Source organism: Nuphar pumila, chromosome 17 (genome assembly GCF_984573655.1).
Source record: "Nuphar pumila chromosome 17, dmNupPumi1.hap1.1, whole genome shotgun sequence".
NCBI classification, from domain to species: domain Eukaryota; kingdom Viridiplantae; phylum Streptophyta; class Magnoliopsida; order Nymphaeales; family Nymphaeaceae; genus Nuphar; species Nuphar pumila.
The window spans coordinates 50,775,475-50,836,422 of record NC_143265.1 but is presented as its reverse complement, the minus strand read 5'-3'; the positions used below and the strand labels follow the sequence as shown (position 1 = coordinate 50,836,422).

The 60,948-nt window shown below is 36.4% G+C and overlaps 1 protein-coding gene across 2 annotated transcripts; it reads right to left on the bottom strand.

The window, feature by feature from the left end:
* Nucleotides 1-11,058: 11,058 nt before the first annotated feature.
* LOC149811946 (large ribosomal subunit protein eL34) lies at nucleotides 11,059-20,989 on the bottom strand. Of its 2 annotated transcripts, XR_016428460.1 has the most exons (5): nucleotides 20,863-20,989; nucleotides 19,374-19,453; nucleotides 11,514-11,623; nucleotides 11,258-11,421; nucleotides 11,059-11,155 (listed from the first exon to the last, which is right to left on the bottom strand). XR_016428460.1 is itself a non-coding variant. In XM_089992583.1 (4 exons), the coding sequence occupies exons 1-4, from the start codon at nucleotides 20,939-20,941 to the stop codon at nucleotides 11,328-11,330; spliced, it is 363 nt and encodes a 120-aa protein (XP_089848709.1). In that variant the 5' UTR covers nucleotides 20,942-20,989; the 3' UTR covers nucleotides 11,059-11,327. The 2 variants fall into 2 exon arrangements, 1 of the variants encoding a protein (XP_089848709.1); XM_089992583.1 differs by having other exon boundaries at nucleotides 11,059-11,421.
* Nucleotides 20,990-60,948: the final 39,959 nt, after the last annotated feature.

Sequence of the window (60,948 nt, the reverse complement as noted above, 5' to 3'; positions counted from 1 at the left end):
GTCTTGTGATGCAGGAGGCGGAAGTGTATGTGTTGGGCATGAATTACTCCCTAAGGGGACAGATCAACTGCTGATCATCGGCCATGGCAGTGGATCGATGGGCTCTCCTAATGAGAGACTCGGGGTCAAGTGAGTGTCGCCCTTACATGCACTAAGAGGTAGACCGATGCAGCAACCATCCTAGACTTTAGTTTTCTACCTACCTAACGCACTAAGCGGCCAAACCATAAAGCGAGTAAACAAAATCAATACTAAAAAGCGAGAAATAAACAAGCACCACACGCTTGCACTCAACAGGGATTTTGCGAAAAGCAAACTATGAGCATGGTACCAATCATGCGCAATCACCTCTAAGGGTATCCTAATAGGTGGGCTATGCAGGAAAAGTAAACTGGTTTCTATGGTGTGCAAACACGTGGTTCTAAACCTAATTACAGAAATCAACTAAGCAGTCCTAGATATGAACAGAAAAAGTAAACTAAACAATCTTAATTAATCAATAGAAGTAAACTAGCAACCTAATTAAACGTGAACAAACAAAGGCAATAAAGTGAATACTTGTATCTCGTCGTTCCCCGGCAATGGCGCCAAAATTTGATGTTGATTTTGTGAAACGAGTTTAGAAATGATATTTTTATGTAAAAACAACGTGAAAGCCAGACACCAAAAATAAAAATCTGCTTGCACGAGTGGTGGAGTCTGGGTCGATCTCAGAGAACGAGGATATTTTGTATTCAAACACACAAACTAATATATGCTTTATTGCCAAAAAGTACAAAAAAGTAGTTATCTAATCAATTAACTAAAGTAGTATGGCCCTACGCAGAGGACTTAAACAATTATTAAAATGGTTTTATTATAAACCCCAAATTTAAATGAAATTAAAAACTTCCTATTCTAAAAGAAAAGAACACATCTTCAGCGCTTGTGTCTTCTTGTTCTGTCATGAAGGCATGCTTGAAAGTATCGCTTGCTCATCTCCACGCTTCCCTGCAAAACACGAAACAACACACAGCAGCAGCGATGAATAGCACTACACTATAGAAACGAAAATGCGAAAATGAAATAAGTGCGTAAATGACAAAACAAAATGCGAAATGTGAATATAAAATGCAGGAAGTAGGAAAGCTAATGGAAAATAAAACGCAACAGAAAAGATACAAGAAAAAAATGAAAAATGCAATGCAAGAGATAAAAATGCAAGAACTAATGAAATGCTGAAATGAAAATATGTTGAAGTGAAAAACACACTGGATTGGCAAACTAAATGCTGAAAATGAACACACGCAAATGCAGAAAATATAAAAATGCAGGAAATAAAAATGGTAAATGTCGAAGGAAATAGAACACGCAGAAGATAAAGCGCAGATGCTTATGAATGCAAAATGATACGCTGAGCAAAGGATGCAAATGCAGATGAAACAAAGATTGAAGAATACGATGAAACCAAATACAAATGGAACAGGAATGAAACAACACACAGATGAAGTGAAAATGAGAAAATGCAATGAAACTAAAATCTAAAACGCAAGAGCACGCAGATATGAAATGTGATACGATGAAATTCACAGATGGAATTCACATATGCAACAGAGGAAATGCATTGCAATGAAATTCATATTTGCAGCAGAAATGAAATGTGATATGTTGTAGAAGTGTGTGACAGAGAGGCGATGCAGATGCTGAATCCTAAAATGTAAAGATGCAGATGATTGCGATGAACAGGATAACAAGAAGAAATGCATTTTAGATGCAGCAGTAGTGAAATGCGATGCAAAAATGCAAATGCAAATGCAAATTATTGCAAAAAGAAACACATGAATTGAAATGAAGAAATGAAATGAAATTTAAATAAAAGAATTGCAAAAAGAAATTGAAAAGAAACAAACGAAATGAAATGAAGAAATAAACGAATTGCATAATTAAGACATTGCGAATGCACAGATGAAATGTAAACGCAGATGAAACACACAACATAATTTTTTTTCATTTTCTATGATCTACTCGCTAACCTAAATCGTAAAACAAAAGAGAAGGAGAGGGACTTACTGGACTCTGGAAGGATTAAAAGAATAATGATCTCTCCCCGGAATTGACATCGCCCTGTTGTAGAAGAGGGGATAGAGGGCCACCGGCATGAAGGAGGGATTGAGAAGAGAAGAGAAAGGAAAAAAGGGAAGAAGAGAGGAACCAGTGAGAGAGAGAGAAGAGAAGGGTTGCGAAAAGAGAGGGAGGCATCTCTTTCATGGGAGGACCCCCTTTCTTCTCAATACGGGAATTTAAAAGAGGGCTTTAGGGTTTTTTTTTTCAAACACATCACTAGTTCTTAGAAATTCCAAAAGAGGGTTTTGCTAAAACATGTTTTCACTAAAGTGCAATTCCTACAATGTTTTATTCTAAACTACTTAGACTTTTAAAAGAAACATGAGTGCGATTTATCGAAACTACTAAAAACCCTAAAGCACAAGATATGACTTAGAATTCATGATTTTTTTATATTTTCCTTTTCGCACGATTTCTCGAAACTAACGATAAAATTGGGGATTCAATGTGATTTTCTACTGGATCATGCATAAATTAATGTGAATTAAATGTGAAATGTATGCATGATCAGCTCCAAAACACACCATATTAGGAAATGTTCCCAACAAAAGTTCTTTGTAAAGCAATCATTCAAAAATTTATAAAAACTTACTTCTAACTGAAAATACATGTGTATTTTCAAGATACAACCATATTTATACAATAAAGAATACGGAAAACTAAAAGCATACATAAATATGCAAGTTTCCTAGGTTCAAAAAAATCATTATAAGCAGTTAAGCTTGACAAATATTTCAAAAATCTAGAGGTTGTCTCAAAGAGAATACAAATTTTTAAGTAAAATAGATTTCATAAAATATTTCCAAAATATAAGTGGATCTCAAACCTTCAATAGCATAGAAAAGCATTTCCAAAGTATTCAGAAAACCTAGCTTCCAAGAATACCAAAATCATTTCTAACAACATGAGTTTTGGGAGTTTCTAAAATCATGTGTTCATAGATTCACAATTAAAAACCCAAGATTTATTTCATTAAAACTCTATCAAAACATGGGATAAATACAATGTAAAATACTAGAAATCCATTTACACAATGCAAGGGTCGATTCTTTTTCAACAAGGATCGATCCAGACACTTTAGGCACAACCCAAGACTCAGCAAGAGTTTACTCCTGAAACCAAGGATCGACCTTCTTTGGTCTGGGATCAACACAAAACCTAGCAACAGTCGACCCTTGAAACCCAGGGATCAACCCTCTCAGGTTTGCCTAATAAACACACTCGCAGAACAGCAAGGGTAAGAGTCGACTCTTAGGCCACAGCAACATAAACAGAACAACAAGAGTTGACTTTTTAAAAGCAAGAGCTGACTGTCAGGCCATAGAAAAATAAACATAACAGCAAGGGTCGACTCTTCAAAAGCAACAATCGACTCTTGCTGACTAAGAAACATAAACAGAACAAGAAGGGTTGGCTCTTCAAAAGCAAGAGTCGACTCTTGCTGACCCAGGGTCATTCAACACAACTTGAGATTCAAATCTCCAAAACCAAGGATCGACCCTCAGGTTGCTTTTAACCTCTTGAACATACATGGGTCGACTCCTATGTTCACCTGAGCTTCTAACAAAATGTTGCTCCTGCTTGGGCCAACTTTTGCAGAGTAGGGATCATCTCCTGTGTTCAAAAAAACCCTCAACAACACACAAAAAATCGAGTTTTGGCAAACTTTTCGCACAAAAATCTTTCATAACTTGCTTACAAAATATTCTTGTTGTCATCCAACATGCATAGCTTATAAAAATAACATTTTCTAGCATGCCTATTCATATGAAATGAATCGTTTCAGCATATAAATGAACACATCAGAATTCATATTTTTCTAAAACATTTCCATATACAAATTTCAAAAAAACAAAGGCTCAATCATGAGCTTCCTTACAGATTTTTTGCAAGTACACAATAGAAATACAACATGATATGCATTTCACGATTTCACATTAAATACACACATCAAAAACTTAGTTTGTGCATATGCATGGCACTATCGCAGAGAGGGGATCAAGCTCCTACCTTGGAATGCAATCTAACAAAAAAAACCAATGCAAAGGACTACACACTCTCGTCCCTTCAACACTCTTGCTACAACTCGTCCTCCTCCTTGAGGATACCCCAAAATAGGAAACCCAAAAGGGTAAGAATGAAAAAAAAATGAATTAGGTGAATAAGGGGAAGGAGGATGGCCTACTTTGGATCATTCCTTCATTGTTAATCCTCCTTGCAAAAATGATATCCTTCACAACTCCAGCACTACAACGTCCTTCGTAGCTCCACCACTCAGCTCCATGAAGAAGAAGATGGGTGGAATGAGAGATGCTCTCCAACAATAGAGGTCAACAATGGAGGTCAGCAATGCAGGAAGAGGGAGATAGAGAGTGGGAAGGGAGAGAGATGAGAGACCAGTTCAAGAAATGGGGTTGAAAGAGACGTTGGGTCTCTTTTAAAAGGAAGGGTTTGGTTGGGTCAGATTCCAGATTGGTTCTAAACTGACCCAAACTAAAGTCCAACTAGAAAAGGCTCTTTGGGCCCTAGTTAGCTTTCTATTAAGCTAACTAGGTCCAAAGCCTAGTTACCCTAACTAAGACTAAAAGAGCTCAGCCATGTGGCCAAGTCCTGCTAACCCTGGCAGGTATAACATGTTGGGGTTGGCAGGGTTGGGCGGCTACTCAATCCCCAAAAGGATGAAAATCCCCCCAAAAGGCAATCATTGCTAAAAAACCCAAAACTAGCCCTCACCAATGATGTTGTCGGTCAATCAGATCATGGTTAATTATGAACCTCATGCAATTGATTGGTATAATCAACTCAAAAATGGATGATAATGTCCATCGAGTCTAAATTGCCCTTGAAACTCTCTCAAAATGGCTAAAATACCCTTAGGACATGTCACGCTCACTCTGAATGCAAATTAACTCTATTTTCGATGAAAAGAATATTGTTCTCTTCAAAATTTTGATATGAACGCAACTATAAACTCAAAATTCATGAATAATGCTTCAAAATTTTCATTATCCTAAAATTACAAAATTTGAGAAAAACCCTAAAAAAATATTGGATATTACAATAAACCTCCCACATTCTATAGTACTAATGCGTGATCTGCAATGCAGCAACACCGGCTAGGTTACTAAGAAATTCAAAACCACATGGTCTGGGGTTTCAAAAGAACTTAGGGTCTTCGAGAAGGGGTAACCGACCATCCTGAGGGTTTGGTCCTCATGTGAACTAGAGAGAAGAGGGAGATGAGAGAGACGTTTAGGAGGAGAGGGGCGAGTAGAGAGAAAAAGAACACTACATTGCAAATTGCATAACTTTAAAAAGGAGACCCCAAGATTCTATTTATAGTGTTTGGCCTAAATCTGGGTCCAGCTCCAATCCAAAAATAAAAACTAACTCATTTTAACTCATACACCCTCTAACTGCCAAAATAAAGTCATAACTGACAGTTAGAAGTATACTAAAAAAGGGGTCAGTTGGACTGACTGGAGTCTCTCCCTAACCAAATCCTAACTAGACCTTATTACCAAAAACAATAATTATAAAAAAAAACATGCTTTGGCTGGACCATTCACATGGTTTAGGAATGTAGGAAAGAGGGGGAAGACACCCCCAACATTTTTTGGAAAGTAGGGGTAGGCTTCCTCTTTTTTTTTCTTGCTTCCAAGTTGGTACCCCCTATGGGCCTCATTTACCTTTTTCTCCTTCATTCTGGTCTAGACATGTTTTCATTAACTTTTTTTACTTAGGAAAGAGCATATCAGTAGCCAAATCACCTCCTAGGGCCCCACTTTGACTTGGAAAGAAACCTTGATTGGATGAGATGGCATCTAGATTATAGAGCGTCGAATTTGATGTCAACTATGGATTTATGACCGTAGCAGCTCTACCACGTTATGGTTCACCTTGCCCTCAAGGTCCAAAGTTTGAGAACCTCCTTTTCAAGTCAAATTTTCATTCTCACATTGTTGAACCTTTGTTGTCGTGATATCACTCAACTAGATACTTCTACATCATTTGATTGTATTTTTGCACTCTCTTGGTCTTCAGTATGGCAGTATGGGTTATTCTATACAAGAGAACATGCTAACCTTGAGGGGTATAACGATGCAAATTAAAATTTAGATAAAGATGATTTATTATTCATAAGCAGATGGGTCGTTACACCTGGATCTGAGCAAATATCTTGCACCTCCAATAAGTAAACCACCATAACCCAATCTACTATAGAGGTTGAGCTTATAACACTAGCATCGGCTAGTATAAAAGCCAAATGGCTAAGGAATTTCTCGATTGAAATTTTATTAAGTAGCAAACATTGCACCCTATAGTGATTCACTATAATAGCCAAGTTGCTATATATAAAGCATAGAGCAATATCTACAATAAAAAATCTAAACATATTAGTCGAAAGCATAATATTGTGAATAATTTACTCAAGCAATAAGTCATTTCGGTATTTTGTGAAAACTTGTCAAAATTTGGCAAATCCACTCTATCACAAAAAATTATTAAAAATATATTTCACGAAATGAAATTAAAACCTACTAAACAAATTACTCATGATGAAAACCCAACCAAGTGACTCGGGTTGATTGAATTCTTATTTCAATGGGAAGAACAAATCATTGGAGTAATTGGGTGAGCACTAAAGTATATATGAAAAAAAAAAATATCTTCATGTCTCATTCTGATATAAGTGCACAAAAACCTATGATATGAGTATGAGTCTCATGACTCTTAATGAGATTTATAGGCCAAATTGGCTAAAGTGGTTAAAACATATTTCTATTTTTGACACTCACCTATATGAGTGTGAATGGGTGAGACATCTACAATGACATTCAGGTTGTATCTAATGCACTCATAAAATAGGATATTGTATAGGATCCTAAATATATGCAGCCTTTATATATTGATGACACATATGGTTACCTAAAAGGAATATGTGTGTGAATGTGCCTAAGCAGTTCACAATATGGACTAAGTTTAAAGCTTGGCTACTTAGTTTATGAGACTATTTGAATCTTGTTCACAATAAGTGAAGGTTCAAACCCAAAAGGTGCATTCATTTATACATATGATTTTCACAAACACTTTCATGTTTTTCTTGTTATAATTTTGACCCATGTAGAGGATTGTTATTGTTTGGCTCAAAATCTATAACCTTTTGAACCAAATTCTTTGGCCAAATAACCTTCTTTTTTCTAGCTTTTTGGAAAATAGATTTTGGAGGGTAAGCCTACTTTATGAAATATGTTTAGTCTTATTATATTGAACATATTTTAGAAACACATTGTGTTTAAAATGTGTAGAATTGACTTAGAGGGTAAGGCTCTCAAGGGGCTTTGGACTTGAATTTAGATTTGGCTTTGGCTTTGGATTCAGATTTGGTTCGGACCGGCTCAATTTGGTTCAGTTCGGTCTGGTCTTAATCTTGGTCTTAGTTTGACTTTGACAAATCTTTTTATCACTTATTTTGAATAATTTTGCACCTCATAAAACTTCTTAAATAGCTTTTATTTTCTAAAAACGGTTTGGTGATTGACCAAGGTAATTAATGAAACTTTTTTACCTAATTGGGGAGCCACACCTAGCCTTAATGGCTAGCCTCAACATGTTTGGACACATTGGGATGTTAGTGGGTTTAGGTGGCCTTTTGAGGCCTTAAATGGGTGTATGCTAACCATGTAAGCATTAACAAGTGCATGCTACCCATTTGGCCTATGCAAACGGTACTTCGGACCATTCTGCTATAGCTTATATATACCTCAGGTCATGGCAAGAACAAGCAAGCTTATGCTTTCCTCTTGTTCTTTACACTATCTCTCTTCTCACTCTCTTCATTTCTCAGTTTTCTCTTCAAAGTTGTTCAAGGTAGCTATATTGTGGCTGGCCAGTCTACTCATTGTTATAAGTGGCTGGTATTGCACGGGAGGTGCAGGCCTTGTATCCTAGAAATGAGGTGTTCAACTCTACTGCACTCAGGTTCAACCTCAGTGGGACAACTATTGCATTTAAGAAAGCGTCATTGTTGCGTGCCTTTAAATTTCAGAGGTACCTGTTACAAAGAGATTTCTAACATATATATCAATTTCAAAGAGAAAATAAACTTTTAACTAAATTTTTTTATTTTTTTTAAGGGGAAAAGAAACATTCCGTTCAGCATCAGTCGTAATCCATTATACAAAGCTATTTATCGTAGAGAATTCTACCAGCAAACCATCCAAAAAGAGACAGATTGTACCGAACAATAGGTTTCGGCCATCCAAGATTTTGGAAGTCCCAGCGTTTACCAGCCATGGCAAAGATATCAAAAAGAATATACCTATGAATGACAGTCCTGCGTTAAGCTGAAGGCCCATTATCTGCAGGCACAAGGGGGCTGTTGTTGATTTACCACTGTTGGGGCAAGTAAGGCAGGGTGGTCGTGTCCTCGACCCGAAGTTTTAACTTGGAGAGAGGCGGGCCCATTGAGTGACCCAGTTAACTGGTGATGTTCCTTTGTCATTCCAATATATATATATATATATATATATATATATATATATATATATATATATATATATATATATATATATAGTTTAACAGGTCTTCTCCTTCCTAGACAAGCAAGCATTTGGCTCTTTCCATACAGCCCACCACACCGATATTATCAAACACCGCCACACAGAACATCACCGACTACAATTGGAGATCGTACCCACGAAGCCTCCCGAACCACTGAAGAGAGATTTGACCACGCATCTGAAAATATTTTCTTAAAAAACTGAGAGGGTGCTTTTTTGAGTCCGATTTTAGATGAAATTACAACGGAACAATGGGGTCAAATATGGAAAAGGCCTGGATATGATCGGGTACAACTATCACGTTTTTTCATACCCAAGAATTAGTCCCTTCCCTAAACAGCAAAGCGCCCATAAGTTTTATTCAAACCGGCTCAGTCCAGTTTTGTTTGGGTTTACCCGACCCAGTTCCACCCTCATTTTCTGGTTTTTTTTCTCATATAATTCCAACTCCAATCTGCACCAGAGAAATTCAAACCGAAAATAAAATAAAATACGAAACAAATTAAACCACTTTTGGAGAAGTGGGTAAGAGTGATTATTGACACCAACGGGGCTCCGTTTGTCTGGCAGGAGCAGTTAGTGCACGTCACCTTGTGTTGGGACGTTGCAAGTTCGAATCCCAATGGCACAGTTGTATAACTGGTAGGGGACAGACTAGCCCCAGCTTTCTCTGTAAAAAAAAAAAAGAATGATTATTGACCCTCAATAACTCGTTTTCAAACATTTTTTAAGAATAAGTGAGCAAAACATTTTTTTAACCAAAAAATAGTTTTCAAATAAATTTTTGGGTGTCATGCAAACGAGGTTCTTGTGATCAAAGAAAGAAAAGGAACACTATCAAACCTCACCCCCCAAAACAAGTTTATTTCGGGCCAAAGTGACACTCTCTTCCCACAAATCCATCTTCAGTGGATGCACTCAGCAGTGGATAGTTGGCAAGCCTTTATTCTTGGCTGCCTTTTCCGCTCTATTCATTCTGATCTGGTGGAAGGAAATTCTAACTGAATTTCAAACATGCTTTCAGGTTATAGTTAAATCATCTAAAGAACGTGTTGTGAAAGTTGTTTCTCTGGCACTAGAGGGACATGATTTCAATCATCTAGTTCATCTTGATATTTTGAATTAATTTTTGCAGTTTAGGAGATTCTGGTATGGTTGCGTTTCTAAGGAATATAACCATGTTCCCTTTTAGTTAGCTTATTATTTTTTTATTGATAAGCTGCACCGGACGCTCTGGCTCAACCTGCCTCACCTACAGTTGTCATGCCGATGATGTAAAACACCAAGGCTACGACCCCCAACCCTGGGGGCTATGCTGAGGACCTGCACCTGCGCACAGTGGTGACACCCATGAGAATCAAACTTTGACCGCCCATCTAATGGCCAAGGCCCCACCCTAGCTTATTTAGGGAACCTTATGTTGATCATTTTTTGGAAAGATAAACCACCATTTGTAGTAAGAGTGCCTAACCTCAGTTTGCTAATCCACAAAAAAAGAAAAAGATAACAGCTCCCAATGAACCAAACAGACCCCGAGAATTCCTTCACACCTTCAGGAATGTGTAGGACTTCTAGGACAAACTGGGACACAGAAGGATCTTTTAGAAAGCCATGTCCTTTGGTGTTAAAGGGCATTCCTCTCCACCAGAATGGAACAAACGGCCCCCTAAAAAGACATGCCAGTCTTCGAACCCAAAGGTAGTAGTAGAAACAATCAGCATAATATTGACTAGCTTCCCTCAACTGTCGCCAATCTTGGTATCTGGGTCTTCTAAACGATTGAAAATTAAATGATAAATTTTAAATACTTGGTTCACGAAAAAAAACCCAAAAAATAATTAAATAAATACAAAGATATAAAATATCTTAAACCAATCACAACACAACACTTTGTCCTCATGGAAAAAAAAATGTAACACTTTGAAAATAAGTATTTTTAAAAAATTGCAACTGGGGCCCATATCACAACTCATGAACCTGTATGGTGAGTCCCACGTTGGATACGCAAAAAAAGGCAAGCTCGCGAGTGGCGGTTATTGAAAAAAAATTTCCGGGCATGTAGAAACACAATAAAATTGCAGCACCAGCAAATCGCACAATGAAGATGGAAGATGTAAAATTTTCAACGCCTGCCCCTAAAGACATGCCATGACGCAAAGCATGACAGAGAACTGACCGAAGCATCTGAGAAAACGCAAGCATAACATAATACTTGGCCTCGTCGTGACTACAATCCCACAAAACCCCACGGATGAAAACTTCCTGTCCAAAAAGATACACGAGGTAAAAACTAAAATCAGATGAAACTGCATTTAGGTTCTGTTGTTTCGTTATACGGTCGAACATCATGATTCAAAACGTTCCATGAATAATCAACAGAAACTCAAATTAAGAAACAAATAAAAATACCTGACCGAAGATCATCTTTATGTTTATATTTAGAAATAACCAACAGTAGCAATGGAGCAATGTGCCTTAAAAGAGTATAACTGAAATAGCAACAAATGGTAAAAGACATGGTTTGTCATCAAACTGGGATAGCTGAAACATGTCTACCTATTTCTTCTAAACAAATTCACTCTCAAATTTACCATTTGCCAAGCTCTTCGTCATCATCAGATCAAAATTTTCTTGGTGGGAAAACTCAAAGGTTTTCTTCTCCTAACTCTTGGCAGCCTGTTTTTCCTTGGCTTTCTGGATCTTCAAGACCTTCTTAACGATCTTCTGCTCTTCAACCAAGAAAGCCCGGATGATTCTGCAAAACAGTACAGAGATAACAATAGAGATTTGAGCTATGGTTTTTTGGACGTCAAAATGAGGGGGAAAAAAGGAAAAAACAAATTCTACCTTTCTCTGACAGCACTGCCAGACAAAACCCCACCATAAGCTCTGTTGACAGTCCTCCGGTTCCTTGATAATCTAGACCTCTTGTATTCAGTTGGTCTCAAGTGCGGAATCTGTGTATCCAATCAAAAGAGGGCACATGAACATCATATCATATGGATTCACCTGAAATGTAAGAAAAAAATGGAGAACCATGTCCAGCATACAACAGACCGCCTATATTCTATGGGACAACAGGCGAGGGGGGGTATGTAATGAAATAGTGGTCTTCAACAAATGCACGAATAACTCACAAACAAGTGTCTATTGGAGACACTACAAGCATGACCCTTAAAAGGGTATAAAAGGAAGAACACTTGAAAAATAAATAATACTTTATTCATGAACAAAATGCTAAAGAAGCATAGTAGTTTACATTGAAGGGGTTCACTCCTATATATACAAAAAAGTGGAAGAGAGAGGAGAGCTCATTTTGAGCTCTCCAAAAGAGACGTTGGAAGTCCAACGTCTCTTAATATAGCTGTTGGACTATAGTCCAACACAGGGTTACCGGAAGCGCCTAGCTAAAAGGGGAAGCGCGCTTCCGAAGCGTGGGGGAAGCGTCCCCCTTTTTTGGGAAGAGCGTTTCCCTTTTTTGGGAAGCGTGTTTCCCTTTAATGGGGGACGCGCTTCCCTTTAATGGGAAGCGCGCTTCCCATCACGCTTCCCCCTCGGCTTCCCCCACGATTCCCCCTCGCTTCCCCCACGCTTCCCCTGTTTTTTTTTTCAATTTTTTTGTATTTTTTATTTTTTATTTTTATTTTTTTCGCTTCCCCCTCGCTTCCGAGACGCTTCCTAGGTCGCTTCCGAGACGCTTCCTAGGTCGCTTCCGAGACACTTCCCGAATCGCTCCTAAGTGGTCCCACGCTTCCCCGCTTCCTAAAATTTTGAAAGTGTCTCGCTTCCCGCTCCCGCTTCCCGTATCGCTTCCCGCTCCCGCTTCCTCAACTGGCAACCATGGTCCAACAGCATTTATTATAGTTGTTGGACTACAGTCCAACAGCTATTTGCACAGTCAAGTTCCAACAGGAACTTGACTGGATATCAAATATCTAGTTTCTATTGAACTAGATGCTAAAAAGAAAATAAAGAAAAATAGAAAGAGAAAATATAATAATATTAAATAATATATATATATATATATATTACAGTTTACATTTTAACACTCCCCCTCAAACTTACGGTACAATGAGCGAAAGTTTGTCTAAGAGGAAGTGAAATCTGAGAGCAGCGAGAGGCTTGGTGAAGAAGTCTGCTAATTGATATTCTGATATAACATATGGCAGATCAATGGTTCCATGTAAGTATTCCTCTCTGACATAGTGACAATCCATCTCAATGTGTTTAGTACGCTCATGGAATGTCCGATTGCTTGCAATGTAGATCGCACTTTTGTTGTCACAGCACATCTTTGAAGCTTGCGTTGCTTTAGCTCTCATATCCGCTAGCAATCGTCTAAGCCACACAACCTCCATAGTGGTGGTTGTCATGGCTCTGTATTCAGCTTCGGTGGAGGAAAGAGAGACTTTCTGCTGTTTCTTGCACCTCCACGAAATTAAGGTTTCACCTAGGAACACACAAAAACCAGTAGTTGAGTGTCTATTATTGGGATCACCTCCCTAGTCAGCATCAGTATATGCAATTAAATTTAATGAAGATGAAACAGACAAGAAGAGTCCTCGTGAAAGAGAGGATTTTAAGTATCTAATAATACGCAAAATTGCTCCCATGTGCACGGAGGTGGGAGCATGCTGAAACTGACTGACTGTATGAACCGCATGAGTTATATCTGGCCTAGTAATGGAAAGATAAGAAAAAGCTCCAACAAGCTGTCTATAAGGAGTAGGATCATCAAGAAGTTCTCCATCATCAATTTTCATTTTAACATTGACAACTTCTGGAGTGTTTACTTTCTTATCATCTGTAATTCCAGACCTGGAAACGATATCAAGAGCAAATTTAGATTGAGATATCAAATACTCCCGAGGGGAATAAGCAACTTCAATGCCTAAAAAATATCTTAATAAACCTAAGTCAGTCATTTCAAAGTGAGTTTTAAGAAGAGATTTGATATTTGCAACTGTCTGTTTGTCGCCTCCGGTGACGATCATATCATCCACATAAAGAAGAAAAATAATGATGCCTGCATCAGATTTCTTAACAAACAAAGCAGTGTCAGTTAAACAAGGTTGAAAACCAATATCAAGCATAACATGACTAAATCGGTCATACCAGGCTTTTGGAGCCTGTTTAAGACCATAAAGAGCTTTTTCTAGACGAAGAACTTTACCCTTAGGGATACTAATACCAGGTGGGGCTTCCATGTATACTTCTTCAACGAGATTCTCAATCACGAAAGCATTTTTGACATCTAATTGAAAGATAGGCCATGTTCTAATGGAGACCAAGGCTATTAAAGTTCTAACAGTTGTAATACGGGCCACAGGAGCAAATGTTTCTTCATAATCGATGCCATACTCTTGGGCATATCCTTTTGCTACTAAACGGGCCTTATATCTTTCCAGGGTCCCATCACTTTTGGTTTTGACTTTGTATACCCACCTACAACCTATAGGCTTCTTACCCGAAGGGATATCTTGTATCGTCCAAGTATTGGCCTTTTCTAGTGCATCCAATTCTATTTTCATGGCTTCTATCCATTCTATATGATTTTTGGCTTGAGAATAGGATGATGGTTTAACATATGATTGTATTAATGTAATGGCGGCCCTATACGTGGTTGAAAAAGATTCAGAAGACACAAATTTTTTTGGAGGTTTAGAGATTCTAGACGTTCTTCTAGGTGAGACTTCAGAGTATTTTTGTAATGCACATGGAAAATTTTGCTCTCTACGTCTTGAATATTGTAGACTAACATCCCTATGGATTTGCTCTTCATTATCATCATTTTCAACAACAACAGGACTTTGATCATTGTCAAGGTCACATCCAACATCACATTCATTGGATTTTGAAGTTGGATCAATTAAAAACGAGTATTCAGTGACATCCTTGGATTTTTCAAATTCAAAGAAGCTTTCTTTTTCCAAAAAAGATACATTTCTTGACACATATAATTTGTCATTTTAAAAATCAAAACACCTGTAGCCTTTTTTATTATCACCATATCCTAAAAAGGCACATGGGATTGCACGAGGAGAGAGTTTGTCATTTCTGTTGGTGAAAGCAAAACATTTGCATCCAAAGACTCTTAATCTAGAATAATCTGAAGTTAAATTAACAAGTTTTTCTATTGGAGTTGTATTCTTTAATGAGGAAGATGGCATCCTATTAATGAGGTAGGTGGCAGTTAGGACCGCTTCAGCCCAAAAACTTTTTGGAACTTGATTTGCAATTAGCAATGTCCTAGTAGTTTCCATAATGTGCCGATGTTTGCGTTCAGCTAGGTCATTCTGTTGTGGAGTGTGTGGACATGATCTTTGATGTGTAATACCATGTAAATTGAGATAGTCTTTGAATTCGTTGGACATAAATTCTCCCCCTGAATCAGTGCGAAAAACAGAAATATCATTTTGAAACTTATTTTTGACCATTTTATGAAATATTTGGAAGTTAGCAAAGACATCAGATTTATGTTTAAGAAAATAAATCCAAGTATGTCTAGAAAAGTCATCAACAAAAATGACATAATATGTATAACCACCTTTGGAAATAACTGGTGCGGGGCCCCAAACATCCGAAAGTATTAACTCAAGTGGTCGTGAGGAAACAAAAGTTCTACTAAGAAATGGTAACCTTTTCATTTTGCCAAGAATGCAGTCTTTACAAGAAAAATTTTCAGAATTACAAAATTTTTCCAAACTTGGAAAATATTGAATTTTAGACATATGAGGATGGCCAAGCCTTTTGTGCCATAAATCCAATTCTAATTTCTGAATATTATAACAAAATGCATTCTTGGTAATTTCAAAAAGTTCATGTAATAAAGTCCTTCTCTATGGCCTTCCCCAATCAGCTTCCCTAACTGGCGATCCTGTACCCAACAACCATGAGAAGAGAAGGAGATATTACATCCATAATCAGATATTTGCGAGACAGATAAGATATTCAAATTAAGTTTAGGAATATATCTAACTTCTGGGATAAAAAATCTTTTGGATTTTTGAAGATTTTCAAAACATCATATTCCTTTTACTTCAAGAGATATGCCATCGGCTGTAAAAACCTTTGACACACTTGAGTTATTTTTAAGACATTCGGATAGACTATTAACATTTGGGGTCATATGAAAAGAAGCACCAGAATCTAAAAGCCAAGGAAAGTTACCTGGACCGGAGAAAGATGCAACTGCCGCTCCAGTTGAGGCTTCGGTTGAGGAGGATACCCCTTTGAGAAGAGGTTGAAGGATTTTCATCAGTTGAGCCATAGACACAGGTGCATCTTGATCTTTTGACTCGGATTCAACAGATGCAACTCTTTTTTCTTCTCTTCTTTTTAACTTTGGACATTGAGGTCTATAGTGCCCCGGTTCATGACAATGATGACAAATAACTTTTTTTTATCAAAGTCGCCGTTTTGCCTTCCAAAATGAGGCGGCTTGTAAGTACGAGTATGATTCTCTGGTCTAGATACAGCTAAAACAAAGTCATCATCAACTTTTGGAGTACTTTTTCTAAGTCCATTTTCCTCCATAGTGAGCTCTTCTATAGTATCAACAATAGAAGGAATTTTTCCACGATGTAAAAGGGCCGATTTGATGGATTCAAACTCCGGCCTTAGACCATTCACAAATTGATAGAAATGTTCCATATCGAGTTGCTTTTGGTGAAGCTCGATATCTTCAGCACAATGCCATTTGGGCTCAAGAAGAGCCAACTCTTCCCAAAGTTTGGACAGCTCATTATAATATTCTCGAATAGTTTTATCTTTTTGAGTCATTGTCCGAACTTTATCTTGTAAATTGCATACATGTGCAATATCTTTAAGGGAACACATGTTTTTGAGGTATTCCCAAGCCTTATCGGCATGCTCAAACTTAGCTAGACTAGAGCATTTTTTAATGTCTATGCTATTGATGAGCCATGACATAATTTTTGCATGCCCTATCCTCCATTCTTTCCATTTCTTTTCATAAGTGGCTAACGCCTTACTCTTCTCTTCTTCCGTTAGAGGAACCTCTTTATCACCCTCTTTTTTGGTAAGAGATAGTTTAGGTTCCAAATCGGAACCATCCACTATACCCCATAAACCTTTTCCCCAAATGTGGTGCTTCATAATCGAAGCCCACATTACATAGTTAGTATCATTTAACTTCATAGGAATGATGGTGATCTTATCATTGTCATCCATCTTTTACAAGGGTAAGAGAAGAATAAATAGGAGAGAGAGAGAAAAATAAAAAAAAAAAGAAAAAGAGTAGACAAAGGAATAAGAGAGGATACAAAACCAAATTTTTTTGTAGCACAAGTTCGCCTTTCTTCAAACAAATCTTCTTGAGCCAAGAACAAGGTGATGAAACACCTTTTGTAAATGTGGCACGGAAATCGAGGCGGTAGCACTTCAAGATCTAAGGATTTCATAGCTCTGATACCATGTAATGAAATGGTGGTCTTCAACAAATGCATGAATAACTCGCAAACAAGTGTCTATTGGAGACACTACAAGCATGACCCTTGAAAGGGTATAAAAGGAAGAACACTTGAAAAATAAATAATACTTTATTCATGAACAAAATGCTTAAGAAGCATAGTAGTTTACATTGAAAGGGTTCACCCCTATATATACAAAAAAGTGGAAGAGAGAGGAGAGCTCATTTTGAGCTCTCCAAAAGAGACGTTGGAAGTCCAACGTCTCTTAATATTGTTGTTGGACTACAGTCCAACAGCATTTATTATTATAGCTGTTGGACTATAGTCCAACAGCATTTATTATTATAGTTGTTGGACTATAGTCCAACAGCATTTATTATAGTTGTTGGACTACAGTCCAACAGCATTTATTATAGTTGTTGGACTACAGTCCAACAGCTATTTGCAAACTTGACTGGATCAAATATCTAGTTTCTATTGAACTAGATGCTAAAAAGAAAATAAAGAAAAATAGAAAAAGAAAATAATAAAAGAAAATATAATAATATTAAATAATATATATATATATATATTACAGTTTACATTTTAACAGGGTATGTGTGTGTATGCACTTGTGTGAAGAATGTCATGCAAGTTCTTGTGAAGCCTCAAAGTTCAACAACTTTAAGGCGCCTCCAACATGAGTTCCACTATGAATTGTTTTATTGCACGGACGGTGTAGTCAATGCCAGATTCCAATCCCACCGGGATCACAAACATCTGAATGAATATGGGGCTAAGCCTGATTGATTAATACACAATACAAGAGAGCTTGTAGAAATGAATGACCCCACTACCATTTGGTGCGGATGAAATTGCCCTGATGTATAATAATAATACACAATCAAATTCTAACATCATTGAAGGTGGAATAGCATTAGTGCTAGAAATAGGGTTCCTCAAATGTTTTATATAATCATGTTTTTGTAAGTATATTTATTGAAAAAAAATTTATAATCCACATTTTTTATTTGACATGTTTGGTTGTTAAACATATTTTTACATGTCACCGGTAACGGTAACTGGCCGTTCTTCTTTGGTGAACCCGTCGCCGGAAACCCCTTCATTAAAACCCCATTTGCTCCTCGCCATCTCCTCTCCACCGGAAAACCCTTCTTCATTAAAGCCCCTTTCTGCTCCTTGCAGCCTCCTCCCCACTGGAAAGCCCTTCATTAAAACTCCTTTCCGCTCCTTGCCGCCTCCTCCGCACCAGATAATCATTCCATTGCTGGAAAATCATCCTTGTACCATATGCAATCCTCAAAAGCCACCCAAAACTATACACTTGAGTCCCTAGCAATGTTACCCTCAACCAGGTCACCAATACACAAAAATCTGCTACCTGGCACTAATTTCAGCTGTGTAAAAACCTCATAGGACGGAGATTGGTCTATTATAATCAGAGCATCTAGCATCTCATATTGAGTTTTGATTCAGCTGATGTGCCTCCCCTTTGTCATACCAATCACTTTTCCGGTAAATTTTCTGGCAATATGTTGGCCAGAACATAGCGAAGACAGAATAGCGACATCCCACTCTCATTTTCCAGCCAGATGAGTGCTCAAAAATGGAAGGGCAGTATTTTGGTCACCATCTTGAAGTTAGAAAGAAAATGAAGGAGTGCTAATAGAAGAGAGCTGAAACCCAATAAAACAATGCTCTTTATGAAAAATGGGTCTCCCTCATTTTTTTCAAAACTTCATTTTACTGGCTGAAAAAACTGTTTTGAAAAAAAAACAGATAGCAATGTCAGCCAAACATGCTCAAAATGAAGTTCTGGAAAAAAATAATTTCGAAAACCTCATTTTGAGCGTCATCCAAAAGGCCCCTAAATCACTACACATGAATAGGATGGGTAGAAAACAAGGCTAAATAATTGGACTAAACAGCAAATAGCCCCTTCACGTAAAAAGTGATAAACCATTAACAGAAGTACCCAGAAAAGGATTATCTACCATAAAATCCAGATTATTGGCATTGACAACCTGGAAACAGTAACTACCCATCAACTCAGTGCTCAGGAACAAAGAAAATGTCCAGCATTTACTGAGAAATCACACAGCCATGGAAAATGTGTTTGCCAACCATAAGTTATGAATACACCAACAAAACAGGATAGAAACTTGCATTACTCTCATCACATACATTAATAGACAGGTGTTGCATGAAGAAAAACTTCACAACTAATCATTTTTTTCATATATATGCATGTGCATGTGTGTGTATGTGCACATACCCCTTGTATCCTCTTCTTAGTCACGGGACATCGGGGTCCCTTGGCCCTCTTTTTTGAAGTTTGGTAAACAAGCTTCCCCCCTAAAAGTACAACAGAACCAACTGATTAGAGCATGCTACCAAATAAAACGCAAATGAATTGAAGACCAGATGTGACTACTGAACCAATTTAAGGGAAAAAGCATAAACTAAAATAGTAACTATTTTTTTTTTCAGTCCAAAGATATTGCAATCATATCATTACCATCGACAAAAACTAAACAAAGGCAACTAGGCAATTGTGTCATAGACCAGATGTGACTACTGAACCAATTTAAGGGAAAAGGCATAAACTAAAATAGTAACTGTTTTTTTCAGTCCAAAGATATTGCAATCATATCATTACCATCGACAAAAACTAAACAAAGGCAACTAGGCAATTGTGTCATAGACCAAGAGTAAGAAAAATCACGATTAAACCCCCACACAAACAAATCAACAAAATTGAGCACCCACAAAAACCAAAATCTAAAAAACAAAAAAGCTAATTTAACAGACAAGCAGAAAAAATAACGAGACACGCTGTGCAGAATATAGCTCAATGCAATAGAAAGAAGAGAAGTGCAAAGGTTTGACATGCTTTCTATGGCTGAAATACCTAACCTCGATTCAGATAAAGCTATGTTTGGGAGCCTTGAATTGGAGGTTGTGTTGTGGTTTCCCCCATGCTCTCATGCTCTCTTGCTTGCTGTTTGGAAGCAGTGGCGTTGCAAACAACGCATTGGTAATGGTGTTGGCAGCCCCAACAACACATTTCAACACTATCCACAAGAGGATGTTTTTGGCAACTGCATCTCTCAACATCACACATTGGCAAAACAATCTTTTTGGCAACACACCGAAACAGCGTTTCCATCAGAATGCAAGGCTCCCAAACATAGCCTAAGAAACCACAAATAAAAGAAACGAAAAGGAGAAAAATAACAGAGAATTAGGGTTTAGGATCTAAGGAGCATAACCACGTATCCCATCTCATTTGGCCGACACAAACATCAACAAGCACAAGAAATTAGATCGAAGAATTATCGGAGAAAGAAAAACAGGGGGAAAACATCTATAACCAAGTGAAGACCGATTCCCACACAAACGAACAATCAAATCAAATATCAACTAAACAAAAACATCATACGCATTGCGAACGACGCAGACAAACACTATAGAGAATAATCGGGGTTCGACAAGCACAACCCCATTGAAATACTAACGCTAGCTCGAAGTAAACCGTCAGGATGCTCATTCTTTCTCAAAATCATGACGCTTAAGAACAAAAGAGAAACCAAATCCGCAGAAAATGGGAGGAATTAGGGATTACGAAAACCAATCTTGCACGGTATTTCCGTGCGATTGATACATAAAAGAGCAAGGAGAACCCAACACAGATACACATAAAGGCAGTGCAATGAAAGGAAAACAAAACCCTAACGAGAAAGAGAGAGAGATCTTCTTCTTACCAGGAGTCTTGACGACCCTCGTCTGGTTGGATTTGGTGGCATAACTGTGCCGTTTCCGGTAGGTGAGCCGCTGAACCATCTCTCTCTCTCTCTCTCTCTCTCTCTCTCTCTCTCTCTCTCTCTCTCTCTCTCTCTCTCTCTCTCTCTCTCTCTCTCTCTCTCTCTCTCCACCAAAATCGCAGAGTCAGAAGTAGAGAGGAGCGAGCGTTATATCTTGCAATGCAAAACCCTAGATCTCGTGGTGGGAGGGTGAGTCAGATCCGACGGATGAAATTTGTTGGGACTGGATAGCCCAGATCGTAGTTTGTTATGCCCATGTTGAGTTGGGTACGTAAGGCTGGTAAACGAGCCGAAGGAACCGAACAGAGCATGTTTGGGCTCGGCTCGTTTACCAGTGGATTGAGTGCATGGCTCGGCTCCTGTTCGTGTTTAGCCGAGCCCAAGCCTAGTGTAAAAACATTTCACGCAATTTATACATTAAATATAGATTTTATATATTATGCTTGAAAATATATAAAATTTATATAGATATTACACAAATAGTTCATATTTTATGTATGTTAAATACTGGCTACCAAGAAAGGCACAGAACTAATGAGCTAGAAATCACAGGTGCAAGTTGTATCGACTCAACCTAACCACTCAGATTCAGCATGGTTTGTTTGCTAAGGATCAAGCCTTGATTTTCTGATGTAAAAATATGATCTTTTGAGTTATGAAATTTTGACACATTCTGGGCCATTGATTTTTTACCATTTTAAAAACCTAATTATTTATCATAACAACATGATTCAAAACAAGTTTCCTACTTGACAAACCATGTAGATCACATCTGTAACATTTGATCTAAAAAATTGAGTTTTACTCATTGGTTATGTACCTTCATTTGTAACCAATATTTACATTTTATATATATATATATATATATATATATATATATATATAATGTCACTAAGAACCCTTGAAGAAGTTAAGTAAGCCCCGAGTGCAATAGGGTTTAATCATTTTTTTTTCAAAAATGATCACCCTGCCTTACGTGGCCGACATCTGAAAGCTACTAACACACCTCTCCACCAATGGGGTGTGATTTGGTGACCTCGTGTATATATTTTTCATTCTTTCTTCTCTTTTTTATATATATTTTAGGCATTCTTCTTTTAATATATTATACTTAAAATATATATTATACATAAAAATATATATTTTTTATCTATAAGAGTGCTCCCCAGCCAAGCTGAACACCCACTTGTTTAAGCTAAAATGAGTTGCTCACCAACTATACAAACTGATCATGAACAAGTTCGCTCGGTTCATTTACCAGCCCGAGCACTATGGTTTAAGTGGATCGGATTTGGTCAATGCCTGATTAAATCCGATGCATTATTCTCATATATGGACCTTAACAACATAATGCATTTTGGGACCATGGTTGGTGATCCTCGTAATAAGTTGTCCTATGTTGTGTAAGAGGTGTGGATTTTCTCAGCTCTTCAATTTGGATTAGCTAACATTATTTTTTGTATCTGCAATCTAGTGGGAGTTTCACGTTGCAAGTTGTTTTAGCTCAATCTAACCTTGTAGATAGAGGTGATAAATGAACAAACCAACAAAGAGTGTTCAAGTGTGGCTCTTTTTTTATGCCTAGCCGAGTCGAGCTTGAGCTCATGAAAGGCCCGGGCTAAACGAGACGAACAAGAGCAAGCTCTTTACAAATATGTATATATATTTAAAAAGTTGAAAACAACAAAATTATAACCTAAACCTGCTAAGCCAAGCTCCAACTTGCTCATTTACAAAATAAAACTTTTGCTTTAGGATTTAAACTCTAAACTTATGGATTGCAGGCCAAACACTTCAACTGTCTTTAATTCATAATATAAAATATATGTATTATCAATGAACGAGTCTATACAAGCAGAGACTTGACAAACATTGGTTGTTCATGCTCGCGCTCATCATGCCTATTTCACAAGTTGAAACAAGTTCTTTATGAGCTGAACATGAGCCAAGCCACTAGCAGCTCACCTAGTTTCCCATCCCTACTTGTATGTTGATTTAGAGGAAATCAAACTTTAAATCATGTCTTTTGAAAAAAAAAAGGTTTTATGAGTTAGAAAAATTCGGTGCATCTACAACTATCGATTTTTGCAGCAGTAGTTATATATAAGTTGGTATTTTACTATCTAAAAGTCAGTTCCTACTAAAAAGTGCATGTAGATCACATAAATGGGGTCGTCTTGACCAAACAAATAAAAAACAATAATAATTAGAGTTTGCTAAGTTATTTGTATGTAAAAACAATTGTTGCAAATATTAACTCATTTTTTCCTAAAATGGATTTAGCTTTGCACACATTTTAAATGACACATAAAAACCTAAAAATATGTGAAGCCAAGGTTGAATTCCATAACAATCCCTAATGTATGGGTTACACCCAAAAAAGTCCTTGCATATCCCCTTGTTAGAGAAGTGAGAAATACATACTTGCTCACAATGATTAAAAAAAATAAAGAGTAAGACGAAAGTGTTAGTATTTTGGATCTGGATTGGATCCAGATTGGATCTATATCCATTTTTTCTAACTAACAGTTATGGACGTCAAATATGCGACGATTTGAAATGGGGATAAGTCTCATTTAGTCGTGGGCTTATCTATAACTATTAATCAGTTACGAAGAAACTTTTAAGTATACTTGCATGGTTGACGGCAGGCGTGCATAAGCAGTTTCTTTAAAAGGGTTTCATCTACACGATTGGGTCCCTGCTCTATTTTCTCATTCTATGTCGTGACTAACCTAAGGCAGAAAAAACCTAGAGGAGAAGACTCCCCTACTTCATTCAGATGCCCAAGTTTCATCATCGAGCAATGGCAGGGACATCAGGTACATGCTTCTTCTATTCTCTGTATTTATTGTTTTAGTACAATATGCATATACCAATTGTTTTAGTCTCTGGGGTCGATTTGACCCAACAATTGGTATCAGAGTGGGAGGTTTTCTGGACCTCTACGGCCTGCTCCTTTATCTCTGTATAAGGAGCTGCTTTGCTAGCTTAGACAGATCGATTATGTTCTAGAAACATAATCAGATTTTTGGTTCAGTCAAGCTAAATCAGGGTTCTGGAATCCGAACCGGTCCGATACATTTTCCTATCCGATTCTGAAAACTGTATTGGACCTGACCCATTTCGGATTTGGTTGTAAATCGAATCGATTCAAGGTTCTGAACCGGTCTGATACATTTTTCAATCCGGTTCTGGAAATTGTATCAAACCAGACCCGTTTCGGATCCGGTAGTAAACCGAATTGGGTCAAAGTTCTGAACTAGTCTGGTTCGCGGATTGGATCCAGACCCGTATCGGGTCCGGACGAGTCCCCTGTGACCAACACGGGACGTGTTGGGTCACTGTGATTTTTTGGATTCTTTTTTTTTTTTTTTGCACCGATCGTCGGCAAAAACCCCATTTGGGTTTCAAGGGGGTTTTCACCAGAAAAGACAGAGAACAGGTTTTGGGTTAAACCCAAACCCTCCTGGAAATCACAGACGGCTCTGACCGCCGACCGTTTCGCTGAAAAAACCCTCTGTAAACAAAAAAAATGCTTACAGAGGGCATTTTTTCCTCATTTTCACTGACTTTTGCCTTTGTCACTGTGTGGTGACCGGAGCTGGGAAGGAGGTTGGTTCTAGCTAGAATGCACCGCATCGGATTGCAGAAAGGGATCGGGGTTGGGTCACCGTCGGATGACAAAAGGGGGTCGGGGCTGGCCGGATATGCTCGTCGGAGCCTGACAAAACCTCTAGTCAACAGTTTTTTCTTTTCTCCCATTTTCCTTTTCTCCGGAAGCCTCTAGCATGAAAGATGTTGGCAGGCTCCGCATCAGGTTCTGCCGAATGTGCCGCCATCTGTCCTGTCGGGGCGCCGCCGTCTGTTTCACCAAAGCCACTGGCTGCCTCGTCGGATGCTTCAAAACAGAGAGAGAGAGAGAAGGGGCTTTGAGGCGACTAGGGTTTTTTCGTAAACATCATAACAATGTTTATATACTCGGGAAAGTGGATCGAGTCTGGACCCGATTTGGAATACATGTTTCAACCCGAATCTGAAATCTTTAGGTGGTGCTCCAGTAATTGGGTCTAGGTCTGGACCCGGGTCATCTTGTTTCAGAATCCATAGACCCGAAGTCCAGGAACACCAGGTACGTCTATCCCAGACTTAGTGTTCTAGAACAAACAGTGTGTTCCGAACATAAGGAACATCTGTCTCGGACACTTTATGTGACTGTCATAGAACATAGTATTCTAGAAAAGATAGAATGTTCAGAATAGTTGTTTCAGAATAGATATGTTCTGTCTAAACAGAGCGGTCTGTTCTGGAACAGACAGAATGACCCGAAACGAACCCTATCGGTTCATATGGCTTCTGAAACCAATACGAGGCATTCTGGGACTAGTTTTGAGTGAATTTAAACCAGTTTCTGGGGTTTTTGAGTTGGTTCGCTCACTTGGCATAACTGGTTTTTCGTTTTGAGACTATTCTAAGGGTGTTTCTTTTATAGTTCATCAAGTTTTGAACTGATACATTTATTTCTGGGATTGTTTATCATGTTTTGGGACTGGTTCATGGGTTCTAGGGCTGACATATCATATTTATAAGGCATTTTAAAACATATTTAGTTATATTACTGATTCATTATGTTTTGGAGTCGGTTTTAATGCTTATATACACATTGCTATTGATACTATGCATGTTCATGCATATGTATACATATTTTTTGGATGCATAAAGATATGTGTAATATTTTTTTTTTAGTATGCATGATTGTTTAAGCATTCACATCAATGTTGATATAGGGATTAATATGGAATTTTCATTTGTATGTATCTGTTTTCACCAAAGTGAACTGATGTATATTTTTTCAAATGTCTAGGTAGAAATTTGTTAACATTGAAATTGTATTGGCCTCATAGAAATAATATGTCATCCAAAGATGGTATTATTATGTTTAGAGGCTAGTAGGATAAAATGAAGAAAGTGTCTCTCAGCACATGAGATGTGTAGTACCCAAAGGTACCATGTCGATTGTCTCTGGGTACATGTTCCCTCGGTTTTATCTGACAGTGGGAGGCGAAGTGCATTTGCGTATTATAGGTACCCACCAAAGTGGGACCATAATGACCTCTAGCACTTGCCTATGAAAGAGTAAATAATTAAGGGCCTTATTCATGTATTTATCTTTTCATTTACATGTCTCATTACGTGCAATAATATTATCTTTTGTCTATATAGTGCTTAATACAGTTTTTGGCTAATCTAGTATCCCTTTTCTCGATGGTTCTAACTTCTCAGAATGAAAAGAAACAGTTTTATTTACTTTAAGGTACATGGATTTAGACCTAGCCCTCAAGAAGGAAGAACCTGCTGAACTAATACATACTAGCACTCTGAAACAGAAACCCGATTTTGAAAAGCGGGAGCATTCTAACTGCCTCAGTTTGCTTTTACTGCAGTCTAGGGTGGCTAAGAACATAAGAATGTCATTCCCACATGTAAGACTGTAAAGGATTTTTTGGCTGCTATAGAGGCACAGTTCGTGAGTTCCAACAAGGCTAGGGCCAATACCCTTATGTCTAAGTTAACATCTATGAGATATATGAATGGTAGAAACATCTGGCAACACATACTTGAGATGAGGAACATAGCCACACAGCTTAATGACATGAAGCTGACTATCTCAGACTTCTTTCTTGTCCACCTCATTATGGCATCATTGCCAGCTGAGTATGGTCCCTTTAAAATATCCTACAACACACATAATGACGAATGAACTTTTAATAATCTCATATCCAAGTGTGTTGAGGAAGAAGATAGGTTGAAGGGTGAGAAGGTGCATAGTGCACATATGGCTTCTCATAAGGTTCAACGGAAGAGTGGACTGAAAAAGAAATCTTTTAAGAAGAAGCCTAAGAAAAAGTCAGCCTCTCAGCCCAACCAAGCACCTGCTAAGTCTGATGTTTCTCTAGTAAAGTGTTTTTTTCTACAAAAAGAAGGGACATAAGAAGGCAGAGTGCGTAAAATACCAGCTCTGGTTGAGCAAGAAAGGTAACTTGTCATCTGTTTCTCATGAATGTAATTTAATTAATGTTTCAATTAATAGTTGTTGGATTGACTCAGGTGTCACTGTGCACATTACCAATTCTTTGTAGGCATTTCTGAATCAGAGAGAACCAACAAGTCATGAAAGCAACATCTTCTCTAAAAATAAGATGTGGTCTCATATGAAGGTTGTTGGGACCTACAGAATAGTGTTAGATAGTGGTTTCATTTTGGATTTGGTAGATGTTTTTTATGTTTCATCGTATAGCAGGAACCTTATTTTTGTATCAAGACTTGATAAATTTGGATATTGTATAAAGTTTGAATAGTGTAAATTATATATCAATAAAGATAATATCTTGATTGGTTCTGTATTATTGTGTGATGGATTGTATCGTCTGAAAACCCAAATCCATATCCAAGAAACTCTTAATACTAATTAAGTAGTTGGCAATAAGCGTAGCCTGATAAATGATCAATCCTATCTTCTTTGGCATCGTCATTTATGACATATCTCGAAAGAGAGAGTCCAATAGTTTGTGAAAGAAGGGATCTTGAGATCCTTAGATTTTATAGATAATGAATCGTGTTTGGACTGCATCAAAGCTAAGCAGACAAACACATATAAGAAAAATGTCAAAAGAAGTGATACATTATTGGAAATCATTCATACTGATGTATGTGGACCGTTTACCCCATGTTTTATGGGCCAAAAGTATTTTGTCACCTTTATTGACGATTATTCTCGGTTTATGTATTTGTAACTCTTATTTGAAAAATCTGAGGTCTATCAAGTTTTCAAAGACTTCAAGAAAGAGGTAGAAAAACAAATAGGGAGAATAATCAAAATTGTTAGATCCGATAGAGGTGAAAAATACTATGGGCGATTTACTGATATGGGATAACAAGAAAAACCATTAGCTCAATTTCTGAAGAAAGAAGGCATTGTCCCTCAATACACCATGCCCGGTAGTCCTACAAAAATCATTACAAAAACTCCTTTTGAACTATGAACAAGTAGGAAGCCTTCCCTTTCTTACATGCACATATGGGGTTGTCCTGCAGAGCCTAAACTTTATAACCCCTGTGATCATGCATATATTTCACATTTTATTAATCAGTATTTATTCATGATCCATGTCAAACTTGCCTTAAAAAACCCATTTTTACCATTAGTTTTGAGAAACTGCATTGATTGAATTTTATCAGAAAATTATATTCTTCAAAGCTTTTCCTGCATATATTTTTTTAGTGTTTCTATTATAGTTAGAATTTCTTAATTGTAGTTTAGTTTGCTTAAGTTTTTATTAGCTAATTTGTAATTTTTAATTAGTTTAGGAAGTTTGCTTTTTCAACAATAAAATATGTTTTACTAAAGTGGGTCTTTTGGAAATTATTGAAAACTGTTGGACTTATTTTGAAAAATTTGTTTTACCCTAATATAATATTATAAATAGTATACTACAACAGAAAAAAGGGTCTTCTTCCAATTTTGAAACTCACGCCTCCCCCGTATCTCTTCTTTAATTCGTCTCTCCCTTCTTCCCACTCTCTTTCTTCTCCAACCAGCTTCTCTCCTTCCTTTTCTTTTACTGTCTCTTCATTCCTCTCTCCTCACCTTCCTCCTCGCTAGTTCCTCTTCCTTTCATCCTCAGATTTGGTGGCAGACGTGTGATCATAACAGAAGACCACTCTCTTCTTCAAACCGTCCATCGGATACAAGCTGCATAGGTTGTTTCTTCTTCTTTTTTTTAGTAATTTAGAGTGCATTGCATAACGCATCCCATAGTATACAGTGTTTGTTATTCAGCAGATTTTTGTTGCATATTCATCTAGGTAGTCCACGTCTTGCATCTGAAACCAAAAACAAAAAAAAATCAGTAAGTCTAGTCATGTGCAGGTGCGTTTTTGGTTGAAATAACTCAGTGTTTTTTTAGTGCCTTCAACATCCTTTTTGTCTTCAGTCTGTTATTAGGTTCAGTTTTTCATTTCTATTAGGGTCAGCATCTTTCCTTTTTAGGTCTTTAACGTCTGTTGTGGTGGTCAGTCGTATTCCTGCACAGGTAAATCAATTAATGTTAACATAGGTTAGTTGATTAAAGTTTTACACAACATAGTTTAGCAGGCTTTGTTAATGTTTGTTTTCTTTTGGGTTGACGTTAAGATAGTTTATTTGTTTTCTTTATCCAGAATAATTGTTTTGTTTTGTTAGCATTTTTACATTAGTTTAGTAGTATAATAAGTTATTTTTGTTAGCTTGTTTCAGCTATTCATTAGTCATGAGTGATGTTCCCAAACGTTGATTGTTTCCACCATATATGCTCCCTGTTTACTTTTTTTGTTGTTGCATGTCACAATTATTTTATTTCAGCAGTTTATTTCATTCATTACTTTTTTTTAGCATTAGTTTACTAGTAGTTCATCCATAGTTGGATTCATTGGACATTCTATTGTGTGTCATTAGTTCATCTTATTAGTCGTGTATCACATGAGTTGTTTTAATTTACATAGTTTAATTTAGTAGTTGCTACATTAGTTCATTTGATTGATTTATTTAGTACATAGAGATTTCATTAGTTTATTTGAATTGTTTCATTAGACGCTAATTTCATTAACTGTGATTCGTGATTAATTAATTCTTTTTAGTTTTTTTTCTAGTAGCTAATTATATTAGCAATTCAAATCATGTTTTTGCTGAATTTTTTTTATCATTAGTTTATAAATTTGTGTTAGTTGCCTGCGTACTGCTTGTTTTGTGTTGTTGTGTTTTGCAGGAAAGCGTTGGAACGTACGGTGAGCCCTTTCTGTGCCCTCAAGGTACCCTCTGAGGTCCCCTCAAGCCCTCAGAAGTGCCCTCAGAAAAGCAAAAGTTCAAGAAAATATATATTACTTCAAGAAGGGACAAAAGGACTCGAAGCACTGAAGCCTTTTCTTTTCTTTATAGATTAGGGTTTTATTTTATTTTGTTAATTGGGTTTGTAATAAAACCATTTATTTATTTTGTTTAAGCCCTCTGCGTAGGGTCATACTCCCTTATTTAGGTAATTATTGAATTAATTCTTTTTATTTTGGCAATAAAGAGTAGTTTAGCTTGTGTGTTTGAATACAAGTATCTCCCGTTCCCTGAGTTCGACCCGGACTCCACCACTCGTGTGAGCCGGTTTTTATATTTTTGGTGTCTGGCTTTCACTGGATTTTCATTAAAAATATTGTTTTAAAAAAAGTTTTCATAAAACTCACACCAAGAAGAACCATTAGCTTAATTTCTGAAGAAAGAAGGCATTGTCCCTCAATACACCATGCCCGGTAGTCCTACAAAAATCATTACAAAAACTCCTTTTGAACTATGAACAAGTAGGAAGCCTTCTCTTTCTTACATGCACATATGGGGTTGTCCTGCAGAGCCTAAACTTTATAACCCCCGCATAAAGACTTTTGACCCTAGAACAACAAGTGGTTTCTTCATTGATTATCTAGAAAGGTCAAATGGTTACAAGTTTTATTGTTCATCCCATACACCACATATAGTATAAACGAATAAGACAAGATTTCTATAAAATGGTTATGTTGGGAAAGATGCATTACAAAACCTCAATTTTGAGGAATCTCAGAATAAGGATAATACCCTTAAGATGAATGATAGATTGCCTATCATATTTCAACCAAGTGTTGAACCCATATGTGATGCACCCACTACAGAAGAACCATTAGTAGATAATACTAGAGTACATACAAGAGGATCAGGAACCCCCACCTGTATGGAGATCTACTAGAGTTAGAAGATTTGTTATTTATCCGGATTACGTGGTGTATTTACAGAAGCCCGTAAATCTCATAAATGATGATTCCATGATATTTATGAAAGCTGTTAAAAGTAAGCAATCATCACTTTGGATTGAGGCCATGAAAGAAGAACTAGACTCTATGGCCAAAATAAAAGTGTGGGACCTTGTTACATTACCTAGGAGAGTTAAACCCATTGGGTGTAAATGGGTCTTTAAGACCAAAAGAAACTCCAAAGGTAATATTGATAAGCATAAAGCAAGACTTGTTGCAAAAGGTTTTATTCAAATGGAGGGCATTGACTATAGTGAGACATATTCACCTGTCTCAACTAAAGAGTCAATAAAGATTGTACTTGTCCTAGTAGCTCATTTAGATTTAGAGCTACACCAAATGGATGCAAAAATAGTTTTTCTAAATGGTGAAGATGATGAAGAGGTTTATATGGATTAACCTCAAGGTTTCTCTAAAGGTAGGTTTGAGCGTTTGGTTTGCAAGTTAAATAAGTCATTATATGGACTTAAATAGGCCTCCCGCCAATGGTACATTAAATTTACTGAAGTCGTTCTGACTTTTGAATTTACTGAAAACATCGTTGACTGATGTGTGTTCCTCAAGACAAGTGGGAGTAAGTTCATAATCATGGTATTATATGTAGATGACATATTACTTGCAACAAACGATAAGGTCATGCTCAAAGAAACCAAAAAGTTTCTTTCCCTTCATTTTGAGATGAAGGACATGGGAGAGGTTGCTTTTGTTCTCAGCATAGAGATCCGTCGAGATAGAGCAAAATGTGTTTTAGGCCTCTCTCAAAGAACCTATATAAATAAAATTCTCAAAAGGTATGGGATGGAGAATTGTTCTCCTACTACGGCACCCATACTTAAAGGGGATAAAATGAGCCTTAAGGAATGTCCTCAAACTAAAGAAGACAAGGCACTCATGAACCAAATACCATATGCTTCAGTTGTTGGTAGCTTGCAATATGCACAGACCTGCACCTGACCTGACATATCCTATGCAATTGGGGTTCTTGGCAGATTTCAGTCGAATCTAAGTCATGCCCGCTAGACAATTGCAAAGAAGGTCATGCGATATTTGCAATGGACAAAAGATTATATGTTGATCTACAGGAGATCGGAGCACCTTGAAGTGATTGGCTATTCGGATGCTGATCTAGGAGGATGTCCTGATAGTAGAAAGTCTACAACAGGATATATCTTCCTTCTTGCTGGCGGTGTCATTTCTTGGAGGAGTGGGAAGCAGTTCACTACTGCTACACACACCATGGAGTCTGAATTCATTACACTATTTGAGACGATGTCACAAACCATCGTGTTGCAAAACTTCATATCTGGACTCAAAGTGGTTGAATCCATTGGGAGACCACTTAGGGTATATTGTGACAATGAAGCCGTTGTGTCCTTTTCTAACAACAACAGGAGTACTACATCATGCAAACATATGGAATTAAAGTACTTTGTTGTCAAGGAAAGGACTGAGAATCAACATGTGTGTATTGACAACATTGGTACCAAAGAAATGGTTGCAGATCCTCTTACTAAGGGTTTGACCTCGAGATTATATGATGAACATGTAAAGAGGATGGGTTTGTCCATTTCGTTGTAGTCATATATACATTTTGTACATGTGATCACATATTGTAATAAAGGTTGATTCTTTTATTTATATTGCATGAAAGTTCTCTATGTGTACAGAATTTTGTTGAGCAATATAAATTGGACCCGAATAGAATTAAGGCCAATCTATTCAAGTTGTAATTCAAATCATTTGAAAATAGCATATCTTTGTCCAAGTGGGAGATTGTTAGTATTTTGGATCTGGATTGGATACAGATTGGATCTAGATCAATTTTCCCTACCTAACAGTTATGGACATCAAATATGCAGTGATTTGAAATGGGGATAAGTCCCATTTAGTCGTGGGCTTATCTATAACTGTTAATCAGTTACGGAGAAACTTTTAAGTATACCTGCATGGTTGAGGGCAGGCGTGCATAAGCAGTTTCTCCAAAAGGGTTCCATCTACATGGTTGGGACCCTGCACTATTTTCTCATTTTGTGTCATGACTTACCTAAGGTAGAGAAAACCTAGAAGAGAAGACTCCCCCGCTTCATTCAGACGCTCGAGTTTCATCATCGAGCAATGGTAGGGACATCAGGTACATGCTTCTTCTGTTCTCTGTATTTACTGTTTTAGTACAGTATGCATGTACCAATTGTTTTAGTCTCTAGGGTCGATTTGACCCAACAGAAAGCAGATCAGGTCTGAACATGAGCTTTTTGCTCATGCCAACATCATCGTGGTCGTCTGTTTGCATTTTGGATGAATGTCACGTAGCATATAATTGTTCTATTGACCTTTTAACTTTTCAAAATACAAAACGGATGGCCACGATGTTGGCATGACCAAAAAAACTCATGTTCAGCATGACCTGATCTGCTTCCGAGTAAGACTGCTAAAATGAGTAATAAAAGGGCATGGCAGCATTGAATTGGACTAATTCTCATATATATATATATATATATATATATATATATATATATATTACAAAAATGGCATGTCCTAACAGATGGGTCACAAATTTCTGCATTAAGAAAAATAAATCCACAGTTAAAACAAACCAAAGGATAATACCAATAATGAATTTCGTTATTGTATGTGAAAAATACATGTTTCACAAGTTATTTTTAATGAAAATTTATAAACAATACACTGACAAAGTTTGCCACTTGCTGTGAAAAATGCAGTGAGTTTTGCTTATACAAAACTAACCACCCCTGCAAGTCTCAATTCTTTTTCTTCAAAGCATTACATTTCTTATAAAACTGAACCTCAAATTTAATATTATTTTTGTAGCAAACTTTTTCATGTGCTGCAAACCAATAACAAACAACAAGAAAAGCCAAGAGAAAAGAAGGAAGCTTTGGATCATCAAAGACTACGGAAAGGTCATTAGTCAAATGCATCATCATCATCATTAGGAAGAGGTTGTGCAGATGCATGTAGTCATGCTTTTGTTGTTTCACCATGTCAATTGTAAGTTTAATTTGGAGGAGCAAGTGCAGGAGACTCGATGAATGCAAATTAAGATTCCTTTGAAGGAAAACAGATCAACGACAACTTTGCTTAAAGAAATTACAAAAGAAAAAGAATAAACCTAACAATGGCAACAACAATTTACGTATATATTTTAGATAACACCATGGCCCTGAGTAATCCCTATATAACCTTCTGTCGATCCATCAGGTTGCTTTTTCTTAAATTTAGTAGATATGATAAAAACCCACCAGATTAACATTAAGGGCTTGAATCCATCACTCTTTGCAGAGGTATTGTTGATGGGGTCTGTGACACTTTCAATGACCCTCATGCGCCCTTGTTAGCTGACTATGCACAAGCTCGGTTGCACTTGAATCTCAACCAAGATTCGTCATTTTTTAGCCTGCTTGTGCCCATGATATGTCATAATTGTATCCGGATATAGTGTATATCCTCTATCCTCATATCTTCATAACCGATGCATATCCTCTATCTTCATTTGAGTGTATCCTTATCCCTACAATCATGTGATTATATTAAAATCGGTTGTAATGTCTACCCTACACGTCTATATATTTGCATCATGTGCAACAATAATATTATCAAGTTTACGTTCATCCTCTATTGTTTTCACACTTCTTATGGTATCAAAGTAGGCAATCTAACTTTGCTCTCCTCTGCTTCTCAATCTGGTTGAATCTGTCTTCTCATTCGTCATCATCTTGTTTGACTATATCACGGCCTGTCGCAACACCTATCGCTAAACCAATCGCCTCTGATTTATAACTTGTGGCTTAGCCACCATTCATCGGCTACCGCCGGCAGCTCAGACTGAATCCACCCTGCCGCTACTCTCTTCCCTGAGCCTTGATCCTTGCCTCACCGAAGGTCACTCAATGCCAGAACCCCCGTGCGCCATCTGCCACTGGCGACACCCTCCGCCTTTCGCCCTCCCCCCCCCCCCCCCCCTTAGGTGTCTCTCTCGCTCACACACACACACACACACACACTCTCTCTCTCTCCCAGTCTCCCGTTGTCTTCCTCTTTGTCTCCTATTTTTTGGTCGTCAGGCAGAGGTTGTCTGTCCTCTATTTTTTTTTTGGTCGACAGGCAGGGGCTGCGCCCCAACTTGTCTCCCTTTTTCGACCAGCAAGCAGGGGCACCCTTGCCAGTTTTTCTGACAGGTCGGTATGGGAGACACCGTCTGTGAAAAAGAACGAGGCAAGGGCTTTGGGCACCTCCCTTATTTCTTTCTGTCGGCAGGGGGCTTGCCCCTACTGCTTGGGTGTTTCTGGCATGCGAGGGCAAGTCCCTTGCCCCACCCGTTCCTTCTTTTTTGCCAGGGCGCGGTCGAGTTCCCTCTCTGTCTTCTTTTTCTTGGATTTTGAAGGAGGGGCTCAACCCCCTCCTGTTTCTCCTTCTTCGTAAGGGAGGGGCCGAGACCCCCTCCCTGTTGCTTGGGTTACGTGGGAGGGTTTTGGCCCTGACTCCACCTCTCCTCTCACTGTCGCCCTTGTCCCTCTTCGTCGTATATAAATGTGCATTGCATGTACGTAGCTGAGTTAATTGCGCGATCCTTAGTGCTAAGCATCGCATGCGGTTAAAAATACAATGCAAAAAGAAATAAGAAAAAAATGCAAAGGCAAAAGCAATACAAATCGGGTAAATACCTGTGGTGAGTAAGTGATGCAAGTGCATCACATGTTATTTACTTTCTTGGATGCAACACTTTCCTGTTCACACACTCACTTAGTTGTGGATATCTATGACTGCTTTGTTGGAGTTCGGAGATCATGCTGAGCATGATTTGAATGTATGGAAATAAAAATGCTTTTATTTTTATAGTTCGGAGTCTATGCTATTCATGGTAGTAGTTAGCAAGATATTGGAGTGTGTTTTCTGCAGGTACATGTTTGACATTATTGTGATATAAATGATTGAATGTATTGTAATGTTTGACGTGACTTTATCTATGCTTGCATAAAGTTATTTTCGAATCAATTATGCCCTTCATGTGAAATTGTATTATAAAAACATGCTTAAATTGAATGTATCATGTTTATGAATGTGATTTCATTTTTCTAAATATATATATATATATATGTGTGTGTGTGTGTGTGTGTATGTCGTGTATCCATGCGTGCATGAAGTTATTTTTTAATTAAATATGTCCTCCATATGAAATTGTATTATGAAAACATGCTTAAATTGAATGTATCGTATTTATGAATGTGATTTCATCTTTCTAAATATCTTTGTGATCTCTCTCTCTCTCTCTCTCTCTCTCTCTCTCTCTCTCTATATATATATATATATATATATATATATATATATATATATATATGTGTGTGTGTGTGTGTGTGTGTGTGTGTGTGTCGTGTATCCATGCTTGCATGAAGTTATTTTTGAACTAATTATGCCATCTATGTGAAATTGTATTATGAAAATATGCTTAAATTGAATGTATCGTGTTTATGAATATGATTTTATCTTTCTAAATATCTTTGTAATATATATATATCCAACAATGCATGATAAATTTGATATTTTTTTCATCGATGCATTTTATGATTCTCTTTTAACTGGTGAAGATAATATCCATAACATTATAGGATAAAATGGCTGCAAACCGTGAATGAATGTACCGTAGGATAGTTGATAATGAAGTGCTGCTTGAATATATGGATAGTGTTGATAGTTTTATTGAATTTGTAATGGCAAGTGTCAGTACAGTGGATCCCATCAGTCGGATCAGGTGCCCATGCACGACGTGTAAGAATAATTGATTTGTAGAACCTCATGGCGTTAGACATCACCTATATAAGAAGGGTTTTGTGAGTGGTTATCAAAATTGGATGCTTCATGGTGAAAAATTTTAGAATAATTTTGACGTACGGATGGATGTGGCGCACGATAATCCATATATGGATTTAATATTTAATGTTGCAGGATCAGAATTGGTTCTGCTATGGGTCCTAGTGATGTACAAACTGGGGTAGAGAAAGAAGCAACAAATGATGCAGCTAGTAGATTTTATGACTTACTTAGAGATGCTGATGAGCCACTGTGGAATGGTTGCGAGAGTCACACTATCTTGTCTGCAGTTCTTTAACTACTGAATTTGAAGTCAAAGTATAATTTGAGTCAATCATGTTTTGACTGTGTGTGCTCTATTATGAAGACTATGTTGCCCAAAGATGAGAAATTGCCACAAAATTTCTATCGTGTGAAGGTTATGGTCAACGCTCTAGGTATGGGGTATAAAAATATAGATGCTTGTCCAAATCATTACATGTTGTATTTCAAAGATTAAGAAAATAACAGATCATGTTCATCATGCGAGCATCCTCGATTCAAGCAAAAAACAAGAGGCAATGGTAGCACAAGGTCAAAAGAAGTGTCATACAAGTCACTCTGCTACTTCTCTCTCACCCTTAGATTGCAATAATTGTACGTCTTCGAGGACAACTAAATACATGAGATGACATGCAAATAAAGTTCAACATGATAAAGACAAGATCATGCTTCCTGTTGACGCAAAAGCTTGGAAGCACTTTGATCGTACTCATCAGACCTTCATAATGGAAGTGAAAAATGTTAGGCAAGATTTATGTACAGATGAATTTAATTCATTTGGGGGTAGATCAACCCTATACTCGTGTTGGCCAGTATTTGTTACCACATACAACCTTCATTCAAGCTTGTGTATGAAGCGTCAAAATCTTTTCTTGTCTCTATTGATCCCTGCTCCAACCTCTCTGGGCCAAAATCTTGATGTATATTTAAGGCCATTGATTAATGAGCTGAAAATACTGTGGGATGACGGTGTTCTCACGTACGATGCCCACAAAAAACAAAACTTCAATATAAAGGTTGTTGTTCTATGAACAATTAGTGACTTCCCTGCGTATAGTATGTTATCTGGTTGGAGCACACATGAGAGGTTGGAATGTCCATAATGATACAAAATCTTTTAGATTGATGCATGGAAGAAAGTCGTGCTGGTTTGATTGTCACCGTCGATTTCTACCCAACGATCATCCGTTCTGACGACAAAGAAATGTGTTTTGAGCATGCATAACTAAAATAGAAGGTCCACCTGCACGATTGTCTGGCATAAAGATTTTAAGACAATTGTGATACTTTCCATATGGACTGACAGATGCCCGTAGTCTAACGCCCTTCCTTGGATTTGGAAAGGATCATAATTGGACAAAGAAATCTATATTTTAAGAACTATCATATTGGCCGACCTTATTGATACGACATAATTTGGATGTGATGTAGGTGAAGAAAAATATGTTTGATAACATGTTTAATACGATAATGAATGTTAAAAGAAAAATGAAGGATAACCTGAAGTCCTGTATGGATTTAAAAGTAATATATAAAAGACCAGAATTAGAACTTCAAGAGTATAATGGCAAAGTACTGAAACCAAAGGCAAGGTACATGCTTAGTCCAGATCAAGTAAAGCAGGTATGTCAGTGGTTGAGACAGTTGAGATTTCCAGATGGATATGTCTCTAACATTGGTCAGGCTGTGAAGATAGATGAGGGACAGTTATATGGGTTGAAGAACCATGATTGTCATGTCATTATGCAACAGTTGATTCCCCTAGCATTACATGATATTTTAGACAAACCTATATGGGGGTATTATCCAAGTTGAGTAGATTTTTTAGAACATTGTGTGCATCGAAAGTTGTACTAACTGAGGTAAAGAATCTCAAGGATTCTGTCGTCACTACTATTTGTCAGTTAGAGAAGATATTTTTGACAGCATTTTTTGATGTTATGGAACATGTAATCATACATTTGCCACATGAACTTAAGGTTGGTGGTCCTGTGCAATATCGGTGGATGTACCCATTTGAAAGGTATATTTTTGTTTATACTTTTCTCTCTAATGCTATTGAAAATTTATTGTATTACGAGATGTATATTATTGACGGATGCATGTTTAACCTCAAAAAAAAGGTTTGGAATAAAACAAGAGTGGAGGGTTCAATTTGTGAGGTGTACACTTTAGAAGAGATTTCAAATTTCTCATCTATGTACTTTGAACCTCATATTTCAACACGTTACACTTGCCCACCTTGTAATGATGTTGGAGAACAATTTACTATGGTGGACAAACTATCAATATTTTAACCACTTGGGCATGCCTTTGGCAGTTGCCGATCAAGACTCTTAGAAGATCGAGAGCAAGATGCAACACATAACTATATCCTTTTTAATTGTTTAGTGATCGACCCCTACATCGAGTAAGTATACTTAATATGTAACACTAAGTTCTATACGTGCGTACATGGTTCGGTAATATAAATATTTGTTAATTCCAGACGATTTGATCTAGAGTTGCGAAAAGAACTTCCACATCTCACTGATTCAGAAGTACAAAAAGAATATGAAAATAAGTTTGGGGCATGGTTGAAAGAGTTGGTAAGGATGATGACATGCATTCTTTCTGTGTAAACAATAATATGTTACTTAATTGGTTATGATCACAGTCATTATTTATACTTGTAGGTCCGTCATGGTGATGTTAATGATCAAGGAATATGTGATTTAAAAAATAGTCTGACCAAAGTTATGTAATGTTACAATGGGTACATCGTAAATGGTTATCGATTCCATACAAAAGACTATGGTGTAAACAAGTCAACGATGAATACGTGTGTGTCAAGGGTAGTAGCTACGGTGAAAATGAACATGACTACTATGGTGTTATTGAAGAAATAATGGAGTTGACTTACTTAGGCATAAATAACACGATAACTTTATTCAAGTGTCATTGGCTTGATCCCACAGCAACAAGAGTCGACAAAGTCTCAGGCATTGTGAAGGTGAATCATAAATCAAGGTTTGGAACATATGGACCATTTATATTAGCCTCGCAAGCTCAACAAGTTTACTATACTTCATATCTGAATATGAGGAAGTCAGATAGAAATGATTGGTAGGTGGTTTACAAGGTGAAGTTTAAACTATACCCTGAGTATGATCAGTTACAGGAAGACAAGATTGTTGAAGATGGTGATTACTATCAATCAGATGATATGTATGACTTCTCTTATGGTCACGATGTCACACATAGTCTGCATGTTACATCTCTATTGTCTGATGGCACGCGTATGGAAGAATATTATCCAAATGATATACCAAGTGGATGGGCGCCCAATGAAGAAGAAGATAAAGAGGACGAAGAGGAGAAGGAGAAAGAAGAAGAATATGAAAGTCAAAAAAGTGATGAGAAAGCATACTCGAGCTAGTGAAATACATCTTGTAATACATACCACATCACTTTCTCATATGCTCTTATGTTTGTATTTCAGAGATCATGCTAGTCATGGTTGTAGTTAGCGAGATATTTGAGTGTGTTTGTTGCAGGCAAATGTTTGACATTATTGTGATATGAATGGTTTGAATATATTGCAATATTTGATGTGACCGTATGCATGCTTGCATGAAGTTATTTTCGATTTGATTATGTATTTATGTTCATAAAATTGCATATCATGTTACATTTCATGTATACTTATCATGTATATGCACAGTTCATACATAGTTATAAAACTGATTCATGTAGGACCTTTAAATCTTTACATTTCATGCATATGCCATGTCCATGATAAGATTAAGAGTTATGTAACTGAGCCAAATAACATTTTTATTTATTAGAATATGGTTTGTGGAGGTCACAGTGATCGAGCACCCAGTGGTGGAGGATCAAGTGGAGGTCGTGATAGCCAGTCTCAGCCTTTGTCTTCACGTAATGCTTCGATAGGTATATCATTTAAATAATTGTATACTTGATTAGTTTAAATATGCATTGTGTGAATTTCTAACTCATTTTTCTAAAAATGATGTTTCGCGTGCACATGACCCACCTACACCAGCTATTCATACACATCACGAGACAACGCCGAATGCAGGGTCTTCTCAGTCTGACACACGACGACTCATTTAAATAGTGTATATCGATAATCGATCATAAGTATTTCATTTTCACCTGTCCAATACTTATCTTATAAATAGTGTATATCAATAGTTGATTGTTAATATGTACCAATTCATGTGCAGCACGAGGTTTGAGCCACAAGAAGTAATATGAGAAATTAGGCAGTCACTACTTCAGCATCTTCCAAGACTGGTCGCTCAATGGAAAGAGTATCTGAAGGAGGTGTTGAACAAATTGTGGTTCTCATTCATGGTACACAATCGTTTATCATAGCTAATGTGTTTCATATTTAATTTTTTGTTATAGTCATGTATACTAACTTTCTGAAATTATTTGTAGGCTTCGAATCGCTTCGCGATTATGAAGGAGGAGCAAGACGTGAGGCGGGTGTGGCAGAAGGTGGCTGCCAGTCGATTTGTCGACATACTGCACAATATGAAGACTGCAACAATAAAAGCATCTGGTGGGATAGATGATCCACTGTAGTGGAAGAGCCATGACCCTCCTACTATAAGGTCAGATTATTGGGATGCAATGTGCGACAAGTAGGTGGGTCATGAATTTTGAAACCGCTCAGTAAAGGTTGCACAAAACCGAGCGAAGATGCTCGATGCCCAACTACACACAGGTGGATCTAGGACTTTTAGGAGCCACCAGAAGAAAATGATAACTCATTAATATATATTGTCAAATTTATAAGTATTGTTGCATATTTTTTAATTGATTTTTTTACCATTTAACCTCGTAGGAAGCAGAAAAAGGAGGCATTGTGCCTTAAAAGGATGTGTTTGTTAAAACACATAAACATAAAAACGCGAGAGAGTTCGTATAAGAGAAGGCAAGAGCGATAACTATATGTTTTTATTGTATTAATAAACATTATAATAGACAAGTTACCATGAATATTATAATTCTTAATTATTAATCCATACTATAATCATTACTTTGTAAGAGTCATACGAGCAACAGATGGTAGAACGATATGGCGATGACTCCACTCAACATCCGCCTTTTGATTCTGCAGCATGGGTGACTGCAACTGGTGAACCAAAAAAGGGTTGTGTATTCGGGTTTGAGAGTAATATGAACACCAAACCAGTCGTTGCCTCCTCCAGCAAGGACTCTCAGAGTTCTCCCACCAGCATCAACTCCCAGCGTCTGATTGACCCTGCTAATTCTTGGGATGGTGTTTGCCAGCTTGTTAAGGACACAATGCATGACTTTTTACATGAAGCCATTTCCGACATTGTTCGTAATGAGTTGTGCAGCTTTTTTGGGGACAGGAAAACTTTGTCTGCAGGTGCCCGTCAGGTATGAAAGTTTCATGTCGTTAGATTTCAAGCTAGTATATGCATGATTTCATCACATATGAGCATGATTTCATCACTCTGAAATTGTTTGACTGCCTTATAACACATATATGCATGATTCAATCACTATGAGAGTTTTTTGACAACCTTAGAACACATATAAGTATGATTTAATCACTATGAAAGTTTTTTTACTGCCTTATGACATCTATATTATGATTGAATCACTATGAAAGTTTTTTGACAACCTTAGAACACATATATGCATGATTGAATCACTATAAAAGTTTTTTGACAACCTTAGAACACATATATAAGCATGATTTCATTACTATAAAATTGTTTGACTTCCTTATAACACATATATGCATGATTGAATCACTATGAAAGTTTTATGACAACCTTAAAACACATAAGCATGATTTCATCACTATGAAAGTTTTTTGACTGCCTTATAACACATATATGCATGATTGTGATACATAACACATTTATTTGACAGCCTTATAAACCATATATGCATGCTTGAATCACTGACATCTTTTTGACAACCTTAGAACACATATATGCATGATTGAATCACTATGATTTTTTTTTTGTCAGCCTTAGAACACATATTTGAATTCTGTTAATGTCCTTCACTTTATTGTTAGTCTATGTGCCATTCATCCATGTTACTTTGATTGTCTTAGATTAGGTGCATTGTATATAATGTATTTCATTATATTTTGTTTATCAATACTAACCTTTCGGTTCTCTTGTAGGATGCTGGAGATAATCAACGTAGAGGAGTTGATGGTGGCATGGATAAAGGGGAAGATCGAGACAATAAAGATGATGATGCTTTGAATCTTGGTGATGATTAGATTCATGCGTTGAATTTGTTGCACCTTCTTGTTGTTTCAAATGAAACTCTTTGTATATGTTCACTTGTAAGTAATTAGAACTTGACAAAGATTATAGCGGATCGATAAATTTTTTCTCCTTGTAACTTGTGTTAAATTTGTTTCACCTGCTTTGTATATATATTTTTTATGTGTACTTTGTTTTTTATACACAGGATATATAAATTGTATAACGAGAACATTTTTCTCGATATTTATATTTTAAACAATTTTTTTTTTAAATTTTTGCGACGGATTAGCGACGGATAATATCCTTCGCTAATTAGTATCGGCCTCCAATTTAGCGATGGATTAGGGATGGATATTTATCCATCGCAAAACTGAATCGGCCGATGTTTTGCGATGGATTATAATATGTCGCTACAATAGCGACAAAATTAGTAACGAATGTGTATCTGTCGCAAAACCAAATCTCTGCGGATTAGCGATGGCCTCGCAATGGATCATGGCATTTGCTAATCCATCGCAAATTAGCAACAGAAGTAGCAACGGATATGTTCCATCGCTAATTAGCGACTAGGAATTTGTGATGAAAGTTATCCATCGCTAAACTATTCAGTGATGGATTAGCGACGAATTATGTTCGTCGCTAATCCATAGATTTTTTGTAGTGATATATGTTCACACTGCTAGAGAAGTGTGGGTCGATCTAGAAGAACGTTTTTCAAAAGAATACTCTGCAAGAATATACCAATTAAAAAAGCTAATTTCTGATCACAAGCAAAACCAGTCATCTCTTGCTTCATATTACACTACTCTCAAATCTCTCTAGGACGAGTTGAATTTGTACTCCCATATTCCAGCATGTACATATGGAGCTTTTAAGGAATTAAACGAGTGTCAACAACAAAAAAAGGTGTACCAATTCTTTATGGGTTTAAATGACTCATTTGCTACCGTTAAGAGCCAAATTTTGACTATAAAACCTTTGCTTAATATTAGCAAAGTATATGCAATGGTCATGTAGGAAGAAAATCAAAAGATGTTGCAGAACAATCCTGAGACCATAATGGAATCAACTTCTGCCTTGGTTGCTAATGCTAACTCACTCAACCAAAATAATATGGGATTTCAAAGCCCTGGACAGGGTTGAGGGTGACCACGATGCGAACACTGCGGCATGCTTGGCCATGTCAAAACATGCTGCTATGCATTACATGGTTACCCAACCGGGCACCCGAAGCAAAAAAATGGTCCCATAGACTGTCAATGCTTCCAACGAATAGCAAGAGCCTCTTTCCATACCCAATATAGCCACCATAGCTGCCCTTTTGTCCTAAATGCAGATAACTGAGGATCAAAAGGAACAACTCATGTCATGGCTCAACGTTAATGCTCAAGCTTCCTCAGCCAACCTTACAGGTCATACCATTCCTAACAACTCCTTGTGAATTATTGACACTAGTGCTTCAGATCACATGACACCGCACTTGTCATTATTGACTGTTTATTTACCTGTCAATAATATGAGACCTGTCAAACTACCTAATGGTCAAACCATGAAAGTGACCCATATAGAAAATATAAAAATTTCTCCAGCCATTTGTTTAACAAATGTTCTTTGTGTTTCATCCTTTCATTTTAACCTTTTATCGGTTCAAAAGTTAACACAGTCTTCTAATATCGTTGCTACCTTCTTTCCATCTTTTTGCATATTTCATGACCATTTAACGAAGAGGCCGATTGGAGCAGGTGAAGTTCGAAATGGACTCTACTACTACCTTTCAATCAGTTCAAATCATAAAAATCATCACATAAGGGCTCACTATTTCCTTACCATCATTGATGATTTTTTTCGATGCATGTGGGTGTACCTTATGTATGCGGTACAAGAGTGAAACCTTTCAATTCCTAACAAAATTTTGTATTTTGGTAAAAACTCAATACCATCGCCAAGTAAAATGTATTCGTACTAACAATGGTACAGAGTTTTTATCCCACATGATACAATAAAATTTCACTCAAAATGGCATCGAGCATTAGTGCTCATGTGTCCATACCCATCAACAAAATGTACGAGTAGAGCGAAAACATCGACATTTGCTTGGAGTCGCTTGAGCTCTTCGTTTCCAAGCAAATATGCCGATAAATTTTTGGGAAGAATGCATTTTGACAGTAGCCTATCTTATCAACCGCATACCCACTCTCATTTTTCATGGCAAAACCCCGTATGATCTCTTATTTAACACCAAACTCACTTATTATCATCTAAGGGTGTTTGGATGTTTGTATTATTCTCGAAACTTAAATGCTAGAGATAAATTCTCATCTCGTTCCATTAAATGTGTTTTTGTGGGCTATCCTTTTGGGAAAACCGGTTATTGTTTATATGATCTGGAAACCCACTCAATTTTCACTAGTCGTGATGTCATATTCTATGAAGACCACTTTTTTTTTCATCACCAAGACACCACCCAACCTGCAAATCATGTCCTACCTAAACCCATTCCTGACTTAGTGCCTGCCCCTTCCTTTCTTACACCACAGGACATACCCCCAATCACCATCTCCAGTGAATCTGTTGCCGCCGCACCACTTGAGCCATTATGTCGCTCGAGTAGACCTCACCATCGACCCAACTACCTAACCAATTATTTGTGTTCATCTACCCAAGTAGAGCCCACGCCGCCTTTATCCAATCTACAAACTCTTCTTGGTAAGCAATATCCCATCTCAAATTTCATTCCCATTCAAAAAATTTCCTATGCTCACCATGTTTTTTTAGCATCCATTACCTCCTAGGTTGAACCTCAAAGGTTTAATAAAGCTGTCAAGCATGAGCATTGGCGTAATGCCATGATCGCTGAAATTGAGGCTTTGCAAAAAAATAATGCATGGCAGGTGCTTCTCTTCCTCCCGACAAGAAACCAATTGGATGTTGATGGGTTTATAAAATTAAGTATCAGGCAGATGGTTCAATCGGAAGTTATAAGGCTCATCTCATTGCCAAAGGCTACACTCAAGTTGAAGGCTTTAATTATCATGAGACTTTCGCATTGGTCGCTAAACTTGTCACGATGCGATGCTTGTTAGCTCTTGCTGCTATCAAAGGTTGGACCATTTTTCAATGCCTTCTTACATGGTGACCTTCAAGAAGAAGCCTACATGGACCTTCCTCTTGGATTAATGCCAAGAGAAGCACCAAGTTTGCAACTTTCAAAAATCCTTGTATGAATTCAAACAGTCTTCTCGAAATTGGTTTATGAAATTTTTGTCTACACTCAAAGAAGTTGCCTATGCGCAATCGGTGGTTGATTCCACGTTATTCACCAAACGGTATGGGTCCACATTTATCGTCGTCCTTGTATATGTCGATGACATTATTCTTCTCGGTAATGACCCGAAATCTATCTCACAACTAAAGTTTTTTTTTACATACTTGATTTCATATCAAAGACCTTGGCTGTATCAAGTATTTTCTTGGCATTGAGATCGCTCATTCACCTACCAAATTTTTTCTCAGCCAATAAAAGTATGTTCTTGACATCCTATCAGACAGTGGTTTGTTGGGCGCACGACGAGTGTATTTTCCCATGGAGCAATGTCATAACCTTTCAGCTGAGCAAGGCAAACTTCTGCCTGACCCTACATGTTATCATTGATTGGTGGGTAGTTTTATTTATTTAACTGTCACACGCCTGACATAAACTATTTTGTCAATGTTTTAAGCCAATTTATGCACCACCCTTGACAACCTCATATGGATGATGCCTATAGAGTTCTCTGCTATTTGAAATTGACACCCAGAAAAGGCATTTTGTTTTCGGCCACTAGATCCTTGCCACTCAGTGCTTACTGCGATTCAGATTGGGCCAGTTGTCCCACTACCAGACGAACTATATATGTGATTTTACCATGCTCATATGTGCTCTAAGGCAATCAAAAAACTGTATATGTGATTCTATTATGCTCATATGTATTCAAAGTTATATGAAATCTAACGACATGCAATACATCACATGAAACTTTCATACCTGAGAGGCACCTGCAATCGAAGTTCTCCTATTCTGCAAAAAACTGTTGAACTCATCCCGAAGAACGTCAGCAATTATTTTATAGAAGTAGTCACACATTGTGTCCTTAACGATCTGGCGTACATCATCACCGAAAAAAATAGGATGCTTGGAGCTGATGTTGACGGGGGAAGTCTGTTAGCTGTGACTGGAGGAAACAACGACTGGTGAGGTGTTCATATTACTCCCAAACCCAAACACATGACCCTTTTTGGGTTCACCTGCTGCAGTCACCCATGTTGTAGGATCAAATGATGGATGCTGAGTAGAGTCATCACCATATTGCTCTACCATCTATTGCTCATATGCCTCCTATAAAATAATGTTTACAGTATGCATTAATAATTAAGAATTAGAATATTTATGACAACTTGTATATTATAATGATTATTAATACAATAAATGCATACTGTTGTCGTTCTCGCCTTCTCTGATATGAACTCTCATGTGGTCTTACGTTTATGTGTTTCAACAAACACATCCTTGTATGACACAATGCCTCCTTTTTCTGTTTCCTGCGAAGTGAAATGATAAAAGATTTAGTTAACAAGTTTGCAATAATACTTATAAAATTGACAATATATATATATATATATATATATATATATATATATATATATATATTGATGAGTTACCATTTTCTTCAGGTGGCTCCCAAAAGCCCTAGATCCACCTGTGTGTAGATGGGCTTCAGGCATTTTCGCTCGATTTTGTGTAGCCTTCGCTGAGCAGTTTGGAAATGCATCCCCAAATACCGAGCTATGGCAGCTGCTACCTGCGACCTTCTCTGGTTAAAAGCTATTTTATTGGATCTTGGAGTAAGTCATTCTCAACCTATGCAGTTGTATTGTGACAATCAAGTCGTCTTTCACATTGCTGCCAATTCGATCTTTCATGAGCGCACTAAACATATTGAGCTAGATTGTCATTTGGTTTGTGAAAAAACTCAACTGCTTAATTTTTACTGCTCACGTTTCCTCAGCCCAGTAGCCAACAAACATTCTTAGTAAAGCTTTGGGTCAGGACCATTTCCATCACTTTTCACGTAAGTTGGGTTTGACAGATCTTCATGCACCAACTTCAGGGGGAGTCATAATCGTATCCGGATATAGCGCATATCCTCTATACTCATCTCTTTATAACATGTGCATATCCTCTATCCTCATCTGCATGTATCCTTATCCGTACAATCATGTGATTGTATTGAAATCAGTTGTAACGTCTACCCTACACGTCTATATATTTGCATCATGTACAGTAATAATATTATCAAGTTTTTGTTCATCCTCTACTGTTTTCACACTTCTTAATATGATCTGGTTATGATGAAGGCATAAATCATAAAAATATACATGTGTCAAAGAAATAAAATCAAATTTCATCAACATACCAATCCTATCGAGCATGTGACGTTGATGCCAAGCTAAACAGAATCAAATAGTACACATGAAAGGGATGGTTTTCCTTAATCAAATTTACTGATCCCTAATCCAACCACCCAAGCATGCTTCTTACACTGGATTTTGTCTCCCTTAACTTTATATGAAAAGCAATAAGCTCATTAGGTCATAGAGACTGGAGGATCGCAACTGACATACTCTGAGCTTGTAATTTGAAAGATTGGCCTTGCTTGGAATGGTGAATCTGCAACAAGTTTTGTTAGAACATTCAACACTTTCATACTTATTATGCAAGCAAGATAACTGAAATTATTTACAACAAAGAAACCCAATGATAGTAATATGAGCACCTAAGCATTTACATTACTAAAAAACACACAGGGCATCATGAAATTATTTTATATAATGTATAGAATTGACGGTGCCCTGAAGCAGGAAAATGAACACGAGAGCTATTTTCGAAAAGTAAAGAAACCAAATGACAGTGGTATGATCACCTGAGCATTTTTGTCGTTATAAATCACATAAGACAGTACAAGTTTACAATTCGAATTCCAATATTTGTCATGAATGCCATGCTGCAGTTTAGGCTCATGGTTTAAAGAGCACAATCGTATAGTATATATAGTAAAATTCAATACTCCTTTAAATGTTATAACCTCACTATCAGTCATGAATGGCATACTGCCCTTTAGTCCCCCACATCATAGCATTAAAGAATAACACATAAAAAAAAAGGTTAACAATAAATTAAGTAATCAAAGCACCTACTTTTAATTTTTCCTCCTCGAAGTATTCGTTGGCCTCTTCCCTGAAATGCAGCCTAATCTCTTTCCCACGACCAAGTGGTTCATTCCATGTATTCTCTACAAATGATCCTTCCACTTAATTTTGATTCCCACACATATACCTGGAAAAGGGAGAGAAAGCCCAAATGGAATAAGAAATGTATAAAACCAAAAAATACAAAATAATTATACAACGTAACAATGCATACTACTTATCATCATTATTCTTACTAATAGACTTCAACATAATCAGCAACGAGGTAGACAGTGTAAAACCCAACTCCAAACTGTCCAATCATATTCAAGTCACCTCCACTCTGCATTTTCTCCACAAAAGCTGCAATAAAAATGGCAAAACCAAACTTCATTAAGAGTTCACCAGCCACTGAACATTTAAAATTTATGTCAAATTTTCAGCAGCACCAAAAGTATCTAATGTCCCTGACATAGACATGGTACCCAAGTTCTTGAGGAGATCCTCTTTTGACATTTCAATGCCTCGGTCATGAATAGACTACTTTTTTTCTTTGCCTAGCTTAGTCTATACGTAATCAAGAAAATATAAAGGTTAATTAAACACCATAAGACAACCAGTGACTTAATTCATCAATTCTTATTCGTGAATGGGCTTGACTGTTATTCAAGACATTGAGAAAGTTAAGTTGCAAATATACCCAAACTATTAGTATTTGTCCATATTTCAAATATGCAATTAAAGAAATCGATCATTTTCTCCCAAATTTAAAAGACGCAAGTGAAAAAATGTCATTTTTTTTTTAATTATTGCTCCATCTCTTCATATTCTCATAACATAATTCTGATTCAAATTAATATATGAAACATTGTCATCTTAATATTTTGTCCTCATCATAAAACAAGTGCAAGGTTAACCTGGATCTCGAGTTCTGTATCATCACCTTCACCCAAAATCTCTTTTTCTGTGATGGAAAGAAACCTGATCTTATCAAGTGCCTAATCCAAAAATCCTTCACTCAAAAAACCAATTCCCCGAAAAACAATCTAGCACATAACCAAAGCAACCACTCGCATCAGAAGCATTGGAAATGAGTTCCCTCAAGAAAATGTAACCTGGAACTCAAATTTCTCTACATTGCTTTGTAAGGCTTTTTAAGAAGTGGACTCCCACTCCCTGAAAAACAACAACCAACAAGAACCTCAATGACCCAAAAAGCAGATCTTCAATATTTGTCTAATCCTATAATTTAATGGCTGTAAGGTAAGGGTGTCAACGGGTCAGGTTTGGTTTGGACTCAGGTGAAACCAGACCTGGCCTCGATTTCTGGATATAGTATTGAGTCCGGACCTGGGTCTAATCAGACTCATAAGAGAAACCATACCCAGACCTGATAAAAACTGTATGAACCAGACCCGGGCCATAACCCTTCGAAAGTAAGTTTTCCACAATTAGAAGAGCATGATATAGGCGCGCAGAAGACAAAACAAAAAGATGCATATGTATCATCGCTGCATTCGGTGTCGTGAGAAGCGTTCAGAGCGTCACCCACCATGTTAAACGAGCAGCTGATGATGTTGATTGCGCTGGGTCTAGTAGGCATGAACAAGTGTGGTAGCTATGTTGTTCGCTGGTTCCATGCACATTGCAGGACGGATTGTTAATTCGTGGAAAGGTTGAAAACTATTTTGAACTTCCATCACCCAAAGCTATAAGTCGTAGTCACGGCCTTAACTAACCAAACAAAAACAACAGCTTTCTCGTCATTCCAATCTTGATTACCACGTACTCACATACATTTCCTTGAATTTTGAAACTGTGCAATCTACATCGTGTTATAAGCATTGTTTAAAAAACTCGTAGGGTCAACCCAATAACTTGGTTGACTCAGCCCAGATCGCCCAGTCATGGTAAAAAACAAGTACAAAGTAGTTTTGAATAAAACCTGACCGAGTTATCGAGTTGATCCAGCCGAGTCATGGACGAGTCAACCGAGTCATGAGCAAGTCATATATATATATATATATATGAAATATAATATAAATACTATATATATTATATATAATATATATTAATAAAATTATATATTAAATATATTATAAAAATATCATATAATGCATATTATATATAATATATTGATAAAATATTATAAAATATACACAATATATACATATGTTTATATATTTTATATAAAATATAAAATTAACATGACCTAACAGAGTCATAGGTCATTCAAGGATGAAATGAGTGACGAGTCAACAACTTTTAAAACTGTGGTTATAAGTTTTTGAACACATATCTTGTTCTTTTATGAGATTCAACATTTTATTGAGCACCCATATACCCATGAAACCTTATGGGATTTCTACATGCATTTCATAAAATACTGCATCTTAAAGCATTACATGCATTCTTATAAACAATGAATCATGTAAACATGCTATTAAATAATCTATTCATGCAGTATCACATAATTTCAATAAATAGAAATCATCATGCATCATTATCACCAATATATATCATTCTATAAATCACAGTTTTAAATCATTGTTAAGTTGTTTAGGTCCCGCGGCTAGAGTAGCCCGAAACCGCACAACTAAAAACATGTTTTGCCAAATCACAATACAATCAAACATGTCTAGATTCATAATTCATATTCTTTGCAAATAAGATTATGATTATGTTCAATTTATCATAAAAATAAATACAGTTATATTGTCATGAATGAATTAGATCATGAAATATAATTTACGTAGGAGCCTATTTCTCAAAAATAGAACATCCTTATACCAAAACTATAACTTATCGATCATGATCTAACTCACATTTATCTTTATCATAAATATTTATATTAGATCTGATATAATCCAATCTGAATTTGTGAAAATTTTAAAGAAAAATATCAAAACATAATTAGAGTCACAAAACTTGACTTTCTCGATAAGAGCTCCCATAAACCCTTATCGAGCAAATCAATATGACTCTGATTACTATATTGATTTTTCCATACTTTAAATCATATCATACCTAATTAAAATATCTATGATAACATATTAGATCAATGATTTATTACAACTAACTCATAACAAAAAATATACGGGTCAATTTTTTTGGTCCAAGCCCCCATAAGCCCAAATCGGAAGGCTCATATGTTTTTAATTATATTCAGTTGTAGCTCTGCTTACCCATGGTAAATGCACATAATTAAATTTAGTTTAGGCTGCACATAACTTAGAAAAATTAAAGCCCAACAACATATGCAATTATAAGAATCAAATTCTAAGAAACAACCCAAAACCCTAAATCATTGTTTGAGAAATCAGAGTTTTGATTCTCTTATATACAAACCGTTTGATTTTCATTAAGTCAAGCATGATTTCAGTTATTTAACAAGCTACACATGTTGAGTGCAATCATATATATGGAAATACTCTTTTTTGGAATCAACCAAAATAATTAATTCTCATAATAATTAAACTTTAGCAATATCTTTCAAATACAATTTGCATAAATTCAAATTTAGTTCTTTTTTAGTGTTTGGTTCTTTTTTCATGATTTAATATGACATTTTGACACTGATAATATGCAAAATATGACAGAAAACCAGTAAAATAGTAAAACAACAAGATCCAAACATGTTACTATCTAATCACGAGTACAAGTCGTCAGAAAAATTTAGATCTTTATTAACCTGCTTTTACAAAATCCACCAAAAATTATAAACCATATATAAAAATATTATATTTTTACTGTGTCTGCCTTTACTTGTCAAGAATACAACTCAATAAACCGATCTTTAAAATAATGAGTAAAAAAATAATTAAAATTTTCCACTGAACCCTATTCTAATATAGTTAAAATCCAAAATCTGTAAACTGCGGAATTTTTATTAGATTTATGATTTTCTTGGGATTTATGAAAAATGTTTTTAACAAAACCCTTTTTACACAGTCTTTTATTATATGTTGTACTTTACCCAAAAAATTTATAAATTATTTAGAGTGATTTTGTTTGGGCTTTCATACCTTTTAAAAAGATAGGTCAAAATAGTCCTATAACTAGGGCCTAAAATTCAAGCTCTTTTAGGATGGATGTTTCTTCCTCAATACAAATCCAAATCAGGTAAAACAAGATGCTAAAATTAAGCCTAGGATGTGTAGATTGACTTAATATTTTTATTTACATTTTCTGAATTGATATTTTAGGAGATAAAGAATTATTTCTAAATTTGGTTGCAAAAAATATATCAATCATCCCAAGCCAAGGTTTTTTAGAAAACATTTTTGCTAAAAACTTTCTTGAGACAATGGAACCTTTGAAATCTCAGTATTTTAGATTCAACCAAATGTAAAAAGGGCTAACTTATGAATATCACCAAAAAGAAAATACTTTATAGGTGAATCTAACTAGAATCAACAAAGAAACCCTATTTAGATATGCCTTTCAAAAGTGTTTTGATGAAAAACCCATGATTTGTGCTTTACAAATCCAAATAGCAATTTCTTCATAAAGAAAAATGTGTATAACTGATCTAATCATGTAAATACACCTCTGAAATAATATATTATACATATATGCATGCTTGGTGTATGTACAAAGCATATACTACATAAATCTTACTTGAAAAATCGATAGATTTGCTAAACCAAAAGGAAATTGGGTAGCCCAATCTCTACACCACCACCACCACCAAAAGTTTTGCAGGTTTAATGGCTGCTTACCACCACTCCACACCTCCTAGATGTGATTAGGAGAAGTGAAAGAAGAAGAAACGAGAAGGAAATGAGAAGAGAGAGAGAGAGAATTTTTTTTCTATCTTTTTTGTTCTAAAATGAGAGGAGCGTGTGGGAGGGAGTTTATATAACCCTCTCACCTATCCTAAAGTCCTAAGGTGGTTAGGACTCTCTCCTCTAAAATCGTGTGGATGGGGGAGATGAGTCCTCACCTAATTAGTACTCTATCTTCTAGTCTCCTCTCATTTGGTTATTTAATTTCTCAAAAATTTTAGTTGATTAGGATCCTTTATGTTTGACTATTCCACGGCAAACCACTAACAATTATCCAACTAATTTAATCTATTCAAGAGATATGGGACATCCCACCCTCTTTATTATCTTAACTAATAATCTAATTTTCAAATCAAGTTCTAATTATCTCTTTTATTTATTTAATTATTATTTTTAATTAAAACTAAATGAGATTTTAACCCACATGGACTCTTATATCTAAATTGGGGTCTACATAGGATATCCCCTATGAGGGTCCAAACCATTGCTATTAGATCTAATTAATATTTTAAATTAGATCCAATCCAAATGTTACCTCTGATCCATATTGGATCCAAATGCAAGGATTTAGATCCAAATCCAGTGTTCAAAATCTAAAATCACTTACTTTTTCATTTAGTCCACATGCTTTAAAATTTATAATTAATCTTACAATGTTTTTCATAACTTGAGATGGAAAATCATAATTAGTCGAAATCAAGAAAATCAATAAAATCAAGAATTCACACTATAGTCATAGATATATCAATAATTCATCATTTATTCACTTTAATTACCAAAGAAAAATCTCAGGTTTTACATCATACCCCTTAAAAAGAATTTTGTCCCCAAAATTGGATATAAGCGAGACTCAAAACAAATGAAGATATTTCTCCTACATATTAGCTTTAGGCTCTCAAGTGCACTCTTTGATGCCATGATATTGCCACCGCACCTTCACTAGGAGAATAGTCGTCATCCTCAATACTTGCTCTTTCTGATCCACGATTGCTATGGGCTCTCTTCAACGTTCAAATCTTCTCTTATACTCATATCTTCATATATATTGGATCATGTGTGAGGGATTCAGAACATACTTCCTCATAGACATATGAAAGACATCATGTATCTGCGAGTACTAATGAGGTATCATTACTCGGTATAAGGCCTCACATATCCGCTCTAAAATCTCGAATGGTCTGACGTAACTGAAACTCAATTCCTTTTATTCCCGAACCGAAACAAACTTTTGGTAGGAGACACCCTAACAAACATAAAATCTTTCACCACAAAAGTGAGCTCTCTGTGATGCCTATCCCCATAGCTCTTCTATCGACTTTGGGCCACGCGTAGTCTAGCGTGAATCCTTTAAACCTGCTTGATTAGAATCCTTTATATTTAACTATTCCACAACTAACCACTAACAATTATCCAACTAATTTAATATATTCAAGAGGTGTGGGATATCCCAACCTCTTTATTATCTTAATTAATAATCTAATTTTTTAATCAAGTCATAATTATCTCTTTTATTTATTTATTTATCTTTAAATTAAAACTAAATATGATTTTAACCCACATGGACTCTTGGATCCAATTGGGGGTCCACATAGGATATCCCCTTTGAGGGTTCAAACCATTGTTATTTGATCCAATTAATATTTTAAATTAAAACCAATCCAAATGTTACCTCATATCCATATTGGATCTAAATGCTAAGATTTAGATCTGAATCTAATATCCAAAATCTAAAATCACTTACTTTCTCGTTTAGTCTACATACTTTAAATTTTACAATTATTCTTGCATGTTCTTCATAACATGAGACAAAAAATCATAATTAGTCAAAATCAAGAATTCACACTATAGTCATAGATGCACCAATAATTCATCATTTATTCACTTTAATTACCAAATAAAAATCTTGAGTTTTACAATTATAATAAAAAAAGTCAGGTTTTCCAAATCTGTGTACAATGGTCATGGCATCACGATATTTTGTATAAATGTAATGCGGGCCACCAATAAAAGATTATGGCAATATTATTTTACTCTCAACTTTTGAAGCATCCACTTCTCCAAAGCCTAAGCCATCCACCAAAGAGTTATACAACTCAACCATAAACCCATTCTAACGAGTCACAAAAAATTCAAGCCTATCTATTTCAAGTTTTATGTACATGTCGACAAGGTACTATTGTAATAGTTGACCTGCTTGCCATGGAACAAAATGCTCATTTAGACAAATCTGCAACTTATAAGAATAGTCTTTCCTTGGTGATAGTTTTGATCGCTGCCCATGCACATTTATTCCCATCCACAGTATTCCTATATGCCAATCAATCTCCATATACGAAAATAACAAAGGATACTACAAAGGATCATAATTCAAATGAACTCAACAATATTGAGGACCCAAGCATGGGCATAATATAATGCACTTCATTTGCTGGCCCGATGGGTCGCCACCTTGAACCCATATCATCGTAACTTTAGATACTTATGGTTGCTTTTTTCACTTATTGATCTTGTATTGCATTCTTCATAATTTGTATATTATACTCCATTGGCACTGCGATCTCTCTAAAAGTATGAAGGGTTTGCACAAGTGATTGTGCATATCCAAATTTTTTTGCAATTGACAAACGATTATCGGCCACAACATTTAAAAAAAAACTACTCTATTTTCCACCTCATGATCAGGATCATATATGTATACATGAAGCAGCTCATCCACATAGACCAAATGGTTGATTTTATGGTACAATAACCCTTGTATTCCGAAGCAAAAAGACTCCCTCATTCCATGTGTTGCCTTTTCAACCTTAACTCCCATAGATGTGATGGTAAATGTCATATTATACTTGCATATGTATCTACGAAATCATTTTTTGTTTGAAAATTCTAACACATACAAATCGTATAGTGGAACAGTGGGTTGAGACGATAACGAAATAGAGCCATTACAGAACACATGTTGACACTCTCTCGCCAAAAAACCTTTGCACGATAATAGCGGCACAAACTTAGTGATGAGAGAATGATCCTAGCATCATTCCTAGATCCAACGCAATTTAAGTCCAAATATGACCCCTCCCCACAATCATCTACAATGTGATCAACGCCTGCAACAGTTCGATACTTTAAAATAATTTGAACCTAAACACCACGTAACCTATAACAAATTAAAGGACCAATTATGATCCACTATATCATAGGCAGTCGTGTCATATGGATGATTCAAATATGTGTCGATATCAATGATGTCCACCATCATCACATCGCTCCACAATCAGTAGCCTATCCTCTTCCATGTTTGAACCATCAAATGCCTCCCCATCTCGTATACCATATGATCCTAAACAAAGATATTACCTTTGTTACAACCTAAACACAAAATACAAAAAAAGAAACCCTCCCCAACCCAAGTAGATTAATGTAGTGCATCTATGCTCCACTTGTCCCTAATTTAAAAGCAGCATCCCCGCCATCGACAACACCACTACGTAAAGAACTTGATCCCACCAACAAAGTTTCATGACCAGCGCTGCTACTCCCCCTCGCCATCAAGCATCCTCATCCATAATACCACTCCCCAACACAACCGAACCTGCAATGAATCTAGTTTTTTGCAGTCCATCGACCCCCCTTCATATTGTCTCCAATATAGGATGATGTCAGTGATATTGATTTGCAACGACAGACATTGTCACAACACATCTTCTTGAAACTCACATATTGACATGGGTCATCCCTAATTATTTGTTGACGTTGAGCACACTGTGCCTCAGACTTCTGACTTATGTTTGAGAGATCCATCTCATTGCCAACTCCAACCAACAGGAACAAAAAACAAGTGTAGCAAATTAAGAGCTATATATAACAATAGATATCTCGCTAAACAATTTTGTTTTCATCTTTCAAAACACAAACCATCACAAGCCATCAGACAAATCAATTAAATATCCACACATGCAACAACTATGTTGATGCCTTTTTTTGGCTCCACAATCTATTGGAGAAGCGCAAAGTAAGCAGTGCGGTATGAACTGCCTGCCTAGTAAGGCATCTATCGTACCTACTCCAGAGAATAACTCTACACACGTGATCTAAAAATACATTTGTGAAAATAACTGAATCACATAATATAAACCATACATGAAAAGCAAAAAGCACACTACATAGAACTGCAAAATGCACAAGCAATATACGTTCGTAACGTTTTTACTTGAAGACCATTTTTCATGACACCCACAAGCTGAAGACCACATCAAAGAAACACAGGTACTCTAAAATGTACATAGTAAGCGCTGACTTTAGCGTATCAGCTATCAATATTCTCTCATGAAGAGAAGAAGTCATACTTCCTAGATGGCTTTACACTGTGCTCGATACATTGTTTCTCCTCATCCAACTGAGAACAATCTATGTCAATGTTTGTTTGGCATCCACCTAGACGTGTTTCATCAATGACCTATCATTCCTCTATCACTTCGTAGATCTCTTATCCACGAATAACGCAAGTGATCTCAGATGCTCATGGGAGCACCTCATAGTGGCCTTCATAGCAAAAACATATTATCTCATACAAACGATATATTTCTCGTAGCCAAACATAAAGTTGTCCCACGTCCTTCAAACCAGCATAGTAGAGTTATCTTACCTTAAAAAACCGTAATACTCTTAACTATTTTATAAAAGTCAAGATGCATGTCTCTCTGCTCGAATTCATTGGAGAGGTACTCTACATAGATTTGGATCTAAATCCAAAATTCATACCCACTAAAAATACAACTTTAAATTCAATATTTAGGTTTGAATTAAAGTTATTTAAAGTTAAAAAGACTCCCATAGGGATAAGGTACCCTCCGAAAGTTTTTGGATATTTAATTAGTGATAAATAATTAATAATTAATTGTTTAATTATAATTAATTCTTAATTTCAAAAGTTGATAATGGTGGGACTCTAGAGGAGTCCACACTTGCCAAAAGACAAGAATAAATAAAGAGGAGTAACAAAAAAATTGGAAAAAAAGAGAAACAAGTAGAAAAGTCAACAAAGAGTGTTTTAAAAAAATTAATGCATCAGCAATGTCCAATGGACCATGCATTAATGTCTTTCACACCTCTCTTCCTCATGTCAACACTATCCATAGTCGAAGGAGAATGTTGCCTAAGAAAACCATCCACAAAACACCCAACCACACACAACACACTATTTAAATCCCTTAATACTTTACAAATGAAGCATTCAGTTAAGTAACAAATTAATACACAAGTCAATCACAACTAAATTAGCAAAAAGAGTCAATACCATCAATAGCTTGACAAAACACTGATAAAAACAAGGAAAAAAAAATGCATACAACACACAACCACAGAAGCCATCATACTAAAACCCCATAAAACTTCATAAATAAAAGATTTAAGAAACTACCAATGAACAGAAGTCAAACATATCCATAAATGAATCTAGAAACAAAAAAGTATACAATAATTTGAATCCAAAAACCCACCTTCCAACAACCCAAAAAAGCTTCATAAATAATGGATACACTTACTTAATGAACAATTACAAGACCAACATGTCTACAAAGCAAGTCAGAAACAACAAAACATACAACAATTTGAAACCAAATTTGTAACCCAATAAAGCTTAATAAATAAAGGACACACCTACGTAATGAACAAATACTAGACCAACTATGATGCCTCAAAATTTAAAACCTAAAATTTTGGAAAATTATTTTTCTAAATATTAAAAGCAGAAAATGATTTAATATTGAGTATGGATTTGAAAATTTTGAGTGAGCCACAAGAGTAAATACAAAGCTTTTATCAGAGTAAAAACCAAAATATTATTAAAATCATTCTTGTTAAATGTATAGAAAGTTCAAAACTTGAAAAAACAAAATATTATGAACAAAAGTCATAAGCTGGGCCCTAGATCCTCTGGAGAGTGCTAGACATCGATGTTGCTTTTACCCTGCTGCATTCATTGACCTCTACCTGAACAAAACTTATTAAATTGTCAGACTTTTGACAGTCTGGTAAGTCTATACCAATTTTGGTGTTTCAAAATATTAAAACATATTTAAACAATTCAGATATTACAGTTCATATAGCATTTTTATCGAAAAGTAAGACAAAGTATAGAACATAATTGTTTTCATAATTAGGGCATAGTTTTATTTCAAACTATGATTTAAAAGGTCTTTGTTTTGACAATTAACCATCTATCCTGATACGTGGGGGACGACAATCATAGATAACTGAATCACTCTGGGTGTATATATTATTTTCAGATGTTTTAAACCCGAGTGCTTGACTATAGTGAACCCAAAGTGGTTGGTCTGTGACCAGTAGAAATCACCGCTAAGGCAGAATAGCAAATAGGATGCATCATGGACTACTGCAGTAGTTGGAGATCTATCACCTATGACTCATGGATAGCCATCCGCTTCCAAAAACCAATGAATGAGTGGAGACCAATGGAATGCCTTGCTCCAAAAAAATCAGAACAGAATCACTCGTGGTTGTACCATTTACCTTCTTCAAGGTAATAAAACAAAATAAGTCTGAAGGCTTATCTTTATTATAGGGATTATTTTATGTGCCTTACACCGTGTAGGATAGAATGGGGTTTAGTAACCCAAGTACCCATTTTTTGGGTAATATCCATAGTCATGTGTACTCAAACCAATCAGTAGTTGCTTTGTATATACAAGCACTTCACCAATGTGGCAGATCAAATATCTTAGGTTTGTGTGTAGGTATATTTTATTTACCAGCTAATGCTTTGATTCACACTTTAAGAGTTAAGTTATTTCGAGCTCGTATACGAGTCAATCCTAGAACAGAAGTATGACCTACACACTACTGTGTGCTTGTGACACCATAAAAGTTTTTTAGAACCTTGACCTCTTTTGGGCCTTAAATTATTTTTTTTATTCGATGCTGACTATTTTATTGTCAGTAGGATTCTTTGAACCCAGAGCTCTATTCTTGAGCTAAGTAAAGTTGTACGC

Bases quoted from the DNA above. Each gene is read 5' to 3' on its own strand.
- LOC149811946 (XM_089992583.1), bottom strand. From the start codon at position 20,941: ATGGTTCAGCGGCTCACCTACCGGAAACGGCACAGTTATGCCACCAAA. The intron at 19,454-20,862 runs GTAAGAAGAAGA...TTGTACTTTTAG, and splicing joins GAGGGTCGTCAAGACTCCTG to GGGGGAAGCTTGTTTACCAA. The intron at 11,422-11,513 runs GTAGAATTTGTT...ACTGTTTTGCAG, and splicing joins GGCAGTGCTGTCAGAGAAAG to AATCATCCGGGCTTTCTTGG.